The sequence below is a fragment of the Capsicum annuum genome, chromosome 12, assembly GCF_002878395.1.
Source record: "Capsicum annuum cultivar UCD-10X-F1 chromosome 12, UCD10Xv1.1, whole genome shotgun sequence".
Lineage (NCBI taxonomy): Eukaryota > Viridiplantae > Streptophyta > Magnoliopsida > Solanales > Solanaceae > Capsicum > Capsicum annuum.
The window spans coordinates 53,967,350-54,039,438 of record NC_061122.1 but is presented as its reverse complement, the minus strand read 5'-3'; the positions used below and the strand labels follow the sequence as shown (position 1 = coordinate 54,039,438).

Below are 72,089 nucleotides of genomic sequence, written 5' to 3'. Positions count from 1 at the left end.
TTTGGTATGAAGGAAAATATTTTTTGGAAAATGTTTTCCAATTTTCTCATGTGTGGTTGACTTACAAATTTTGAAAAATGTTTTCCAAATCAACTTATTTTCCTCAAATCTAAGGAAAATGACTTCCCTTAAAAAAGGAAGGAAAACATTTTTCAAAACTCTCTTTCAACCTCAATCTTAAGTTGAAATATTCATACAACTCTCAAAATCATCCACTCCTACTCCGACCCTCAATTCCCCACCCCACCCCACCCCCTACCACCCCCGTTTAAAAAAAATATTTCAATTTTTTTTTCTTACCTCATCTTCCTACCCAAAAACCAAACCCTTACCTACCCCCCACCCCCAAAAAGAATATTTAATTTTTTAAAAAAAAATTAAATTTTTTCTTACCTCCCCCCACACCACCCCCCCCCCACCAACCCCCCCCCCCCCCCCCACAAAAATAAATAAATAAATAAATAAATTTTTTAAATTTATTTTTTGAAAATTTATAATTTTTTTCTTATCCCACCCTCACTCCCCTACCCCGACCCCCACCCCCTACTACCCCCCCCCCCCCACCCCCTAAAAAGAATTTAAAAAAATTAAAATTATTTTCTTACCCTGCCTTTACTACCTATTTTGACAACCCCAACCCCCACCTACCAACCTCCTCTCCAAAAAAATTACCGTTTTTAATTTAAAAAGAAAAATCAAAACTGTTTTCTTATCCCACCCTTCTTCTCCTATTCATTCTCATTGTTTTTATTAAATATATATATAAATAGTTTTACAAAACATATGCTTACCCAATTTGCAGAACGAACACAAGAATCTAAGTAAGAAACAACTTATTTTTTTGAGAAAACATCTTTCATCCTTCATATAAATATTTTTCATCCTTCATATCGAATACATCCTTAAAAAAGTATTTTTCGGGATTAAAAATTATTTTTTTAAAATATATTTTTACACTCTAGCTAAACATTAAAATGTATATTTTGAAAAAAAAAAAATTCATTCACCAACCAAACGCTAGGAAATATTTTTCAAAAAATATTTTCCATCCATCAACCAAACATTAGAAAACATGTAAGAAATCAACTTGTTTTCCACAAAAACATTTTCTAGGAAAATATTTTCCATGGAAAATATTTTCGTTCATACCAAAACACACCAAGAAGGTTTGAAGCCATTGACGAGAAAAGGGAGAAGAAGAAAGAGGATAGAACCTAGATCCGTCAAAGATTAAGGAAAAAATATTTTTAAAAAAGAGACAAAAATTATTAGTTATTTAATGTGATAATACATGGTAGATTAAACCGGCACTACTAGTGTAATTTTAAGTATCCACTGTCAGTGATACTAGTTAATCTCTTTTACATAAAACTTTGAACTTATTTAAATAAAAATTATTTGATTTTTGAATTCTACGTTGACAAGAAAATTGTAAATAAATAAATTTTGTAAACAAATGACATCTTGACAATTGGACCCTTGACAATTATTCATAAAATTCTTCTAATGTTATTCATAAATATTTAGTGTTATCCATATAAAAAAAATAATGATGGGTATTTTTTTTAAAGGTGCAACATATAACTTGAGTTATTTAATTGTGAATATAAATAGTACATAATATTATATTAAATATATCAACTATCAAAAGAATTGATTTCAAATTCAAATAAAATTTCTTTATAAAATTGGATATATTAGGGGGGGAAATTAAGAAGAAGCTAAGGATTAGAACAAAATTTGTAAAAAGTCAGATTTTTAAAATAAAGTTTTTAGCTATGAAATGTTTGCAAATTATTGAATTCTCAATATGTATAAAAGGTAATTTAAAAGTGATTAAAATTTAAAACTGATTAATATCACTCCCACAATCACATTGTGCTACCTAATTCAAACTGAACAAATTCCAAATAATTTAAGACACAACTATTTTATCAAATGCCAGAAAAGAAATATATATTTTAAATTTAATTTTAACTTCTTTAATAGAAAATTAATTGTTATACGACTGATTGAATTACAACAGTTTGAATTAAAAAATGTCAAGAAGCACATATGTTGATACCACTTCTTGAACTCATGCTTTTATAACTGTAAAATTATATTGTACAGTATCATGGTGTATTTTTTTTAATAAAAATAATCTTTAAATAGATTGTATCATTTTTTTCATTATATGATCTCACACATTAATAATTTGAAGGATAAACGTACTAGAAAAGTAGGTTACAAGGTATGACTATATAAAACGGTAGGATAAAGAATAAAATACAATTATTAAATAGTAAGTAAAGGTAAAATGAGAAAAAGATATATAAGGTAGTGACGCGATCCCACCAATCGGTTGTTATATAAAAAGGACTTTTGATCGTTATCTAACAATGAAACTTAATGATACGATACAATAAAATTTAAGCAGCAATCAAAATAAATATGATACTTAGAGCTCGTTTGGGATTACTGTTACAAACTGTTTATTTAAGCACTTTTATAAAATAGTTTTTTCATAAAAGTACTTTTGAAAAAAATAATTTATGTTTGGTAAATTCATTTGAAAAGTACATATGAGTTTTGATAAACAGATTGTATTTGGATAATCTTTTTCAAAAAGTGTTTTTTCTGAGACAAATGACCAAAAAAAATATGTATCAATAGACTTTTACTACTAAAATCAATTTATAGAGAAAATTTATTTTAAATATCTATTATAATATTTCTAATTAAATTTTTATTTTTATTTAATTAAAAAGCATGTATTATAAAGTTTTTAATCAATATTTATATACATAACTACATTAAAAATATTAAATGATATATTATTTAAATAATTTAAATATCACTTTAAAATGTCAAACAAAAATAGTATAAAAATTATTTCATAAATTAAATCATTATTTATGAAAAAATTAACGACAAAAATAATTAATCCTTCATACATCACAAAATTCTCAATGATTTCATCCTTAATTTTATTATGTATTATCTCCACACTAGTGGAAGATCTGTCTTGTATTTCTGAAGGTATACCAGATGTCTATCTCCTTCTTCATATATGTAGACTACATGGTAATAAATATGTCACTTTTCATAAATTATTTATTTAGAATTAAATAATCAAGAAAAAATTTACAAGTGTTGTCAAAATCATTTATTCCTGTAACGTGATCCATATGTCATTTGTTATCATTAATAATAAAAAATAAAAAGTTATATATTCTTCGGATCATCATCAATGATTTTTAAAAATTTATTTAAAGAAAATGAGTGAAAATAAAATATTAATATATAAATCATAAATAAAATAAAGAATTATGATGTAAATATGAAGTATAATTTTTTATATATATATATATATATATATATATATATATATATATATATATATATTTGTGTGTGTGAGAAAGAGAGAGTGATTGGGATATTTTATTCTTGAAAAAAGTAATTTTCTGCTTTTTTTAAAAAGTAGAAATTTTCTACTTCTTTTCAGAAGCAGAAAAACTATTTCTGCTTCTTTTTAAAAGCACTTTTGCAAGTTTACCAAACACCTTTTTTTAAAAAAAGTGTTTTTTCTTAAAATAAGTGTTTTTCTTTGAGAAATAAGCATTCCGAAACATGCGCTTAAACTAATAGTAATGTGATGCAATAAATTTGCTTATGGCATCTGTCTATAATTAAAACAAAGATAATTCAATTTTAAAAAATAAACTTTACTTTTTCAGAAAAATAAATTATGTATCACTTTTAATTCAAACTCTTAAATCTAAGATGCCTATAGATAAATGTATCCACGTAGATCATTGTAAAGATAACTATCAAATTGAAATGGGAAGTTTACAATTTGAATTGGAATAATAATTTATTAAAATTAATAATATTTTACTACGGTAAAATCACTGTATTGAGATAAATAAAGGAAAAATTTTAAGATTATAAAGTTTTTTTAAAACATAATTACATAATATAGCCTATAAAAATAATTACACTTGCGTAGCCTATTTTTACACGATATACAACTTTATACTCATTTCGTTTTAATTTGTTTGATCTATTTTGACTTAAAATAAAAAGATGCTAAAAAAGGAAGTGTTATTCATTTTTAAACAGATTAAAATGAAAAGTAGGTCAAACAAATTGAAATGGTGCGAGTACATTAATATTAATATAATTTTATACGACATTACACCATATTATATGCTTGATGTATAAATCTGTATAAATATTATACTTATATATAGGGGTGTACAGACCAAACCGTCAAGTCAAACCAAACCGAAGAACCAAATCAAACCGAGAAAAAAAGGTCAAACTAAACCCAAATCAAACCGACATAATATATATAGTTTCAAGAGAGTTTTTCGCTCCCCAATTTTTCATAATTGTGGTTTTTCATTAGCACATGAGTGAAAACATACTTGATCTAAACTTCAATCACAATATAATTGTAAAAAATAAAGATTATAAAAAAATTTGAGAAAAATCAAAAAAAACGAAAGAACCGACTAAAATCTAAACTGGAAAAATTGATTTTATGTTGGTTTGATTTGGTTTATAATTTTAATAAACCGAGATAATTGGTTTGATTTTTTTTCAATAAAAAACTAAACCAACCCGACCTATGTACACCACTACTTATACATTATTTATACAATACTCACATATATACTTCCTTCGTCCCAAATTACCCGTTCCAAATTGAGATGACACATTGATTAAGAAAAATAATTAATAACATGGCTAGTTTACCATAGTGCCCCTATTAAATGATGTTTACATTCTAATTTGAAGAAAAAGTAATTAATACAAAGGGTAAAACATAGATTTTTTTTTTTGTCTCTTCTTGATTAATAAAAAAGAATAATTAAAATGGAAAATTAAATTAGGAAATTTGGGACGGAGAAAGTATATAACATGATTAAATAATATATGTACACTGTACAAATGTGTGTAAGTATTAATTATATTCTAATATAAAGAAGCGTGAAGGCAAGCAGGAGGCGGTCGTCATGCCTGCTTCCTCCTCGATCTTACCATATCACCCCTCATTAATTAGTATATATCATTTACGTATTAAAAAATTAATAATATTTAACAAAAATATAAATAGATATTTATGACATGTCTTCTTCAACTGCTTCAACCGTAATTTTACTATTTCATACCTAATTAATTACTACAGGTCATTTAAGTATTAATCCGTGATTTTACTATATCACTACTAATTAATTATTATATGTCATTTAAGTATTAATTAATAATATTTAATAAAAAAATAAAATAGACATTTATGACATGTTTGTTTCAGTTGCTTCAGCCGTAATTTTATTATTTCATCACTAATATTACTATAAGTCATTTAAGTATTAAAAAATTTAATAATATTTAATAAAAAAGATAAAATAAACAAAAAAAATGATAAACAAACTATTGAAATTTTAAATTAACTTGACATCTTCTATAAGGCCTGTCTAAATTTTTTTTACAACTATTTTTATATTAATTTTGTTATACCACTTATAATAAGTTATTTCCTAATTGATTATTATATATCACTTACGTATTAAAAAATTAATAATATTTGATAAAAAGGTAAAATAGTCATTTATGACATGTTTTCTTCAGCTGTTTCAATTGTAATTCTACTATTTTATCTCTAATTAGTTATTATGAGTCATCTAAATATTAAAAAAAATATTTAATAAAAAAATAAAATAAACAAAAAAAAGATAAATTAATTATTGATATTTTAAATTAACTTGACATCTTATATGAGGTCCGCTTAAATTTTTTTCACAATTATTTTTTATAGTAATTTTATTGTATCACTTCTAATAAGTTATTATGAATCATTTAAGACATGTCTACTTCGTGATTTCAATCGTGATATTTGATTGACTCTCGAAATTATATCAGTGTCACTTAAATTGAAATAGAAGAAAAAATATTATAAATTTCAGTAATTAAAAACTTATATTATTCTAAAAATATAATAGACTATCAATGCTACAAAATTTTGGACAAGGAGAGTATTATAAGTTATAATGGCTAACAATTTAAAATAGTAAATTATAATGTCAAAAAACTATTATAAATCACAATAACTAACAACGTATAATATCTAAAAAAATATTTAAAATATATTTAATTATCAAAATTTTATTTATATCATATAAATTGAGATTAAAAAATAATATATATTGAGTCCATGCTAGCACCAACCTTTATCTAGTATATTTATACTTGACAACACCTTTCAATCATCAACAACATCTAAATTTCAACATTAAAGTCAAAACAAGCGAAAAAAAAGGAAAAAAAGAAGAAGAAATATTGGGTCATCTCATAAGATATTGAGAAGAAAATGATCCATATTTATGTGCCGTTCGCCAAGGCACGTCACGCATACCGATATCATTGGGTAAAACGCATACCAATATCATTGGGTAAATTATATAAATAACGGTCGGATGACTTTTTTTTTTAATCTCCTCAAAAAAAAAAAATTCTGCAAAACTAACATTTTTTTATATATATAATACAAATATCTATTTATTCCTTTATAAATTAAATATTTTCAAATAATTCTATACTTGTTTATCTTTCAATTTTTTTTTTCTCTTTTTTATTTTATCCTGATTTTTATTTTTAAATTTTTCCTCAACTTTTATTTTTTTCTTTTTCTACTCTCAACCTCTATTTTTGTCTTTTTTTTTATTTACTGTAATTTTTTTTAGTTTTTTTTTTAGTTTTCTGAACTCTTACTTTTTTTTCTTTTCTCCTCTCAACTTCTATTTTTTAAATTTTTTTCTCTTTTTTACTTTTCTTTGGTTTTTGTTTTTATTTTTTATTTTTTTCTTAAAGAAAATCTCAGCCTTTATTTTTGTTTTGTCTTTTTTTTTCCTTTTTCTCAATGTTTTTATTATTTTTCTCCTCTCATCTTCTAGATATTTTGTTCTTTTCTTTGATTTTTCTTTTTTCTTTTTTAATATTTGACTCATTTTACTTTTTTTGCAGCTTTTATTATTTTTCTTCTTTGATTCCTTCCAAACAACAAGTTAGGCTCCAAGGATAAGAGTTGACACTACTACACTGTATCATGATTTATATATGTTCTATAAATCTTGCCTTAGAAGCAAGTCTTAGGACTTTCAAACAACAAACTACGTTCCATAGGCAAGAGTTAACACTAACTCATTGCGTTTTAATTTATGAGATATTCTATACTCTTACCTTAGAGGCAAAACTTAGCCCAAATTTTTCAAACAACAAGTTATGCCCCACTAGCAAGAGTTAACACTACTACGTTACGTCTTGATTTATGAGATATTCTACAACTCTTGCCTTAAAGGTACAACTTATTCTAAAAAATTTCAAACAACAAGTAACGTACATTGTGCAAGAGTTAACACAATCACATTGTGTTTTTTAACTTATGAAATGCCCTATAACTCTTGACTTAGGGACAAGACTTAGCCCAACGACCATCAAACAATAAGTTATACCCCATGAGCAAGAGTTGACACCATCACATTGTGTATTGATTTATGAGATGCTCTATAACTCTTCCCTTAGAGGCAAGACTTGGAACAAGGGTGTTCAAGCAACAAGTTACGCCTCATGGGCACTATCACACTGTGTTTTGATTTATGAGACGTTCTATTACTTTTACCTTAGATGCAAGACTTAACCCAAGGACTTTCAAACAACAAGTTATGCCCCATGGGTAAGAGTTGACACTACTACATTATGTTTTGATTTATGAGATGCTCTATAACTCTTGCCTTAGAGGCAATACTTAGCCCAATGACTTTTGAACAACAAGTTACACCTTATAGGCAAGAATTAACACTACCACATTGTGTCTTGATTTATTAGATACTTTATAAATCAAGGATTTTCAAACAACAAATTATGCCCCACGAGTAAGAGTTGACACTACCACATTATGTGTTGATTTATGAGATGTTCTGTAACTCTTTCCTGAGAGGAACGATTTAGTCTAAGTACTTTCAAACAACTAATTATGTCCCATGGTCAAGAGTTGACACAACCACATCGTATCTTAATTTATGAGATGTTCTATAACTCTTTCCTTAGAGGTAATACTTAGCCCACAAGTGATGCCTCAAGGGAAAAAGTTGACACTATTACATTGTGTCTTGATTTATGAGATGCTCTGTTAATCTTGCCTCTAAGACAAGACTTAGCCCAAGAACCTCCCAGAAAAATAAGTTACTCCCAATGGGCAAGTATTGACACTGCCATACTGTGTTTTGATGTTCTATAACTCTTTTCTTAGAGGGAAGACTTAACTCAAAGAATTTCAAACAGCAAGTTATGCCCCAAGAGTAAGACTTGACCCTACCACATTGTGTTATTTGTGAGATGTTCTATAACTTTTGTTTAGAGGAAGGACATATCCCAAATGACTTTCAAACAACGGGTCATGCCCTTAAATTTTCTTTGATATTAAAGAAAAAATTATTTTACGAATTATTTAACTTTCTATTTATTAAAAAAATATAATCGAAATTGAGAAAAAAAAGAAAAAAGAGAACAAAAAAAATAGAGAAAAGAAAAAACATATTGAAAGAAAAGAAAAAAAAAGAAGAAAAAAGAGAAAAAAATAAAAAGCACAAGAAAAAATATAAAAATAAAGATTGAGAAAAACAAAAATGAGAAGCAAAAAAATTGAAATAAAGTTTGAGAATTTTTTTAAGAAAATGAGAAATTACTAAAATAAAAAATAAAAAAAATAAAGGTTAAGACAAATGAGTTAAAAAAAAAGAAATAAAGAAATCGACAATGTTTGAGAAAAAAAAAGTAAAAGAAAATAAAGATTGAGACAAATGAATTAAAACAAGAAAAAAGAGTCAAGAAAAAATAAAAAAGTGAAAAAAATAAAAATAAAAGTTGAGAGACAAATAAACATGAAAAGTTGAAAGACATTTGAAGTGTAGAGGGACAAAAATGTACTTGTACTATACATAAAAAGAAAGGAAAGCTAGTCTTTAAAGACTTTTCTTACGGGGGACAAAAAATCAAAGTTATCCACTATGGGGTTAATCCCAGGTAATTTTCTGGATATCATTGAATTAAATTTCTTGCAAGATTAAAAAGGGAAGTGGAAGAAAAGATATACTGAGTTGCGCACTGTATAATCATGTTGGATAGAACAAGAAAAATGTCTTTGATGATGTTTCATGTGAACAATATAGTTTCTTTGGTCAAACATGGCTGAAGAATGATGGAGAGAAGAGCAATAACAGAGAAATGGAATTCAGAATCCATTGGTGATAAGAGATAAATCGGACAAGACGAAAGAAGAAAGATTGGGTTGTGAGGTGTGGCATATAGAAAATTACTTCTGAAAAAGTAAGCTATGTCATGTAATTTTAAAAGTCAGGCCAAAAGGTTAAATAATTTAATCTCAATATCTATACAATATACTTTTCTCATAAATAAATATCACTTTTTGAATTTGATATCATGTAATACAATAAAAAAATATTTATAGTAATGCATATTTTTTGCAAACATAAGTGAAAAAATCTTTTAAGTTATAACTTTAATTTAAAAAAATCATTAGAAATCTCATTTATGAAAAGTACATTGAATTAAGGGTTACACAAAAGTTTTAAATTGAGTGTAGGTAACCCAGTCTTAATTGTTGAGTGCAAGTGACTATTTTTAGATTAAGGATTAAGGAAATAAATTTCATGTCCTCAAGTTTTGAGACTTACACTTTGGTCCATCTATCTAAAACTCTAAAGCTAACAAAGGAGGACAAATCATGCTGCTTCTTCTCCCTTTTTTTCTCTATTCACTTTTTTTCTTCCATTAATGTTGTTGTTGCTACTGCTTTTATTCCTCTTCTTATTATTTTTATTCATCATCATCATCATCATCATCATCATCATCTTCATCATCTTATGTTTCTTGTTGTTATATTGTTGTTGTTGCTACTACTGCTATTGAACTAAAATTTTAGAGCCAATTTTGTTCGTATATCAGTGGGCATTACTTATAAGTAATTTTGATAAGTAAAATTAATGGTTTTTATTTTAATTTCTCATATGGTATATCTGCTGCTTTTTTAATAATTTTCACTAGCGTATCCAACAATTGTTGTATATGAATACAACTCATATACAACAGCTGTTGGATTGTTTTCACTACTATTAAAGTATTTCCAATAGATAACTCATTTGTTGCAACAGATGAGTTATCTATTGCAACAGGTACATTAGTTATTACAATAGATAACCTACTTGTTGGATTCACATTACAATACCTCAATCCAACAGATAAGTCATCTGTTGCAACAGATGATTCATCTGTTGCAACAAATGAGTCATCTATTGCAACAGATGACTTAACTATTCAATTGAGCTACTGGTTCTGAATATACACCCAACAAATATGTAATTTGCTGCCACAGCTAGGTCATCTGTTGTAACAGATGCTTATCTGTTAATACAATGATAGTGCATATAATATTATTATTGTATATAGCTACTCAAGTTTACTATTCTATCATTATTAATATTTTAAACAAATTTCTTTAGGTATCATTAATAAAGGATTTAATAACAATTGGTGTTAATTGGCATAGAGATGTTGTAATGGAAAAATAAATATCAAAGTACATCAATTAGGAGAATAAGTTATTAGCCCACCAAATAGCCAATTACAAGTTCAATATCACCGGTCATGGTGATATTATCATGGTCGATCTTCAAAGAAGAACTTATACATTTAGAGTTTTTGACTTAGACAAAATATTTTATCCAACTGTTATGGCAGCGCTCCGAGCCTAATATGATGCACAATTTGGAAGCAAGATTAATGAGTAATCATCTCTATATTATTTGGTGGAAAATACATAATTTCATATTGTGAGGATATTTGTAAGACCCTACAAAATTTCAATGAATTTATTTTTTACTCTCTCACATGCGTAATATTAATTTTTTACTTGAATTGTGAGTAGGGATGTTAAAAGGGTGTTTTAGTAAGGTTTTAGAATTTTTGGAAGAGGTTTAAGGCCATTTTAGGACCCTGAGGTAGTAAGGCTATGCGATAGTAGTGTGCCACTCCACTTAGCTTCCACGATAAGGGCGTGGCACGGAGGTTAAGCTCCGTAATAGCAGCGTGCCACTCTATTATGTAGTTTTCATCCAAATTTTATTTTTTTACTTGGGGTGAGGATTTTTTTTTGTCCTTTTACCCCGTAAACAACTTTATAACATCAAAATGACCCTTTTCCTTCAGTTTTTAAAGATCAAACACCCTTCTTTTCTTCTTTAACTCCCAACTTAAGAAAGCTTAAGGTTTTTACAGAGATTCGTCATTCAATCTCCAAACTTTGATTTCTCTTTAAATTCTTTTGTATTTTATACAAGTTTTTCATTCCTTAACTTGAATTTTACATCGTGGTACTTATTAATCAATATTCATGTGTTTTAATTTATGGGTTTGAAATTGAGTTGGAGGCTTTTGATTGTTATTACTTGAATTGCTTTTCTCATATTTCAAATGGATTATTTGTGCTTTAATTGATGAATTTTTGGAATGAATTAGGGCATTATGATTTTGATTGGAATAGGTGTAATGACCCTTTAGGTCATTGTTCGTGTTCTTGCTTATTTTTGCTGATAGATCTTCTCCATAACTCCCCCAAGTCATTAGTGACTTACTGGAACTGATAGTTCGGTTACCTGGTCGTTCGTTTGGTTTTTAGAACCACTTTCCCAATTTGAAGTCTTCATTGGTTCTAATTGACCACCAAGCAAAAACTTTAGTAAAACTACCTTAAATATAAAATCCAACTTTGCCAACACATTTGAAAGGTTAGAATCTATGTGGTTACATATCCCATTTGCTTGAAATGGACTCCGAATGCATCTCGAGGCATTGGTCGAAGCTCAAAACCAAGTTCTAAGCTTCATCTATTCGTGGCATAGGGAGAGATACCGTGATCGTGGTGTGAGGAATGCGAATGTAGTGCTGCGACCACGACTAAACAGGGTCCACCACCGCGAGATTCGAGACCCGATAAGCCTATTTAAATGCTGTCTTTCCTAAAATTTTGGCCATTTTGTGCCTCCCTCTTGAGCTTTATACCCTAATAGAGTGTAAAATCTTCAAAATGAGTCTTGTGGCTTGATTAAGAGCTTGAATAACTTGGTTAATTCATTTTTTCTTCAAATCTAAGGTAAGATTCCTTCTAGTTTGGTATTGATTTCTAGATCCAAAACCCCTAAGTCTTTGAGGATCAATTGTAGCCACAAATGTGATTGATTTGCTTAAATTTTTTGAGAGTTATAGCTTCATAATGATAGTTGAGCAATGAGTTGGTCTCAAAAACTCATTTTCTGAAGGTGGGACCTACTTGGGGGTTTGGTGTCATTTTGGACCCATGGCATAATGGTGCCATAATGGGTATTATTAATCTTGTAATGATGATTAGATTGTGTTGTGATAGCTTGGCTCATATAAAAAGAAGCTTCAAGAAAAGAAAAGGTAAAGCTCATTAGTTCGTGAGTAATTAGGATTCAAGGTAGGTTAGGCTTACTCATAGTTAGATTGAGCTTGATTGTAGTATAATTATTGATATCTTGTGAGATTGGGAGGGGTCTTAGATGATAAATGGATGATTGGTGAAATTTGGGATTAGTTGATTCTTGTAGGCTATTACAATTGTAAAATATAATGCTTAACTATAGCTTAGAACCTTGGATAGTTCTACTTGTAGTCTTATGAATAGTATGAGAATACTTTAGTTGGTCTAATAGTTGAGAATGATGTTTTTGACTAACCTTAAAAGTATGTTGACCTAGATAAGACTAGTTAAAAATTGTTCTTAGTGTTTAGGGTGACTTAGAAAGGATACTTGAAGAAAATTTTCCCTTATAGGTTTAGTAAGGATTGATAAGCCCTTATAGTGTGATTTAGATAACCTAGCCTAATTTCGGGTAGAATTTAGTCTTGTATAAGTGAACTTTGGCATTATTGGGATTTAGGAGTGGGACTTGACCCATCTTAAGCTTGAACTAAATAATTCCTTAGTGACCTAGATACTTGATGAATGTCTAAGTTATGTTATTGAGATTATAATGGTTTAACCTAGTTGTCGACTTATGCATATGGTTGATGGTTGGATGGTATGTATAATTAATTGATTATCTTGTTGTCATGATATGGATACCCTTAGAAAATTGGTGATTGCGTATATCATTTAGATACTCATGCTCATGCATCTACTTATATTATGTATTGATGATTAATGGTAAAGTATGATGGTATGTCTTACCTTACATCACTTACACTCTATTATCGTGGGTTATATATACTTATTGATTTGACTACATATGTATGTGTATATTGTTGTCTTGGAGGATGTGTTAATATGATAGTGATGCCCGGTAAATTCAAAGGTTATATTGATGTTATGATGATGACCGGTGAATTTGGAAGAGATAATGATAATATGATGTTACCCGGTGAATCCAGAGGATATAATGATGTTATGATGATGCCCGATTAATTCAGAGAATATAATGATGTTATGATGATACCCGATAAATCCGGAGGATATAATGATGTTATGACGATGCTCGGTGAATCCAGAGGATATATTGATGTGATGATGATGCTCCATGAATTCAAAGGATATATTGATGATATGATGATGCCCGATAAATTCGAAGGATATCTTGATGTTATGATGATGTCCGGTGAATTTAGAAGAGGTAATGATGATGTGATAATGTTATGTGTGGTAAGTATATATGTGAATGCATGGTTGTATGTGAGGTTATTCCATGTGTGGTTAAGCCCATTTGTGTACTTGGGACATGATGTCTCCCCTTAGTAAATTATCATCCATTCTTTGTCATTAACCACTAGATAAAAGGTGTAACCCTTGTTAACTCTAATTAGTAACTAAAAGTGGATTACATGAGTATTGGATTAAGGCTAATTAATATATGTAATCTTGTGTAGAACCTAGGGCTCACCTAGTAAATCTACTTGACTTAGGTAAATAGTTACATTATGGAATTTCGCCTAGAAAAGTGGCTTATGTGATAACTAGTTGTCTCTAATAAATGACTACAACTTGTAGGCTAGAAGCCTAGTGAACTAATTGGTGGACCATACTTAGACAAAATATGGAAATTAGTCCTTAGGGTTGCGAGATGCTAAATGATAATAGTCCTAGTATTGTATAATAAGTGGTTAAGTTGACATCTAGTATGTGATGCCGTGGTGGATTAATTGATGACTTATATAATTAGGAGGCTAACTAGAAGATAGCTTTGTGATGGGTGAATAAATAGTAGTGTTGGTAACTGTTGCTTTTTCTCATTTGATGACTAGTAAACTATTAGACTTGCAAACTAGTGGCTCATGAAAATGGAGGCTAGCTAGTATAGGCTAGATATGAAGTTTATTAATGAATTAAAAATCAAATGACTATATAACCATGTTATGGTGATATTGGCTTTGTTGTGTCAAATTGCAGTATTGATGATGATTGTAGACCTCGGTAAGAGGCCATGGTAAGAATGTACAATCCCACGGATTTGGTAAGTTGCTTGTATAGTTGTTCCTTAATATATCGATGGATTGATCTTTTGGTGTAGTCTTCGGTGGTATGGGACACTGTGACGAGTTCTTTGTTTGTTCTGCTTTAGTGTACTTCCTGGCGGATGGGAGGTCGTGGTAAGTTCTTTTGCTTTATACTCTAATGATGGTAGTTGTATTGATTATGGTAATTACATGATTGTTACTGTATATATATGTGGCTTTACGCTTCCAAAATAATTGCTTATTTTGTACGAAAGTTATATTTATGTGATCTTGAGGTAAGGCTAAGGGGGTTGTCTCCAGCCCATGGTGGTCTTGAGATTGCCCATCATGGCTAGGTCTAGATTTAGGGCGTGACAAGCTTATATTCAGAGCACATTTCAAGGTCGCTGGGTGTCCATAAATCCATGTCGAGTCGAGTCCCTTTTATAGGTGTGTAGAGCGCCACAATTATAAGAGAGAGACTACAAGGAATTTAGGAATATTTTCCTTTCTTGTGTTCTATTTTGGGATATAAAGTCTAGATGCTATGAAACTTATCTACTCCTAGCTTACTTATATTTCAAATCATGCCTTCCCAAAGATATGACGGTCGTAGAAACTCTGCTAGAACCTCATTCTTACTTGGGGAAGATGTGGAGGGAAATCGCCCTATTTATGGAGTGCATACCCGATATAGGGTCCCTTTCTTGAATATACTACTCTACATGGGGTTCCTCGGTCCTTACTAGTCCTTTTCGAACTTATCAGGTAGGCGATACTTATGCTCAGTCGCCTCAGGGAAATATCTCTTATGCAGAGTTTCATTATTCTATTCATATGCTTGCTTAGCTAGTGGCATCTCAGTCCCGCCGACCTGATCATGTTGGTTCTATTGCTAATTCATTTGAGGTCACTCGTGCTGGCCAATTTATGAGGTTGAATCCCCCAACCTTTACAATATTTAAGGTTGAGGAGGATCCTCATGGGTTAATGGATGAGATGTGGAAATTTTTTAGGGTTATGCATGCTATTGATTTAGAAGGTGTAGAGTTTTCTTCTTATCAGTTGAAAGATGTGGCTTACCTGTAGTATGTAGAGTGGGAAGGAATGAGCGGTGAGGATATTAGGCTGACAATATGGGATGACTTTTCAGGTACTTTTCTTGATCACTTCTTTCCTCGGGATTTGAAGGATGCTAAGGCCAAAGATTTTGTAAACTTAAAGCAGGGTAAGATGAGTATTAAGGAGTATGACCTAAAGTTCCAACAATTGCCCTATTATGCTCCGGAGTTGGTATCTAATATGAGGGCCCAAATAAGGAAATTTTCTTCTAGTTTGTCCCATAACTTAGTGTTAGAGTATAAAGTTATGGTGTTGAATAATGATATGGATATATCCAGGCTGGCAGTATATACAATATGTGGAGGATAAGAAAAAGAAGTAGGTAAAAATGAGAAAAAGTCAAAGTAAGAAATTCAAGTATGTAGAGCAGGGTGTGAATTACCAAAACAATAGGAGAAATGATAGGTAGTGGACTAAGAAGAAGAATTATGGAAATTCTAATTCGATAAATAGTTTTTCTTATCCTAAGCCATTAGGTAATCGTCATTTTCAGACTAGCAGTGGTCCTAAGGAATAAGATGCCTAGTATCTGGCCAGTGGAGCTCAGTCAGCCCCACCTTATCCTCTTTGTTGTTTTTAAGGACAACTTCACCATGGTTATTTTTAGGAGGGGAGAAATTTGTGTTTTAATTGTGATTAGCCTGGTTATCTACAACAAAATTATCTGATAGCTAAAGTTGCCACCGGATCTAATAAGGTCCCAATCGCTGCTTTCTCGGCTCCTGCACCTAAAGGTATCACCTCAGGTCCTGGCAGTGGCTAAAATCATCTTTATGCACTTGCTACTCATTAGGAATCTGAGGTATCCCTAGATGTTGTTACTAGTATGTTACAGTTCTTTGCACGTGTTGTTTATTATTTGCTTGATCTGGGTTCTACCCTATATTGTGTGACCTTTTATATGGCTTTACACTTATGTTTTGGTCCTGCAAATATTTTTGACCCTTTTTCTGTGTCTACACCGGTGGACAATTCTATTGTTGCTAGAAAAATCTATAAGCATTGTGTGGTGATCATTCTTCATAGGGAGACATTGGTGAATTTAATAAAACTTGATATGGTGGATTTTGACGTAATTTTGGGGATAGATTGGCTCCATTCGTGCTATGCTTCACTTGATTGTAGGACCCGAAACGTCAGTTTCCATTTTCCTAATGAACCAGTGGTCGAATAAGAGGGGAGTTCCTTAGTACCTAAAGGAAAGTTTCTTTCCTATCTTAGAGCTTAAAAAATAATACCCAAAGAGTGCCTGTATCATCTAGTTTGGGTTAACAATTCTAACTCTGAGGGTCCCTCTTTGCAATCTGTCCCTGCGGTTAATGAATATCCAAATATCTTTCTCAATAATCTTCCTGAAATTCCTCTCAACAGGGAAATAGATTTTGGAATTGACCTTCTACCGGATACCCGTCCCATTTTCATTCCTTGTTATAGAATGGTATCAGCTGAACTAAAGGAACTAAAGGAGAATTTAAAGGATCTTCTTGATAAGGGTTTCATTTGTCCTAGTATTTCTCCATGGGGTGCTCCTGTGCTTTTCGTGCGGAAGAAAGATGGGTCTCTTCGGATGTGTATAGACTATCATTAGTTGAATAAGGTTATAGTGAAAAAAAAGTACCCTCTTCCTAGGATTGATGACCTTTTTGATCGACTTCAGGGTGCTAAGTGTTTCTCTAAGATTGATCTACGTTCAGGCCATCATCAGTTGAAAATTAGGGGGGTTGATATTCCTAAGACTACTTTTCAAACCCTGTATGGCCATTTTAAGTTTTTGGTTATGTCATTTGAGTTGACTAATGCTACGGATGATTTTATGTATCTTATGAATCAGGTTTTTAGGCAATTTTTAGATTTATTTGTTATAGTTTTCGTTGATGACATCTTGGTGTACTCTAGGAGTGAGGAGAATCATATCAATCATCTCAAAATTATGTTGAAGATTTTTAAGGACCAGAAATTGTATGCAAAATTTTCTAAGTGTGAATTTTGGTTAAGTGTTGTATCCTTTCTTGGGTATGTTGTTTCTAGTGAGGGGATCAAGTTATATCCATACAAAGTTGAGGCAATTAAGAAATGGCCTCGACCCACAACTCCAACCGACATTAGGAGCTTCTTGGGCTTGACTGGGTATTATATGAGATCTATGAAGGATAAGTTGGCTGTTGCGCCTGTTTTGACCTTGCCCGAGGATGCTAATGGGTTTGTCGTGTATTGTGATGCATCTCGTATGGGAATGGGCTGTGTTTTGATGTGTCGTGGTAAGGTTGTAGCCTATACTTACAGGCAGCTTAAGGTGCATGAGAGGAATTACCCAACTCATGATCTAGCGGTGGTGGCTGTGGTTTTTGCATTTAATATTTGGCTCCATTATTTGTATGGGGTGCTATGTATATATTTATTCTGACCATAAGAGCTTACAGCACGTGTTTACATAGAAGGAATTAAATCGTAGGAAGAGGCGGTGGCTTGAACTACTTAAGGATTACAACATGAGTCTGCACTATCATCCAGGTAAAGTTAATGTTGTTGTTGATGCTCTTAGAAGGTTGTCAATGGGGAGTTTATCTCACATTGAGGAGGATAAAAGAAGGTTGGTGAAGGACATTCATAGGCTGTCTTAAATTGGGAGTTCGTCTCTTGGACTCTGAGGATGGAAGAGTAATTATTCAGGAAGTGGTTAAATCATCTCTTAGTGGTGAGGTAAAAGAGAAATAGGTTTTGGATCCCATACTTATGCAGATTAAGGATGACGTGGGTCAGCAAAAGGTTATGGCATTCAAGATTGGGGGAGATGACATCTTGAGGTATCAATAAATGTTATATGTTCCTGATGTAGATTGGTTGTGGGAAAGGATTTTGACCGAAGCTTATGAGTCCTAATAGACTATACATCCAGGTTCAGCCAAGATGTATCATGACCTGAAGGAAATCTACTAGTGGAATATTATGAAAAGAGATGTTAAAAATTTTGGTTCTTAATGTATAGTTTGTTATCAAGTCAAGGTTGAGCACTTGAGATCTAGTGGCATGTCCCAAGAGATAGAGTTGCCTAAGTGGAAGTGAAAGATGATCAATATGGACTTCATTACGAGTCTTCCGGGGTCTCGTAATCAATATGATTCTATTTGGGTCGTTGTGGACAGAATGACCAAGTCTTGTCACTTCTTGCCTGTAAGGACTAACTACTTTGGAGATAACTATGCCAAGTTGTTCATTCAGGAGTTATTTAAGTTTCATGGAGAGACGATGTCCATCATTTCAGACCAAGGTATGCAGTTTTTTTCTCATTTCTGGCATTCTTTTCAGAATTGCTTGGGTACTCAGGTGAACCTTAGCACCGCTTTCCACCCTCAAATGGATTGATAAGCATAGTATACTATTCAAACCTTAAAGGATACGCTAAGGTCCTGTGTGATTGATTTTAGGGAAAGTTGGGTTGACCATTTGCCTCTTATTAAGTTTGCTTATAACAACAGTTATTATTCTTGCATTCAAATGACTCCTTTTGAGGCTCTTTATGGTAGGAGGTATAGATCTCCTATTAGGTGGTTTGAGGTAGGTGAGACTTGGTTCTTTTTCCTTGACTTGGTTTACCAAGCCATGGAGAGAGTGAAATTGATCAGAGAAAGTCTTAAGACTACTTAGAGTTACCAAAAGTCTTATGCAGATACGAGATAGAGAGAGTTGGAGTTTGAGGTTAGTGATTAGGTATTCTTGAAGGTTTCTCCTATGAAAGAAGTCATGATATTAGGGAAGAAGGGTAAGCTCGGTCCCCATTTGTCATGACCTAAACCAGGTCCTGGCTGTGACGGGTATCTCAAGTCCATCGAGGATCGGAGACCATCCCTTTTTTGCCTAGCCAAATAGGATATAACACTCCTAGCAGTAGCTGAAATCTAAATATATAATAAGATAAAAAGAGTAACAAACTAAAAGACATCTAAGAATGTCAACTTCAATACCCAAACCACAGTAACATTCACAAGTCCTCTATAAATCTGAAAATAGTCTAAGTCGGGACATGCCCCCGATCTTGACAATGACAATGCCAATGATAATGTTAATGTGAACTCTTTAAGTCTATTTTATGAAAGGAAACTGATGGAATTATCAAGTCTTTCAAAAAATGAAAGCTCACCACTTCACTGCAAAGGATCGACGATCCGAGCCGATCCACCTAGCACTGTGTAGGAAAAGTAGGATTGCATTCGAACCCTATATCGCGTGGGATACAACATCCAAAGTTGGTTAGTAGGTTATGCACGAGCATATAACTCAGAGATAAGGATAAAGTAATGACAATTTAAAAATCTAGTTCAACTCAATGTACATGTTTATGTACATGTTCATGTACATGCATGTATACATATATACTTACATAAAATGCTGGTCTAGGTAACAAGGCATAGCATGCACTTTAAAAGTTTAGCCTGGATTATGTAGCTTAACTGTCATATATCAATACCCATGGGCTATATAGGCCCCAGCTCTCACCCCCTGGTCGGGACCAGTGCATGTAGCCTCACGAACAGGCTAATAATCTTATATACATACACGGGGGATTCGAACCTCCAAACTGCATACTAAGGTGACTTAAGCACCCGATCATTTCATGTAATATAGGGGGACTCAAACCTCCCAATCATATAATAAGGCGAACTCGAATCAGCCGGTCATAAGCAAGGGACTCAAACCCCAAACCATTTAGAACCCCGCGCCGGTAAATGAGATTTTCAGTTTTGGTCACTCGGGACCGCCATTTTCACGACCTAGCTACACAACCCTCTTTTAAGCACTATTAAAACATTTATGACATATTTCCATCCATTGAACAATAATACATATTTAGGTGTACATTATTGGTAGCGTCATACCAACTACACTGGCAAGGTAACATCAGCATGCCATTTGAATTCCATTAACTCGGGAGAACAACTCCTTTTTGTTCATTAATACAAATCATCATGTTTTAATAACGTCTTTACATCATGCAATTGTTCCGAAAGTAGTTCCATGCAATTTTAAACATACTCAAAATCACTTCCGCAAAATTGGGTTGGGGTTATTACCAATTTAAATATCAATATTCACAAAATTTGGGGAAATCACAATCCCATAGTTTATTCACCATACCCATGTATCAAATTGATTTCAAAAGCACCATTTAAAACATTAATAATGCATATGTAAACATAAAACATCACATAAACAACAATCATTCAAAACCCTCAACCTATGTTTCAAAACCAACATCAAAACCACATGGAGAACTATTTAAAACACATGCTTTCACAAAGTAATAGTTGGGGAAGAGTAACATACCTGAAATATCAAGTGTTATGGAGAAAATTTGCCCTTGGGAGCTCTAATTGATCAACTTCTTAGAAACCCTAAGTATCTTAACCTTAGAGAATTAAGAGTGATTGAGAAGTTATATCAATTTATTTTGGAGTGGTAATGACACCCTAAAGGGGTTTTAAGTCGTGGGTAATGATTTGGGGAAAAGGGGAAATGGCCAAAGTGTCCTTAATTAAAAGATAAAAAATTGCCATCAGTGACTACGAGTCACTATACGACTTGTAAGGACACTTTACGGCTCGTCACTAAGAGTCGTAGTCGAAACAATAGCTGAAGGACCCTTCTTTGGTGATTCTATGATTCACACCATACGACTCTTCAGGTGACCCTACGACTCATAGAGTCCAAGTCATAGTAAAGATAGAAACATTTAGGGCATACATTGGTTTGTCTACGAATGGACATATGTGACTCGTTTAGAGTCTTTACGACTCATTAGGAGACACTAATAATTAGTAAATTAACTTAGGCTACTTTTATCAGACACCCTATAATTGGAGTCCTATGACCTACAATTACACGTTACGACTCGTAGGGTGAGTCGTAGTCAGGACAGTGAATTTAAAACTTGAAATTTTGAGGTTACCGACACCTGGAGTGTCACAATCCCCCCCACTTAGGATCATTTGTCCTCGAATGATGGGTCAAGTCATCCATTAGCATGATTTAATGCAGAAACACACCCATACTTACCTTTACCAAAAACAAAAAACAAAGATGCTAAGATTAGCACATACCTTAAACATGAGTATCTGAAACGATAAGAATGGGTATTTGTACCTCACGTCCTCTCTAATTACCCAAGAAGTTTCCTCTGCCCCAAATAAAGCATATAGTAACCCATACATATAACTGCATATTCCTTCCATGTTAAAATCTAATCCAGAGTTAAAGGTGCTAGCGCAAGCTATGGGACCCTATACTTTATTCTTCTCCAATAATACTGCCCCAAATTTTCTTACTCTTGCAAGTGTTTCACCATATCTCCCTTCTTAACTATTTCCCATAACGAAAGTTCATCTTATTCTTTCATATTCATCTATGGCCTTATCCTGAGTAACCACCCCCAAATTTTTCACATAAAAGAACGTCCACGCCCCTATCTATAGCACTTCTACACTTCCATAGCCACTAATATACTACCAAAAGGGGGGCCACTTCAGAACTAGAGTACAAGCCCAAGGATGGAAGGGTTACTTATTAATTATAACTCCCATCATTCATTCTACTCAAACTGAAACCTGTAAAATGAGACACGGGACACTAAGCATGAAACACTTCGTAGAATCCACATAGATCATAAGTAAAGGGTTGTTTTAGTATCATCATAACCTAGACTGAGTTTTTTAGACTGGGCACATCATGAAACATGAGTGCATACATCATGGGTCATATAGCATAAAGTTGAGATTTGTATATTCAAGAAGTAGGACAAGTTTTTCCGCTTTCTAAGGACTGAGAATGGCCACGATTTTGTATATATAGGGTCACTTTGGACTGGGACATGACGTAAAATTAATCAATAACAAATAGAACATATAGTTCCTTTGAACTAAGCATAAAGTAAGACATGGGTTTATGGGCGTAAGCTTCTTAGAGAACTCGGACTTTAGGGATAGGCATACTTAGAATACACAAGACATTGGTAGAATGCCCTCCTAACCAAAATAGGAGGGAATCGCTAAAGTAGGAGTAGATTTACTACGACTCTTCCTTGAAATTCTCGACTATGAGTAAATTTTAAGTTTTCATCCTTAGTTCACCATCTCCCCTTGATAATTGTATTATGAAAACATTACCCTCCAGAGATACTCTTCTTAACTTTTGCTAGCCCTTATAGCTATCACATTATGAGTCATACCCTAATGGGCATACACATCCACACTAAGATATTTAATAACATGAACTAAGTACACCTGACATTTGCATACTTAAAATCTCATCTAACAAGATGCTAACTGGGGCTCGACATAATCTTATAAAATTTATACTCTTACCCACCTAATGACTTAACCCCAATTGATCGCTTCAACTCTATACCTCTGGTATGTATCACAAGTACCCACTCCACTATATCATGCATCACCAACCTAATCTCATTCATATATCCCATCAAGCCTACCAATTACTCCCACAAATTTCATATCGGTATCCTTGATCCAATATCCTTTTCACCATAATCAATATCTAAAGTTCAAAATGTCTAGCAACAATCATGCACAACTAACAAAGTACCTCTCATAGTATACTAGTATTCCCTACAAAGATGTTACCCTAAATTCCTTATTCAACTGTTGATAATCTATACCTAACTGGAAGGAACTATTTTTTAAGAACTAAGAGGAAGGGAGCAACCCACAAAGAAATGCTAGCGTGGACAAGACCCTTATCAAGAAGATCATTCAACTACTCTTTAAGTTGTTTCAACCCAGTTAAAGCCTTTATATAAAGAGGAATGGAGATAGGGAGGGTATCCAAAAGAAGATCAATCCCAAAATCAATTTCCTTATCGGGAGGAATACCAGGAAGATCATTGAGAAACACTTCGGGAAACTCACAAACCACAGGGACTGATTGTAATGAAGGACCTCTGAATTAGAATCTTTAACTCGGACCAAATGATAAAGAAACCCCTTGGAAATTAACTTTCAGGCTTTAAGATAAGGAATGACCCTTTCTTTAGGCACTAAGAAACTACCTTCCCCCTCAATCATTAGTTTATTCGAGAATTGGAAATTGACCCTTCGGGTCCTACAGTCAAGAGACACATAGCACGAGTGCTACTAATCCATCCCTAAAATCATATCAAAGTATAACATGTCAAAATCTATCAGATCCACTAACGTATCCCTATAATGGATAGATACCACACAACCTCTACAGACTCTTCTAGCTATATTAGAGTCACCCATTGGGGTAGACACAGAAAAGGACCCAAAATATACTCAGGACCAAAACCAAAATTAATAGCCACATAAGGGGCCACATAAAAAAGGGTAGAACCCAAATCAAGTAGAAAATATACACCATGAGAGAAGATAGGTAAAATACTAGTAATAGAATTAGGAGATGCATCAGATTCCTAATAGGTGGCAAAGCATAATGGTTATTTCAGCTAGTGACGATACTAGAAGTATCACCCTTTGGTGAGAAAATTGAAAAACTACCAATAAGGATCTTATTATCTTGAGTAGCAACACTAGTGAAAGGACAATGTAGCCGCATATGACCAGGCTGACCACAGTTGAAGCACAAGTTCCTCTCCTTATTGCAATAACAATGGTGAAGTTGTCCACATAATTTACAAGGACGATAGGGTGGGGTTGATTGAGCTCTACTGGCCCGAAGCTGGGATACTTATGCCTCAAACCCACACTGTTAGTTTGAAAGCAACGATCACTAGAAGTCCTAGGATATAGAGCAATAACAGCTGCACGAGAACTCTCCCAAACCTCTTCTTAGACCTCTATTTTCCATGCCTACCATTATTTTTCTAGACTCTACCCTGCTCTGGATATCTGAACTTCTCATTATGAATTTCTCCCATATTTGCTTGACTCTTTCCTTAATTAATAAGACCAGACCGATAGGACAAAGAGGCTACTATTTGGGTTAATAGATGAATAGAGCCAGTATTAGATACCTCACTCTGAGGCGTCAGTACAGGAGTATTATCAGCCTAAGGAAACCAAGAAGGACTAGAGAAAACTGGTGGAATTCTACAGTTGCAATTAGAAGTAGGGATCCTAGACTAGGTCTACACCTTATAAGTAGAATGAGTTTCGTCTGTATTGTTCTCAGGTGGGAAAAGAAGTTTTCATGGTCATCAGATCTTCGGGGAGGCATGATCCAAAAATATGAACCATGAAATTAGAGAAGATTTCAATACCCTAGACTCCACAGCCCGAAAGTAAAATAACAATAAAGAAAAACATTCCTAAATGTCTCATAGCCTCTTCCTTATAAGTATGGTACGCTACACACCCACAAAAGAGACTCTAATTTACATGACTTTATAGACACCCAATGAAACCAAACCTAGGCTCTGATACCATCTTGTCATGACCCAAACCAGGGCTTGGTCATGACGGGTATCTCAAGTCCACCGAAGACCAGAGACAACCTTTTTTTCCCTAGCCAAATAGGATATAACGCTCCTAGCAGTGACTGAAATCTAAAAATATAACAAGATAAAAAGAGAAACAAACTCAAAGACATCTAAAAATGTCAACATCAATACCCAAACCACAGTAACAGTCATAAGGCCTCTATAAATCTGAAAACAATCTAAGTCGGGATATGCCCCGGACCCTAACAATGATAATATTAATGTGAACTCTTTAATTCTAGTTTATGAAAGGAAACTGATGGAATAATCAAGTTCTCCAAAAAAAGCTCACCACTTCACCACAAATAATAGACGAACTGAGCTGATCCACCTAGAACTGCACAGGAAAAGTAGGATTACCTTCAGACCCTGTATCACATGGGGATACAACATCTGGAGATATTAGTGGGTTGGGCACTAGCATAATACTTAGGGATAAGTATAAAGTAATGAAGATTCAAAGATCTAGTTCAACTCAATGTACATGTTCACATACATGTGTAGATACATATATACTTATATAAAATATTAGGGTAGGGAACAAGGCTTAGAATGCACTTTACAACTTTAGCATAGATTATGTAGCTTAACCATCATATATCAGTACCCATGGGTAGGCTATATAGGCCCCATCTCTCACCTCCTGGTCGGCCCCTAATGCATGTAGCCACACAAACTGGAAAACAATCTTATATAAATGCATGAAGAACTCGAACCTCCCAACCATATACTAAGGTGACTTAAGGACCTGATCATATAATGTATTATGGGGGACTCCAACCTCCCAATCATAGAATAAGGTGTACATGAACCACCCGATCATAAGAAAGAGGAATCAAACTCCAGGCCATTTATACCCCTGCACTAGTAAATACGGTTTCTAGTTTTGGTCCCTCGGGACCTCCATTTACACGACCAACTACACAAACCTATTTTAAACCCTATTAAAATATTTATCACATATTCCAATTCATTGAACCATAATACATATTTAGGCATACATTATTGGTATTGTCATACCAACAACACTTGTAAGGTAACATCAACATGCCATTTGAATTCCATTAACTCGGGAGTACAACTCCCTTTGTTCATTAATACAAACTGTCATGTTTCAATAACCTCTTTACATCATGCAATTATTCCAAAGTAGTTCCATGCAATTATCCTCGTACTCAAAACCACTTCCATAAAATTGGGTTAGGGTTATTACCAATTCAATTGTCAATATTCATAAAATTTAGGAAAATCACATTCCCCTAGTTTATTCACCATAGCCATGCATCAAATTGATTTCAAAACCACCATTTAAAACATAAACACCACATATGTAAACATGAAACATCACATAAACAATAATCATTCAAAACCCCCAACTCATGTTCCAAAACCAACATCAAAATCATATAGAGAACTATTTAAACCACATGCTTTCATAAAGTAATAGTTGGGAAAGAGTAATATGCCTAAAATATCAAAAGTTATGGAGAGAATTTACCCTTAGGAGCTCTAATAGATAAACTTTTTTGAAACCCTAAGTATACTGACTATGGAGAATTGAGAGTGATTGAAAAGTTAATTCAATTTATTTTAGAGTGATAATGACACCCTAAAGGGGTTTTAAGTCATGGGTCATGATTTGGGGAAAAGGGAAAATGTCCAAAGTGACCTTAATTAAAGGCTAAAAAATTATCACTATTGACTATGAGTCACTATACGACTTATAAGGACACATTACGGCTTGTCACCACGAGTAGTAGTCGAGACAATATCTGAAGGACCCTTCTCTGGTGACTCTAGAATTCATACCATATGACTCGTCAAGTGACCCTACGACTCATAGGGTCCAAGTCTTAGTCAAGATAGAAACACTTAGGGTACACATTGTTTTGGCTACAGATGGGACTATATGACTCGTTTAGAGTCTTTATGACTAGTTAGGAGTCACTCATAATCAGGACAGTAGCTTAGGCTACCTTTACTAGACATCGTACGATAGAATCCCTATGAATTATAATGATATATTATGACTCATAGGGTGTGTCATAGTCAGGACAGTAGTTTAAAATTCAAAATTTTGTGGTGTCCAACAACTAGGATGTCACATCATTACATTGGTCTAAATTTTAACAAAAATTGGGAATGTCGCTTACGAATTGGATCTACGAATGAATTTAGCTTCTATTAATCCTCTTTTCCACATATCTATACTAAAAAAATGTATGGGTGATCCTTATTTGATAGTTCCTATTAAGGATGTTGGGTGTGAAAGATTCTTTATCTTATGAGTAGTCCTAGTTTAGATATTGGATAGGAAAGTTCTTAGATAGAGGAAAAAAGATATAGCTTCGATGAAGATCCTTTGGACAAATCAGAAGGTGGAAGAAGCTACATGGGAAGCTGAGATAGATATGAAAGAAAAGTACCCGTTCTTATTCTCCGTGTTAGATAAAAATGCTTAAGGTATGATTTTAATTTTTTTATCTTGGCGTATTCCATATTTGTCTGTGACTTCGACTATATTCTTGCTATTGTCGTGCTAATAATATCTTAACTCCTCATTCAGGGATGAATGATCCCAAGGGAGGATAATATAAGACCCAAAAAAATTTCATCAAATTTATTTGTGGCCCTCTCATTTGCGTAATGTCAATTTTTGACTTGAATTGTGATTAGGGGTGTTAAAAGGGTGTTTTGGTAGAGTTTCAGAATTTTTGAAAGGGGTTTGGGGCTATTTCGGGACCCCCGAGGTAGTAAGACTCTGTGATAGTAGCGTTCTACACCACTTAGCTTCTGCGATAAGGGCATGGCAAGGAGGCTAAGCTCCACAATAGTGGAATGCCACACCGCTATGTATTTTTTGTTTTTTTTTGTATTTTTTCACTGGGGTGAGGGTGTAATGACCCAAGACTACCCCCTAGTCATCACATGGTGCTTAGGACCATACCTGATCCCAAGATAACCTTTGTACTGGTATAAATCATGAGCAACTGAATAAAATACATTAATCTGGACGAAATAAGCGGAAGATCAATCTTTTCTAAATCTGATCAATAGAGAGCTATATAAAAAATGATTACTGGAATCAAATACATTAGTTCTATTAACAGTCTATGAAGCCTCTATTATACTGACTATAGGTAGCTGGGATACGAATCCAACTACCACTAATCAATACATATAAGTAAGAAAATAAAGTACATAAATAACATCTAACTGAAGTCCCCGAAGTAGGAGGACTCATCATCTGCTGGCCGGAATCTGCAACTGTATGATTGTGATATATGGACTACAACTGAAGTGGTACCTATATTATTAAAATATGCAGCACATAGACATACATGTGGATTAGTAATTTTGGAATGTACTAAGCATATAGGGGTAAAATGCATAAGTAAAATAATAATGGAATATTCAAACACACTTTCAAAAACTGCATACTAAGTATAAGTGACTCACCTTGGCTTGAATAGTCAAAATTGTCTAATCATAAATCATGAGTAGTAAAGCATAAAAGTAGTTCTTGTGAGCCACCACACTTATTTCTAAAAAATTGGACTCTTATTCTATTTCCAATCATGCAGGCTAAGTGAAACGAGCTCACTTTTATCATTTGAAAACTAAAAGCTAAAATTTGATAACTGATGTCTTATGTAGGACAATATCTGAGTAAATTTGTGAGCCTTTACGCTTAGTTTTTAAAAACTATTTTGTTATTCTTTTTTGTTAGGAAGTTTTTTCTAACCGACTTAAATCATGTAAGCTATCATGGAGTCCAACGTCTTTTACCCACGTTGGTAGAGTAGTTCTACCCTTGCCATCAGAATAGAACCTAGCTAGAGTGATCACTATACTGAACCCACTAGGGGTATTAAAACCTACGGTGGCATGTAGTTCTAGGACATGAGACCTTGGAATCATACCCAACTAGGTTCTAAATACTACTCCCTTTAATCTGTATGCTCATTCTGTAGGAAATCCACCTTAAAACTAGCATAATAGTTTGTAAAGAAAACCAGTTATGCGTCTGTCTGTCTTAAACTGTAATCAAAACTAACTGTGTGGATTCCATATCTTAGTTGAGGATCAAAAGATCAAAATCTTTCTTAAAATCTATATATACACTAATCATAGGGTGCTTAAAAGCATAATCTTCTTGAAATATCAATACTAAAACTTAGGGCGTAAAACTAATGCTTTAAACTTATGTAAAATTCATAGCAAAACATCATGCTCAATATAATTCTTGAAATACTTCAACAATATCATGCTTAAACTCAATTGAAAATCTATAATCAATGTCTCAAATCATACTCATGGTGTTCAAATCATAAAAGAGAGTTCTTTAAATCAAGACAAATATGGACTTTCATGCTTCAATCACTTTATAAATCTAAAACTCAAAACAAGATACTTTGGGTATGAACCCTAATTGCAATTCATGTCAATTAATATTTAAAAATTAGTTTTAGTCACAAGGATGAAAGGAGTATCTTTGTTCATAACCCAACATACCTTATTATGCTTGATTTGATGTAAAAGCTTGACTTTGAAGCCCTGGGAATGTTCTTGAATGCTTTTCTTGAACTTATTGGATTAGGAACCCTAAATTCTAGTTTTTTTTCTTAAAGACGAGGTGACAAAATGGATGATATTGAAGAGGATTGATTAGGGTTTGTTCTTGAGAGTAAAATAGGAGAATGAGGGCAAATAATTCCCTAATGGATGCTTAAAATCGTATTTTTACGACCAGGGTTGATATGGGAAAAAACAAGGCTGCCCCTTGGAATTTAAAAGTTTTAGCAAAAATCCTAATTTTGAGGCTTAATGCTGAGCGGTATTGGCTCCACCATTATAGGCACCGCCGAGCGGTGTAATCGCGGTGACCTACTGTTTCACACGAAAATTGCTATAACTTTTCACTTGGGCATTGGATTAAGGCGAAATTGGTATAGTTGGAAAGCTGATTCAATTACCTACAATTTAGTGGGTCTTTAGCTAGAAAAGTATACATACATTAAAAGTTATACAATTTCAAAGTTGACCCTTGTAGAATCTAACACCAAACTCTGGATGAATCTAAGGTTCTTAGCTCAACTTTGTTCTAAGTAAATTCAATGAACATCTTTCACTTTGAGAGAACTTCATAAACTAGGGTAGTGATCATCACACATGTTTTAACATACAAATCATGAGATTAACATTTATACACATAGGAACAACGGTTCAAATTCTAGCATGAAAATACGGTGTGTTACTTTATCTCCCCCTTGAAATCATTTGTCCTCGAATGATGGATAGGAACTTGTTAAAGCCTTAGAGGCATGGAATAACGTAGACATGATATGTTTTCCAAAAAAGGATATAACTGAGCTAAAACAATAAAAACTTCTATCATGAAACCGATTTTTGAGCTGACTTGCATTTACTTACTATAAGGAGCTGATTCACGTTGAGAATTTAGAATCCACTTGAATTATTCATGATAAAATCATACATATAGAACTATGAAGTTATAACTTATGCAAGCAGGAATCATGAGACAATGAGACTAAGATCATACAATGAGTATTACGCTATCTGAGCTGAGCTGTAATTCTTGGAAAACTAAGATCATTCACAGAACATTTGTAAACTGAAGCATGACTAAATATCTGAATCTAAAACTGATGCATGGTGCATGAACTGAGTTGAATTCACAATTTCCATGAATGTGTACATTTTACCTCATGGAATGGCCTTACTCGAGAAACTTTGGGTAGTAAGACTAGATGGAAAGTTAGATATCTATAGGAGCTTATCTGTTTGATTGCTAAACTGGATCACATGCTCTTTGAACTAGACCATACTGACTGCACATACTTAAATGGAGTATTTTTCCAATACTCTTCTAAGAAATTCTAATAATATGGCATGATTTGAACAAGACAAAATAAATCATAAGCTAGGATAAAATTACTAGGACTTAGGCAATGAAACTTCTTACTTTCAATCTTAGCATCACTTCTCAAATACTCCCTCACCTATACTATTCCCTTTAATTACCATACTCATTTGATCCAACTTAAAATTTTCACATGGGCATTGATAACTCCATTTACTAAAGTATTAATTGAACTAAATTCTCTCATCATGATCAAGCCTAACTTGAAATCACAAGATACACTCGCTACACTATAATGCTAGTCTAAACCACATTATTCAATCTTTTATGTCTCTCCCAAAGCTCACACCCCAAGGATAACATGCCTTACCACTTCAGTGACTAACTTTGAACTCTTATTATGGATTCACTAGTGCATATTGCATTCTCCAACTTACATCCCAACATGACATTTAATCCTATCGTTATAACCACACGTGAACAAGGAAAACACCCATAAAGGCATCTTTCTCATATTCTCTATACCTTTATTAATAACTATTTTCTTGACTATGCTTAAGAAAACAAACCAGAATTCTTAACTAACTATGATATATCCCAAAGATTTACTTTAATATCCCTTCATCCTCTAGCCTTAGATAGAAAAATATAAATAATCTTTCTTAATGAGGGTCATCAACTCTCTCTTATCTAAACCATTGCTTATCCATTAGCATCACCGCTATCTTAACATAGGAAGAGGTCACTGTAGGGCTATTGCATAAGGATCTGAAACACGAAGGAATACCATACATAAGTTAGAGACTTAACTGAGGCCTGAGGAATAAAATGTCAAAGGTATAGATTCATTAAGGAGATCTTAACTAGGGACGTACATAATATAAATCTAAATTTCTCTGGTATCATAAGTTTTTTAGAACTGATCATACTCTAAAACATGAGTTCATATTTATCATAAGCTATCAATATAAGACTGGAGTTCATAAATTTATGAGGGATAACTCGAATCATGGAGTGAAGCTATTACTTACTTACTGGAAGTTGAGAATGAACTTGAATACGCATAAAGTGTATAACCAATGGCCTTTGGCATAGATCTCTCACGCAAGATATGAATTTGGTGTGATAATGACTAAAATTCAAGGAATACTCTATAGTAAGAAGGGGTTACTATCTCATCACAACTCTTATTGACATGCATCACAATCTAATTCTCAAAACTTGATTTGGTTCTTCACTCTACCATCTCCCCCTTAGATCAAAACTAACATTCTAAGCTTATGGGTCTATTCCGTATCCTCGAGACTGAGCCATAATTTCTTTGCTCTAACGGTCTACACATAAATGCTAAACTCACAAGGATAAAATATATTTTGAACTTACTGACTTTATTATTGGACAGCTTCATAGTACATAGCACCCTTAACTCCCTTTAGCTTCAATAGTCATCATCATAGACTTACACTCTATTAACTCAACAAATATATCCACCTTACTAAAACACATAAACCACTTCTTTTCCTTCATAGTCTACTAATATCATACCTTTAAACTTATACTTTCCCTAAACTATAAGAATCAAATTCTTACTTAAAAGATTTACCACCAACTATCCCTAACTCCTCAACTTAGCTATTAGGAATGCGCTGCATTATATATCTAGCCTTCTTCCACTTAACCACTCAAGGGTACTATTAACAACACATAACATATAATAGCCCTCAAAAATAATTCAGCCACATATCATCTTGGGAACCCCTCTACATTATACTGACAACATCATACTAAATTATGAATAAATGAACTTAAACTCTTCCATACACTGTTCAAGCATACTAGATCACTTCCATACAACTAGCCACACTAACCAAGAAATTATTATTTCTACCCTGATGATCATCTACTATTCAAAATTAGTGTCTAATGCTAGGCTAGATTAACAACCCAATCTCACATACTATTCTCACTTGGAAGCTATAAAATAAAGCATCAAGAAACACTAGTCTACTAGAACTTCATAACAACAATAATCGTTCATAATCATGTAATATATCTTATTAAAATATGTTAGTACATCCTCCTTCTACACATTATGACTATTTACCCATCTATACACCTAAATTACTTTCATAGCTCTAGAAGTTTCAACTAAACTCCTTTTTGCAACCTCAGGGAAAGCCTAAATTAACAATACTGAACCACCAAATACTCCATTAATATTATATACCTTTGTAACACCATAAATAACATCAATAAATCCTTTCATACTTTAAGCAAACAACAATTCACCTTAACTAATAACTCCTTCTCTAGCTTCTACTAGCTAACACATAAAAACATATCACCTCAATACAAACTCGATAGTATGTATAAGTTTATCTCTATATTTTCTATCAATCATCATTCTCACTTTTCTTGTCACTACACTTCTATACCCATACTTCCAGCTATAGAAAGGTTCTACTACTTATGAATCATAACACTCTAGGTTCACACTATCTTCTTTCATGAGCGCTATCTATATAGAAGGATTAATGAGAAATCTGAATACATATCTTACTCTATCTTAACTGGACAAATCATAAGGATGAGAACATAAATATCATCTTGAGAAACTTAAAACACACTAGTGGGCTCCTCTCAAGCCCCTTGTGTGACTTCTGAAGTACTGATAGTAAGTTTGGGACCATCATCTTAAGAGAAATTGGAACTTGCTAATCATGTTTTCTCAAGAATATAAGATGGATGGATAATTATGGAGTAACACATGAATCAAAAGAAGTTCCTAAGAGAAACACTTTACAGTATGACCTAAAGAAAGAAGAAGAGAAATACTTCTTAAATGTCCTGTAGCCTCTCAAAGAAAAGTATAAACTTCTTTGTATTATTTCGTAAGACTCTACTAGACACGGATTCATAGACACCTTAGGAAACTTGAAATCTGTGCTCTGTTACACAGTTTGTAATGACACGAGACTACCCCTAGTTGTCACACGGTGCTTAGGACATACGTGATCCCAAGCTAACCCTTGTACTAGCATAAATCATGAGGAACTAACTAAAATACATAAATCTAAACAAAATAAGTGAAAGATAAATATTTTCTAAATCTGATCAATACAAAGCTATATAAAAAAATGATTACAACTCTGCTTATACAAAATAAAATTGGAATCAAATACATTAGTTCTACTGATAGTCTATGAAGCCTCTACTATACTGACTATAGGTAGCTGGGATGCGAATCCAACTACTACTAATCAATACATATAAGTAAGAAAATACAGTACATAAATAACATCTAATTAAAGTCCCTGAAGTAGGAGGACTAATCATCTGCTTGCTGGAATCTGCAACTGTCTGATCGTGATATATGGACTACAACTCGAACTGGTACCTACATTATTAGAAATGTAGCACATAGATGTATATGTGGATTAGTAATTTTGGAATGTACTGAGCATATGGGGGTGAATGCATAATTAAATCAATAATGCAATATTCAAACACATATTCAAAAACTTCATGCTAAGTGTAAATGACTCACCTTGGCTTGAATAATCAAAACTATCTAATCATAAATCATGAGTAGTAAAGCATAAAAGTAATTATTGTGATCCAACATACTTAGTTCTAAAAAGTTGCACTGTTATTTTGTTTCAAATCATGCAGGCTAAGTGAAAAGAGCTCATCTATATCATCTAAAAACCAAAAGCTGAAATCTGCTAACTGATGTCTTATTAGGACAATATCTGAGTAAATTTGTGAGCCTTTACACTTGGTTTTTAAAAACTATTTTGTTAGTCTTTTCTGTTAGGGTGGTTCTTCTAACTGACATAAACCATGTGAGCTATCATGGAGTTCAACGTCTCTTAACCACATTGGTAGAGTTATTCTACCCTTTCCATCAAAATAGAACCTAGCTAGAGTAATCACTATACTGAACCTACTAGAGGTATCAAAAACTACGATAGTGCATAGTTTTGTGGCATAAGACCTTGGAATTATACCCAACTCGGTGCTAAATACTACTTCCTTTAATCTATATGCTCATTTTGTAGGAAATCCACCTTAAAACTAGCATAATGGTTTGTAATGCAAACCAGTTATGTGTCTGTCTATTTTAAACTGTAATTAAAACTAACTGTGTGGATTCCATATCTTAGATGAGGATCAAAAGATCAAAATCTTGCTTAAAATTTAAATATACACTAATCATTTGGTGCTTAAAGACGTAATCTTCTTGAAACATCAATACTAAAACTTAGGGCGCAAAACTCATGCTTTAAACTTATGTAAAATTCAAAACATCATGCTCAATATACTTCATAAAATACTTCTACATTATCATGCTTAAGATCAATTGGAAATCTGTAATCAATGTCTCAAATCATACTCATGGTGTTCGAATCATAAAAGAGAATTCTTTAAATCAAGACAAATATGGACTTTCATGCTTCAATCACTTTATAAATCTAAAACTCAAAACAAGATACTTTGGGTATGAACCCTAATTGCAATTCATGTAAATTAATATTTAAAAATTAGTTTTAGTCACAAGGATGAAAGGAGTATCTTTGTTCATAACCCAACATACCTTATTATGCTTGATTTGATGTAGAAGCTTGACTTTGAAGCCCTGGGAATGTTCTTGAATGCTTTTCTTGAACTTATTGGATTAGGAACCCTAAATTCTAGTTTTTTCTTGAAGACGAGATGACAAAATGGATGATATTGAAGAGGATTGATTAGGGTTTGTTCTTGAGAGTAAAATAGGAGAATTAGGGTAAACAATGCCCTAATAGATGCTTAAAATCATGTTTTTACGACTTGGGTTGAGATGGGAAAAGACAAGACTGTCCCTCAGAATTAAAAGTTTTAGTAGAAATCCCAATTTTGAGGCTTACCGTTGAGCGGTATTGGTTCCACCTCTATAGGCACCGTCAACCGGTGTAATAGAGGTGATCTACTATTTCACATGAATAATGCTATAACTTTTCACTCGAGTATCGGATTAAAGCAAAATTGATATCGTTGAAAAGTTGATTCAATTACCTACAATTTGGTGGGTATTTAGCTGAAAAATTCTACATACATTAAAAGTTATACACTTTCAAAGTTGACCCTTGTAGAATCTAACACCAAACTCTAGACGAATCTAAGGTTCTTAGCTCAACTTTGTTCTAAGTAAATTCTGTGAACATCTTTCACTTTGAGAGCACTTGAAAAACTAGGGTAGTGATCATGACATATGTATTAACATTCAAATCATGAGATTAAGATTTATAGACATAGGAACGATAGTTCGATTTCTAGCACAAAAATACGGGGTGTTATTGAGGGGTTTTTGGTTCCTTTATGAATTTATAACATCAAAGTGGCCCTTTTTCTTCAATTTTCAAAGATCAAACACCCTTCTTTTCATCTTTAACTCTCAACCCAAGAAAGCTCAAGGATTTTATGGACAATTCATCATTCAAGCTCAAAATTTCAATATCTCTTCAAATTCTTTTGTATTTCAGGCATATTTCTCACTCCTTAACTTGAATATTATACTGTGGTACTTATTTAATTAATATTCATGTGTTTTAATTGATGTTTTTGAAATTAGGTTGATGGGTTTTTATTATTATTACTTGAATTGATTTTCCCATGTTTTAAAGGGATAATTCATGCTTTAATTGATGGCTTTTGGGAGTGAATTGGGGCATTATGATATTAATTAGAATGAGTGACATGGTTTTCCCCAAATTGATGGATTTTTGGCTTGGTAATGGCATTAACCTCAACCCACATTGTAAATTTATTTTTGAATATGGAATTTGCATAATTAACTTGTCTTTTGAACCTATTGCATTGAATTAAAGCATACATAGATAAATATAGTTTTGGAAAGCCCTTGGTGGCTATCTTTTTGGATTTTAAATGGAACTTTGGAGTCTAATGGTTACATACATGGGTTTGGCATAATTGATTTAGCTTGCAAACATATAGGTATGATGATTAGCCATGTTGGAAAATTCCTTAATAAAGACTCCTTGATTAATAGTTGGGTTTATGTGTAAAATTATTTTAATTTGGGCTTAAAGAGAATTGTGTAGCTCACACTAAAGGTGTAGTCCCATGGGGACTAACACTGGAAATAACATTTGCCGACGTTGGGGGTCTATATGACCATGTGTATGGATAAATATTGTATTTTGGATGGCTATCACCTTGGTATCTTTAGCCTTCTTTGATTTCCTTGATATGTATGGCTAACTCATACTAAGGCCCATCCGGCAGAAAGAGTCAGACGCATATAGCTCGTGGATGCCTTTAGGATGGAGTGAGCTACATTGTTCAGGCTAATGGTTTAAAATCTCATGTTCATGACCCTTGTACCTACCCCGACATCCTATAAATGTATAAAAATATTGTGCATATAGTTTTAACTAGTTTTTGGTAACGACGTTACTTTATCCCTTTCCCCTGAGTTACATGCCAGTGTTCGCTCCATTGACCATTGCCGGATGTTGCATCATTTCATGATGTAGGTTTAGAGGACTTTTCTATTGCTCCTGTGCAGCTTTAGGTGATTTAGTACGTTTGTTGATCTGCTGTGAAGTGGTGAGCCTCTATTCTCTAAAAGGCCCGCTCATTTCCTTGTTTTTTATTATTGGTCTTAGTACTTTTTGGATTTTTTCCATAGTTTGGGGAATGTACCGACTTAGTTGGTATTCTTGGTTCAAAAACTTTCGTGGACAGGAGTAGGATAACGCTGATGTCTTAGTTTTACTCTTACAATCTCTTTTGGTATTATTTATTTGTAATTGGTTTGCTTGGCTTTCATTTTTTATATTTATGTTCTATTAAGGTAAGGCTATGAGGGTTGTCTTCGACCTATGGTAGGCTTGAGATTGGCCATCATGGCCAAGCCTGGGTTTGGATCATGACAGTATTAATCTGGTGCCTTCTCAAGATTTTTGGATTGTTCATGTATAGATTATGGAGAGAGAATACCTCCTTCATATGTTGATCCAAGCAAATAAGAAAGAAGGCAGATGAAAATGAGGCATGGAGTCGGGGATTATTTCTAACAAGGAATAATAAGTGCATCAATATGTAAGATGATTGGCTTTAAAAGAATTACATGTTCGGATCAAAATGCCTCATAATTATTGTAATAGAGAATAGTATTGTTGTTGGTTTAATTATGAACTTGATAATATATATTTATTATATAATATATATTTTCATTTATGATCCAACAACTGTTGAACAAGAGAAAAACAAAAAAGTTATAATTAATTTGTGCATCATTGAAAAAGGGTATAAGAAATTTAACAAATACAACATAATACCTAAATATTTTCAGCAGATGACCTATTTATTGCAGCAGATGAGTCATCTATTGGAAGAAATCAAATAACTAGCAAAGCTCGTTTTGATTTCTTCGAACATATGACCCATCTGTTGAAATAGATGCCTATATATGTTTGATAATTTCCAATAGAAGAGTCATCTGTTGCAACAAGTTAGTCATCTATTTGAAAATTTCATACCTCTTGAAGACCTCTTTTGATTACTTACAACAGATAATCATCTTTTGCAATAAATGGGTCATCTGTTGGAAGAGATCATACCTCTTGAAGACTTATTTCGAACTCTTCCAACAAATGGCCCATTTTTTGCAATAGATAGGTCATGTATTAGAAGAAATTAAATCTATTGAAGACCTCATTTAATTTTTTCCAATAGGTTAGCATCTATTGTAATAGATGGGTCATCTATTAGAACAAATCAAATAACTAGCAAGGGCCTGTTTTAATTTCTTCTAACACGTTGGTCATCTATTCAACAAATGGATTATCTGTTGAAAGGAATCAAACAACTAGCAAGACCTATTTTGATTTCTTCCAATAGGTTAGTCATCTGTTGCAACAGATGTCTATATCTATTTGATTATTTTCAATAGAGGAGTCAATTGTTGCAACATGTTAGTCATTTATTGCAAAATATATCTATATCTGTTTGACTAATTTGATGTGAAATGATTCATATTAAATCATGATTAATAATAAATAAATTGATTTAACTATATTTATCTTCCAATTAGTAAGTTTAATTAATTTCATAGTAATTACATGTTCAATTAAGTGCATTCACCCTAAATAGAATGATCAATTGACTAATTTGATGTGAAATATTCATATTAAACAATTATTAGTAATAAATAAATTGATTTAAATATATTTATATTTTAATAAATAAGTTCAATTACAATTGTAATAAACTGACTAATTTGATCAACTAAGTGTATTCGTTTTAAATAAAGTGATCAATTGACTAATTTGATGCAAAATGATTCGTATTAAATAATGATTAATAATAAATAAATTTATTTAAATAAAATTAATTTTCAATTAATAAGTTCAATTGCAATTTGAATGAAATTAAATAATAATTAATGATCAACTAAGTGTATTCGTCCTGAATAGAGAGATCAACTGACTACTTTGATGTTAAATGATTCAAATTAAATCATGATCAGTAATAACTAAATTGATTTAACTAAAATTAGCTTCCAATTAATAAGTTTAATTACAATTTAATGAATTACATAGTAATTAATGATCAACTAAGTGTTTTCGTATTGAATAGAGTGATCAATTGACTAATTTGATGTGAAATGATTCATATTAAATCATGATTAGTAATCAATAAATTAATTTAACTAAAATTAACTTTTAGTTGATAAATTTAATTACAATTTTAATGAATTACATAGTAATTACATGTCCAGATAAGTGTATAATCTATTGCAACATATTATAACCTCTTGCAACAAATGTCTATATTTGTTTGATATTTTTCAACAGATGAGACATTTGTTGCAACAAATGTCTTTATCTATTTTATTATTTTCAACAAATGATTTATCTGTTGCAACATGTTAGTCATCTATTGCAACAGATGTCTATATCTATTCGAGAATTTTCAACAGATGTGTCATCTATTGAAACATGTTAGTAATTTGTTATAAAAAAATGTCTATATCTCTTTGATAATTTCTAACAAACGAGTCATCTGTAGCAAAAGGTTAGTCATCTCTTGCAAAAGATGCATATATCTGTTTGATAATTTCCAATATGTGGGTCATCTATTGCAATAGGTTAGTCATTTGTTGCAACATATATCTATATCTGTTTCATTATCTCCAACACAAAAGTCATTTATTACAACAGATAATGCATCTGTTGTAATATTTGAAGTTAGTAATCCATTTTTAGTAATAATTTAATACTTTTCCAATCAAATGATAAAATCGAATTCATGATAAAATAATTGCTCATCAATTAAAATAAAATTTATAACAAAAAATAAATCCAAGCCATCACAAATTACATTAAATAATTCAATGAAACATAAAATATAAAAACTGTTATGTTGTTAGAACCCACAATTATGTAGAAATAAAAGTCATCACAAATTACAAATTGTTTGACTAGGACTCTAAACTATTTCATACTACACCATCAGCCCATACAACATACATCATTTTAACAGAATTGCCACACATTAAAGTGTCTGGAGTTGTCAAATTGGTCCCAGTTATCAAATGCTCTATGAAGGCAAGTGAATATGACATGCATGTATTACCAGTTTTATTTTTGGTAAGATTTGATATTCTCCCATTAAAATTCCATCGTTTATTGGGAATTTTTTTTGGCAAGTGATCAAACATGTCACTTTGCTTCAACAACTAGGGAAACAACTCCCATAGACATTCCTTTAGACATAAGAAAGCCCCTTTTTCAAAGACTAAAATATTTTCATCATACACATTTATGACTCCCATAGACATTTCTTTAGACATAAGAAAGCCCCTTTTTCAAAGACTGAAATATTTTCATCATACACATTTATGACTCCCTCCTTAATAATTATCTCAAGAGTCACAAAGTGTATTTTGTCAATGTTTATCACAGTCAAAATCCTTTGAGCACCTGCCCAGGTAAGACACCTGGATAGGGTTTTTTACCTCTACGGTAATTGAAAATATCATCATCCCATTTGAATTCAATAAGTAATTGATCAAGTGGATTTCCACCTCTACTTATCACTTCCTTGGTCAGTTCATTGTATCTCATAGGAAGTCACTGTAAAAGTTTAGATCTATGATTCTATCTTTTATATTATAGAACTTAGAGTATTGACATGTCTCTTATGAATCAGATAATGAATTTCATCGACATACTAAAAGAAAAAAAAAATTTACTTAAATATGTATAATAAAAGAAAACAATAAACAGTAGATGGGTAATCTGTTACAACAGATGACCTATCTGTTGCAACATATATGTAATCTGTTGCAACAAATACAATATTTGTTGCATTTATCTCTATACTTATTAATAGATTAGTCAGCTACTATAAGTTATACAGTAGATGGATAATATGTTATAATAGATAACTCATCTATTGCAACAAATGGGATATCTGTTGCACTTATCTCTGTACTTATTAGCAGATTACCCATCTACTACAAGTTATACAACAGATGAATAATCTACTGCAGCAAATGGATAATCTATTGCAACAGATGACCTTTCTGTTGCAATAAATATGTAATATATTGCAACAGATGGGAAATATTACAAGTTTTAAAGCCCTAAAAATTAATATAAATTGAAGGTTAGAAAACTTACACTGTCTACCCACCAAACATCCATACTAGTCATATTTTTTAAATCTTTTACACCAAATTTATGCATTGAGTAGACTTCTGGGGTCTTTTTTAATTTCATAACTTTGTTCAACTTAACCTTCTTTTGAGCACTCACAATCTTATAAATATTTACCTTTTTCTTTTATGTTGCTCTCCTATGGCCCTTTCTATTGCTCAACAGTGCAAGAAAAAGAAGTTGCAAATTTTCTTCGGTTGATATTTGATAATACCTTAAAATTTTCTTTCTTTATCCTTTTAACCTCTAAAGGAGTGAATGGATCTGAAATACTCTTTCATTGATTGAAACTACACTTAGATGTCAATCCCCTTACAATAACAGTCAATGCAGTAAGAGAATTAATCACTCAATCATATTTTTTCTTGTACTCTTGACATTTGCATGCAGAACATAAGCTAGGAGTGGGCAACACCTCCAAATGATTATCTACCCCTTCCGTGTGAGAAATTTGTAGTATGCCCACTTAAAGGGGTATATCTACCACCAAAATTAGTATGATGATAACCATGATTGTTTCTTGTTTTAAAAACTGTATGAGGATCATTAACCAGCTTATCAACACCATCAACCCCAATAGCAGCACCGTCACCACCACCAACAACTCCAGCACCACCACCGTTACTAATAATAACTCTATCACCACTAAATCACCAATAATAGTACCATCACCACCACCAATATCACCAGTATCAACATCAACAACACCAACAGAAACACCATCAAGAACAACATCACTAAGAATAAGCTTACCCTCCGCAAGTGTTTTTTTTACGGTTGTTGCTCCAGCTAATTCTTTTTTTATTCTATAAATTACCTTAGGGTCTGATAAAACTTGAACTGACCATAAAATAATAAAAAATTACATCTTTAACTCTCGATTAGTCGAAACAAGACACAGATGCACAATAAAAAATAAATCAGTACATATATTAGGATGGTGATTAAATTATTAAAATAAATCATTAATTAAAATAAAAACTTAATTAAAATTAGACTTACTGCTTTTGGGGGGGGGGGGGGGGTTGAAAAGATCAAGAAATATTTTTTTTTTATCATTTTGGCTGACAACCATCTTAGAATTCTTGAACAAGAAACTTCTTCTTAGTAGTTCACTTGTTGTCTGAGATAAGAAATAACTTTAAATGTCCAAGCTTATAAAATATGCCAACAAATAAAAAACATTATTCAATAAAAAAAAGAAACATGAAAAAAGAATTATCATGAAAGCCCATAGAAAACTATATAAGTTGACTTTCTTTGGCATTAATGAGTTAACAAATATTTGGTAGTCATTTTGAATCTTTCATGACCCACAGAATAGTTGTTAAATGCCTCTGGATCCTTGGAGAGCTTTATTAAACTAAGTGATATATTGTTGTTAACGTCTCTAGCCCAAAGAATATTGTGTACAAACCAAACTAAGCATAATAATTGCTTGTGCTTCTTTAAAAGCCTTTTTATCTTTCAACTCTTCAATCAAATTTGTCTTTTTGAAGTGTGGACCTACAAGGGACACCAAGTATTCACCATCACTTCACTTGTCTTTTGTTTATTTTGAACATTTTAGACCATTTCTTTGTTGATGTTTTTTTATGATTGGGGTGCTTTTATTTGTGTTATAATAGGTATAGGTTGAGAAGGAGGATAACATTTTAGTCCAGTAACTATGAGAAAATCCTTCCAACCAAAATAAAATGGCATGCCATAGTAATTTATCCACACCTCATCCATGTTGTCTTCATTTTCAATCAAAAACATCCATATGAGAAGAACAGACACTATGGTCATTTGAAAACGAGCATTATTATTTGTCGGCAAATCAAGATATTGCCCAAAACAGTTGTCTCTAAAATAAGCATCCAATTTTTATTCTCTAAGTATTTTTTCGAAGGTATCAAAAGGTTTTTTCATGATTGACTTTACCATATAGTCACTAGTTAAATCTGTGGCACCATCACACTGCATTCTCACAGAAAAATTATCAATACTGAAGGTTTTAACGAAATTTTAGTGGAAGGGCTATTAGGATCAATATTAGCATTTATATCATGTTGACTTTTTAATCTAAATTCAATATCTCTGGTGAAGCTTTCTAATTTCTCATGTTCATTTTCATCTCTTTCATCTTCTTTTTCTTCTCCTTCATCATTTTTATCATCTTCTTCTACTTCATCATCTTTTTCTCATCTCATTGTTTATCTACATCTACTTTCTTTTCATTTTCATCACTTTTTCTTCATCATTTTTATCATATTCTTCTACTTCATCATCTTCTTCTCATCTCATTGTTTATCTACATCTACTTTCTTTTCATTTTCATCACTTCCCCTTCATCTTTCTCATCTCCCTCACTTTCCCTATTTCCTCCACTTTTTCATCTCCTTGTTTATCTTTATTTAAATCTCAGATTCTTCACTTCTTTCTACTTCATTATCATTTATTTTCTTTTTCTTTATTTCTATATCTGAAGCAAATTAAGAAGGGAATTCTACTTCTTATGGAGATATTGCTTATATAGCAAGCTCATCGTGTGGTGAATGTAGCCTAGCTATTTTACTTCTTTCTTTTCTTAGAGTTGATTCACTTTCTTTTCTTATGGGAGATATTTTATCTAACAATAAGAGAAAAATAAAAAAGATTATATGATTTATACATCATTAAAAAAAGGATGACAGTAAATCTAACAAGTACCATACGGTAAAATAATAATTCCAAAGATTAGTGATCTGTTGCAACAGATGAGTGAATTGTTGGAAGAAATTAAAATAGTTTCAATACTATTTTGATTTCTTCCAATAGATGGATAATAGGTATATTATTTTTCATTTCATCCAACAGATTACCCATTGGCTGCAACAAATGAGTAATCTATTGGAAGAGAAAAAAAACATTTTCAATACTGTTTTGATTTCTTCCAACAGATGGGTAATCTGTTGCAATAAATGGGTCTGCTGTTGGAATAAATCAAAATAGTCTTGACAGTCATCTGTTGGAATAACTGTTATAATTTTATCTAACAGATGACCCATTTGTTGAAACAGATGGGTCATTTGTTGGGAATAATTCTTATGTTTTTCTACAGATGAATTCTTTGTTGCATGAGATGAGTGGTTAAAAAAATAAATTAGTAGCAAGATTTATCAATAGTAACAACATTTTTACCATATAAATACATACATATATCAACAAAAACAGCAACAACAATATCTCTATTTGTCAGTACACCATATTTACCAATACAACGACATGAATAACATCAACATTTACCAACACACCATCACCAAAAATAACACAAACAAATCAATACCACCAACACCAATACCAACAACAACAGAAACAAATTAACACAACCAACACTAGCACACACCAACAACACCAATATTTACTAACACATTAACACCAGCAACATCAATATTTACCAATATTTACAAATATAATAACATAAATAAAATCAACAACACCAACATTCAACTCCAACAATAGAAACATAAATATTTACCAATATTTACATATACAACAACACCAAATATACCCAATAAAACCAACAAACACAAAAATCAACAAACTTCAAAAAACAGAACAACAAACACCAACAAATCAATAGTTGTTAAAGTAAGTGTTCACTTAAACAAACAAAACCAATAGTTGTTAGATTCGGTCACAATAAATATCTCCAAAAAGAATCCAAAATTCAAGTTTCACTATTTTTACAACAATGTTCGAGAGCAAACTACAATAATAATAAAAATTTATATTTCACTCAGAAAAGATACCCAATTTACATCAATCACCAAATACCATAAATTAGGATTTTCTTAGTCCCCATTTCGTTTATAAGTAACAAATATTAAAACTGTTAATCTATACTAGAAGAGAAGTTATGGCACAACCCGAACCAGGGCCTAGTCGTGTCGAGCATCTCAAGTCTAACTAAGACCAGAGACCATCCCCCAATACCCAACTATAACAAGATAAATCAACAATAATTAAAAAACATTAAATCAAGTCTATAATCATAATCCAACAACCTCAACCAAATACCCAAACAGTGCCAACCCTAATGCCAATATCAATACCAAGGCTGACACCAATAACGACACTGCCCATGCCCATAGAAGTCTGAGAAAGCCTCCAACTAGAATCAAAGAACGTCTGATCGGTACATATCCCCGACCATAGCCAAAACCAAATCTAATAAAATAATAAAAATAAGAGAATCCCATAGCATGAAATGGGGTCTTTCGAAGTATGAAAGCTCACCACTTTAATCTAACTCTAAGTTGTCCCTGAATCCAAGTCACTGGGCATAAGGAATGATAGTATGGTTAGTTTTTGCATCGCGTGAGGAAACAATGACCAGAAACAGTTAGCGTAGTGAATGGTAGCATGTACTCAGGGATAAAGATAAAATAATACCATTATTCAAAACCAAATCAAATAACCATATCCAATCAGACATATACATATATATCATTTTAGGATAGGGAATCGAATTTAGCATGCATTTAAACCTTAACCTAAGTTGTGTAGCTCTGCCTTCCTAAATTTCCACCCATGGGCTATATGCGTTTAGCTCCCCTACTGAAAGGGCCTCGGTCCGTGTTAGCCACACGAACTAGATAAAAACTCAAGATGACTAATACATTTGCCAAAATATAAAGTGTAACATCATGCATCATGCACATGGTCACTATGACCAAACTTCACATCGGCAAACATGAGTTTCCAGTATTGCCCTCCCAAGACGTCCACCTTCCACGACTTTGCTAACATAACCCTCTTTAAGCCCATGTTAAAACCAATGACACATTTCAACCATTTACCAAGGATTCTTTTGTTTAGGCATTAACCGTTGGTATCATCATACAAAAATTAGAGCTTACAAGTCTATCCTTTTAAACCATACCAAAACCATTAAACTAAGTTGACTCCAAAGTTTCCAATTAAACCAAAACCATGGCCACCAAGGCCTTTTCAAACCTTTTAAAATCAACCAAACCAATTCAGGTTTCATTACCATTTATGCAATGCAAAGATATCAAGTAGTCAAGCAATATGACAAAATCCTTCTCATTGGCATTTTAACAAATAGGTTGAGGGCACATAGGATTCAAAATCCTAACCAAGTAAGTTGGGGAATCCATAATACCCCAAAATCCATTTACCATTAACATGCATCCCATAATGTCAAAATCATACTAAAAATATGAAAGAATACATAATTTAACCATGAGAACCATTATTCAACCACAAACATTCAAACCCCCTAACCATTGTTTCAAAACCATAACAATATCAAGAAATCATACGTTAAAATACATGCTCTTTGTAAAATAACAATGAGAGAGAAGTAATATTCCTTAGACACCAAGGAAGACGAAGAGAAGCCATCCTTGAAAGCCTTAATTGATTATCTTGAAAAAACCATAGCTTTTGCTTAAAGAGAGAGTATAAGAGATAATGCGAGTGTTTAATTGGGAATAATATATTAATGAAGTCCCAAAAGGTGTTTTAAGTCGAGGACTCAAAGAGAGTTAAAAGAGGAAATCTCCAGAATGCCCCCAACTTAAGACTTTAAATTATCGCAGGTGCTTATGAGTCGATCCCTATGACTCATACCCTCGATTCATGACCACAACATAATACTCATACCCTTGAGTCATCACCAAGACAGTGAGTTAGACACCCATACATTATCCACCATATGACCCCATGATATGAATCGTTACCAGACCATACGACTCGCATGGTCCAGACGTACCTAGGACAGAAATCAAAGGGATTGGACACTGGACAACATACGAATCAACCTTACTATCTGTAACCTATCCTCATAGCTCTTACTGAGCCACTCATACTCAGTGTTAGCCTCTAAAGTTTGTATTTTAATAATGACAAACTAACAAGTAGATCCTTGAAGGATATTCAAGACCACTGATAAAGAAAGCTAGCTCTAGGAATGGAAGGACATCCAATCATAGGAAGATCACAACACTCAAACAAGCATGGCAAAAAAATTAATCAAATATCTTAGAAACGAAAGGAGAATCACTATCCCAGAATCATAACAGATTATATCAATTAGATTAATCAGGATCTAAATAAAAGAAAGAAGGCCACAACTATCACATGGGCATCAAGACTAAAAAGAAAGATAGATCACAGACATATTTTATATAGACGTGATCCAAAGCCATATATGGACATATCTGATATGGACATATCAAACAACTATATTTCTCAATCAAGGAATCAATTTAAATCCTTGATTGAGAAGAACTCTCTTAGGTTTCCTTATGAAGAGTAGTTTCCAAAGACTATAAATGATGAAGACCGAAGATAGACACTTCTCACGTAACTTCAAGCAGAAAATTTAAAGTGTCTCAATCTTAGTCTCACAAGGCTTTTTAACTTTAGTTTACAATTTTTATATAAAGAGTAGGATCGAGTCAACTTTGTAACATCAACTAAAGCTATGTCATGAGATCTGAAGAGCAAAATAAGTCTTCAGAACTTGTTTTCTATTATTTACTTGAGCCAAACATTCAACGATCTATTGAAACTTTGAAAACCAATGGGACTGGATGTAGGCACCATATTAGTGTTCCGAACTAGGATAAATCTTTGTGTTATTACTTTATATTTTTTTTATTTACTGTAGTACCCCATACTTCTATCTAGCTTAAATTTATCCCAAAAATATCAAAGACTTGTTTTAAAGATGAATCAATTTTTATACATATGGAATTTTCAAGATTTTCACTTTTTTTCATATGGAAAATTCAATAAGCTTTCCATCGATATAAGATTCGTCTAAATCTGATAACCGGGTAAGAAGTTATGACTATTTCAAATTTCAGTCGTAAAACACCATCATCTCAGTCAGTGGTGCATCGCGCCATAAGCCAAAATGACATTCATCAATTTCCATTAAGACTCCGTGATTTCACCACATCATGGAGGGATCCTAAATCCCAATTGTCAAAATCCAATGAAGCTCCACGATGTCCCTGTATTGCACCGTCGTCCAATTTCTCAGTTGTCAAGTTCCAGTGACATGGTGCGATAGCGATGCGTTACGCCAGGGGTCCAGATTGGGATGTTTTCACAAAAATCAAAAGACTCATCCAGGGTTAAATGGGTTTTTTTCCATGATTTTAGTTCATCCTTAAACATAAAATTTAACCCTACATGACCTAAGGATATCATTATTCACTCTATTTTTCCCAAATTGAGTTGCTCTCTCTCAAGTCAAGAAACCCTAACTCTCAAATTCAAGGGACAAATCATAAGAACTCTCCATCAATCCTTCCAAATTCACTAACTCAGGTATGTCAAGTGTTGATTCATGGGTCCTTTTCACCTATGACGCTCAAGAATTTCTTTTTTCAAAGTTCAAGTATATGGATTTTTATGAATCCCATGTTGGGCTTGCTTTTGATCATGTTGATAATGACCAATTGAATTATAAACCATGTTTGGTGATAAATTTTATGTGCAATTAGTTATTATATGAGTAGATTCATGTGAACCCATGATTAAACCCTTGAATTGTGAAATTAGAATTGAATCATGATATTTACTTGTTGTGCAATGTTGTCTACATATACTATGTTTATTATGTGCTTGATGAATTGCCTATGTGAACTAATAAGAAAAGAAACCATGCCATGATTAGTTTATGTTCAAGTGTTTGATAAATTGTCCATGAGAATAGATTAATTCCACGATATAGTATGCAATTATGTATTTCCCCATTCATGTAAGTGGTACACACCAAGTGTTCGTTGAAATATCTTAATGAATAAATTGTGAGTATATAAACATTGTTGGGCTTTTAGGCTTGTGTCATGATTTACATATTATGCTAGTTGGGCTTTTAGGCTTGTGTCATGATTTACATATTATCCTATTGAGACCTGAGGGTATTTAATACCCAACAATTTAGTTGTGTGCCTAAAGCCTGTATCATGTTTTCATGATATCCTCAGTCATGCCATGTTCAGTACAATTTAGTCAGTCATATAACTCAGGAAAACTCAGTAATCCTAGTAATCTCAGAAAGCTTAGTACGTCAGGTAACCTCAGTAGTATTCCGTCAGTCAACAGAACTCAATGGACTTAGTCCAGTTTAGTTCAGTTAATCATGTTCAGTGTCTATTCATATGGGAGTAGGATTTAGCACTGAGAGAACCCAAGGACGAGGACACACACTGACAGTTAAGGGTGTGATCCTTAGAAATAATCCTTGCATTCCAGAACTATGTAGCCAGCATAGGTTGAGACATCAACACTGGCAAATGAGGGTTGAGAGGTGGATAAACACTGTCAGATGAGGGTCCCACCATTTTCTTTTGGGGACACTGTTAGATGAGGGTCACCCACAGTTTGTCTTTACCAGTAGCGCGGTATTGACACCCTTCCCATTGAGGTTATAGATTAGACCCCAACATAGCTATATTGCTTTATTTGGGCATGTAGGTTAGATGAATACTTCCCACAGTTATGGTTTTAGTCTTAGTCTCAGTAATAGAACCCAGATAGTTCTTCAGATTTTAAGACTGTCAGATACAGTCAACTTAGAATAGTATGGAACTCAGCTAGTTCCATCAGAACTCAGATTGTCAGATACAGTCTCTCAGTATCAGTTATTTTAGTTATACAATTGTCAGTATCTCATGTTATTAGTACTCAGACTCAGTAATTGTGTTATCACGAATTTAATTACAGTCTCTTATTCATGCATGTATTCTCACGTTCATGTTATACAGTCAGTTAGCATTGTTCATGTATTTGAACCCATTACATTAAGCCTACTTCACTTGCATACTAGTACATTCAAATGTACTAACGCATTTGTGCTATGGTGTTTTATACCATAGGTTCAGAAGCATGAGCTCCAGAGCATCAGTAGAATCCCAGTACTCAACAGTCGGAGTCAGCAGTGAGTCCTTATCCTTCGAGGACATAAGCATTATTTTATCATTTTAGTACTTAGTTTATTGCAGTAGTTGGAGTTAGTTGGGGATATATCCCATCAACTCCTTATTCAAACAGTTAGAGGCTTTGCAGAATATCATGATTAGACAGTTATTTTAGGTATTTCATACCCCACCCAGATGTTATATTTTATCAGATATTATGTCTCAGTTCTTAACCTTATGGCCTTTCATCCCTTATTTCCATATTTATATAGTATATTATACAGTGTTTCGGTACAAATATCAGTCATGGGTTGGCTTGTGGTCCTTTGGGGTCATGAGCACCGTGTAGCATTTTGGGTACCAGATTTGGGGAGTTACATTTACCCACTTAATTGTTCTAAATTTAATCTGTTTGTGAAATGTTATGATCTGCAGGTGAGTCAAATGTGAGGAGTCAGTAGTTGACTCACAGAAGAAAATTTTAATTCAACCCCTCTTAAACTTCAATTGGTATCAGAGCAAGTCTCACAGAAAGTATTGCTTAACCATAAGTGAGCAAAGATTAAATGGCCAATTATCAAATTCCTGGTCCTCTTCTTCAGGATGGTCACTTCTCCATAGTCACTCCTCCACAAAACCACCATACTTTAATGGACAACACTGCTCTTACTGGAAGAATAGGCTCAGGATCTTTGTCCAATCAAATGACTTCCAAGCCTAGGTTGTCATCAAGAAGGGTCTAAAGTCAATTTCAGGACTCAAGGAGAAGTCAAAGGATAAAGATAAAGAATCTAGTAGTTCTGACATAGAGGGCCTTAAAATCTTTGAGGTCACCAAGAAATAACAAGAGGTAATTCAAACTAACGCACGTGCTATAAGTTTGCTTTTGTGTGCAGTTAGTAGACAAAAATATAACAAGATATCAACATATGAAACCATAAAAGAAATGTGGGACAAAACTGGAGGTAACCTATGAAGGAACCACCAAAGTCAAGAAGTCAAAAATCACTGCCCTAGTCAATAAATATGACCTATTCAAAATGGAAGAAAATGAGGACATTGAAATAATGTTTGCCAGATTCAGCAAAATCGTGTACGAACTGAAATCACTGGGGATGATATTTCCACATAGCCTGCAAGTTAGAAGCTGGTTCGAAGTCTCCCAAAGACTTGGGAAACCAAGGTTGCCATTCTGGAAGACGGAGATCTTCACAACATGACATATGATAAACTACGAGGTAACCTTATCACATATAAGAAAAATTGTATCAACAGGTTTCACAAGGATGAAGTGAAGAAACCAGTAGCCTTCAACGTTGCTCTAACCAAAAAAAGGATATTTTCAAAGATACTAATAGCAAAAAAATATCCCTTATCAAACGTGGAGTAAGGCAGATCATGAGTCAGAGACAACAAAGATCCCAAGGAGGCAAAAATAATTATTACATCAGAAATGATGAACGCTGATACTACTATGAAAATCCTAGCCACTTCAAACAGAATTGTCCAGAATTAAAAAGAAGAACATCCAGGAAGAATCAAAATTCTGGAGCCTGGAGTGATGACGGTGAAATCGAAGAAGAAGTAAAAGCCGCAAATATGTGCTTCATGGCAATAGGTAAATCTAGTGAGGTAAACTACACGATTGTCATAACTGTAATCCTCTTGAATCTAACTTAGATATGATTACTGACGAGCTTTAAAAAGTTATAGATAGATATAACAAACTCTCTCAAGAGAAGAAAAGTTGTGAAGCTCAATTTAAATGAAAACTCGAAGAGAAACAACAAAACTGGCAAATAGAAATTGAAGCATGTCAAATTGAAATTGACCTACTTCATGAAGAGCTTGATAATGCTATTGACACCCAATTTTGACCGCCCGATACTCCTTTTAGGCTGCTATTTTAGAAAAATTATTAATTTCAAATGTAGCATTTTTTTACACATTATTTTTGTATCAAACAGATATTGACATGTCATATTTATGATATAAAAAGTATACAAATTATTTTATTATCATTTTTTACAATTTATCAATTCAAATACGGCATTTTACAAAATTTTATTGAATTATTTTTTTTCGTAAATATGCACACTCACAATTTACAAATGCATTGTCTATTATTATTATTATTATTGACAATATATTATCATTTTACGTAACATTAATTTTGCACACATGATTATTTTAATATTCATATTTTATCATTTTTCTCGTTATTGCTATTACGCCTTTATCATTATTATTAAAATAGCGACCCTATTTAAAATGATTTTTCTAGTTTATTTAAATTCTAGCCATTTTTTGCTCAATTGGTATCAATTTTAACCCAAATTGATATTATTTTATTTTTTAAACCTTTTTAAAATAATTTTAATCACAACCGTTGATCAAAATTGATCAAACGATTGAGATCCCATCACCCTCTTCCTTTTAAAATAAAATAGAAACCTTAATCCCTCATTCTTCAACAAAACAGTCGCCTCATTTATCAAAACTCTCTCTCTTCTCTCATCCTCTCTCTTTCTCTTTCTAAACCCAACTTTCACCAACCACTGTGCAAAATTAGTCACTGCCACACTGTCGCTGCTATTAACAGCGGTGAACCAACCTAGGCTAACCCATCATCACTTATCAAAGAGGCCACCATCTTCGACGCCTCTCCTCCTTCATTATCCATCTCTCATCATGGGTCAAAGCCGTCATCGGCAAGGCCATCGCCGACGAAAGAGACCAACATCAACCCTCGATAGCACCTCCTAGATCCTCCACTCTCATCGTAACTAGTGAACATCGTTGGAACCACTAACTGCTTCGGCCGAAGACCCCTCTCCTTTCCCTCGCACCAGTAAGAAAACAGCCTCCAGCCACCGCTAAAACCATTTTTAATGGAGCCTCACCAGAGAAACTAGACCTAAAACCAACGCCGCTACCCCACTTGTCACCAACGAATAATGAAGGATTCATAACGAATCCGTCCAGTTTTGTATCCTTGTTTAACTCTAGTACACCAAATTAATATTATCATCTTTCTAGTTCTATTTCTTTTAACAGTTTATTAATTTTGAAATTAGTGTCATTCAATTTTGATTTTTGATTTGATTCTCTTAATTTCATGTTTGTTTGTATTCTTTAGTTGACATATGTTAAAATCCCCAAATTTGCATGACCATTTGCTTTAATTTTAATTTCGATTTAAGTTTGAATACTGCCAATATTGAGGCACTATGTTTCTTTACTCATGTTGTTGATATGAATTTATCGGTACAATGGATTTGTTTATCTTCATGTTTAATTCCGTGAATTTAAAATGTTTACAGTTGTTGTTCTTGATAATTTTTTATATTTGATCAACCTTACTTTAACACGCTGATTGCTTTACCTTAACATGCTATCTGATTGCCTTGATTTTTGCATCCAATTTAGATAATCTAATTAGAAAATATTCTCCATAATTAGTTGCTTTAATTTTGAACATAATTTTATTATATATGGTAAACAGTAAAAGTTGGTGCATATCTTCATCTTTTTAGTTATTTGTATATTTTCTTTTGTACTTATTTATGAAAAATTTGATTCTAATTGATTTCGTCTAGTTAATTAAGGAAATAACATTGTTGATGATTTTTTAAATATTGACTTTTCTTTTATTCTTTGGACTGATTTGTATGTGATTGATTCAGTTATTCATTTAAGAGAAATTTTCTCTTAATTGATTGACAAGACTATTGTATTGCTATTTTTATCTTGGCATGATTTTTCATTACTTGGCTATATAAACAACTCCTCCTCATTCTTTGAGGACACAACTTACACTCTATAATATCTACACTCTCCCTACTCTCTGTTGTATCTATTCTCTGTGATAAATAAGAACTTTAAACTCACAAGTTACAACACACAACATACACTTTCTCTTACTAAAAGCTTAAAACAAAGAAGAGGCAATTTTACTTTATTATTTTTTGCACTCATTTTTGGAGCATTAATTTCGACCTTTTGGTGGCAATTCATTCATAGATATTTGGTTGTTTGATTTTCTTATTATTATTATTATTATTTTTTTCATCAACCGGTCAGTTCTCTGTCGACGTAATTTTCTTTTATACCTTATATGATGATGCTAGTAAACATGCTTATAGGAATCATTTCGTGTTTTATTGCTATGTCTATGTCATGTTATATTCCCGCTTGTATTGTTATTACATATTATCTCACAGGTATAAATAGACATTTTTGGGTAGTTAAAGAGTCGCCGAAAAGTTTGTGGGAAAGGGCTGCACCTTTTCTTTCTTTGTTCATTTACTTATTTTTTATTTATGGTGTCGTAATAACTTTGTATAAACATTATTATTGTAATAATAATTAGGGACTGCATGGGGGCGGGGACTTACATGCTCTATGAATTACGTTAATAGGCACAACTTAAGTTTTATGCTTGTTACGTGAATCATGTAGGCACACAATCTTAGAACTCATTAACGTATGAATCGTTTAGGCATTTAATCTATGGCTTAGAATTCTTGACTTTAGGCATCCTAAATTGGATTGACATTAAGCATATCAATATATTTTGTATGTTGGCATATTAAATTAGATTTAAGCATGTTAATGTATTTTTAGCATATTAAGCGTATTAAATTAAATTTCAAATTCTGTAGCATATTAACATTATTACCAGCATGTTTAATTGAAATTTCAGCGTATTTAATATAATTTTCATCTTGTTTAATTGATTTTCAGCATGTTTAATATGATTTTCAGCATGTTTAATTGAATTTTCAGCATGTTTAATTGAATTTTCAACATGTTTAATTGAATTTCTAGCATGAATAATAATTTCTAGCACGTTAAACATTAAATTTCAGCATGTTTATATAAGGTTAAGCATTAAGGAATAAGTCCCCAACATGTTAGTGTATTAATTTGAATGTCAGCATGTCAAGCATATTTTCCTACATACTAAGTCATTTTCTTAAGCATGAGATCTAAGTATGTCGATGCGTATTTAGCATGTTCATGTTACATTCTAGCATGTTAATATATTGTTGCATGATATTTCCATGGCAAGAAGGAAAACTGTGCAAGTTAAAGAAAGAGGGGTGATCCTACTGAAGAATTTAGATGGAATGATAATAATTCAAAGTGAAAATCATTTATCTCAACATTAATTTGAATATCAATGAGAAGAGTGTGAAGAGGAAAAAGGCTAAAGTAGGATTGATCAAATTAACAAGACCTATCTTGTGATTCAGTGTTTCCACTCAAAGTTGGCTATGTTTAGGAAACATGTATCCTTGATAAGGCAAGTGTATATTAGTTTAACTCAGTATCATATCCTTGCAGTTCTACACCCATGGGAACGACTTCAGGAGAAAACAATTGAAGCGACACAAATTGACAATTCACTCAAAAATAAGAAGAACCTGGTTCCATCTCAGGTTAGTACCATTTTAGGAGGCTTCAACAATCTTAAAATATTATCTGAAAGGCCATGTGTCTTCTCATCCTTGTGTATAAGCATTCAAATCCTATAAAAAAGGAAGAGTCATAATTACTAAGATAAACATGTCATTTCAGAAGGAGCATTTTGTTAAATGACAATGATCTCTTCTAAATCAAACTCCTTCACATGTTTCTTCAACTGATTTAGTTTATCGTCTTAATTTGATCATCTACTGGAACCAAGCAGGTCATTTACCCTCACTAGTTTGTCCAAATTAAGATGGCTGACATTCCTATTTCCATAATCCCAGTGAAATACTTTGAAGTAATTATCTTAATCCTCTAATAAGAACCCCAACTAACTTCTTCTTCCTTAGAGAATGTTAAACCTGTAAATATGTCGACTCCCATAGAGTTATCCTTCAGTTCAGAAATCTATAGTCAGCCATTCTTGGTAGAAAATTCAAGTCAAAAGTCTTGGCGCTCATATTGATCGAAAATCTTCTCAACCCAGAATTCATTCTTCTTTGAAAGCTCCAAACCCTCCTGTAGAATCCCAAAACTCAAACAAGTAACAGGAAAAATGAATTAAATAGTTAAAGGAAATGGAGTATTATTATCTCAAAGTAAAGAGGATGAAGTGGTTGAGGATAAATTATTCTTTAGATGAACTGAGAAGAAACAAAAGGAAAGGAGAGATAAGAAAGGTATGGTAAAAGCTGGAGAAAGAAAAATATTGCTTCAAATGTTGCTGAAGAAATTAAGAAATGAAAGATAAAAATTCATATTACTGGAAGGACCAAGTCCTCCGACTCAAAATCTGGCAGTTCTGTTGAGATAAGGCAGAAACATTTAGTAGTAAAAAGGAAGGAAATTCTGAGGGACTTGGTCCCAAGAGAAAAGAATCTGACTGGTGAAGTGAATGATTTGAATGCAAATGCTAAGGAACTTACTAAGCAGTTGTGGGATGCCTATGTTGCTGAAACTGCTGAATAAAACTATTGATTAAGACCTTTCCCCAAACCTTCCTCCTCTTAAGTCTTTTACTCAACTCTGTGTCAGTTCCATTCCTTGTTATCATATGGCTTCTAAGGATAATTATTTTTATTAATTGATTTCGTATACTGAATTAGCACTTAACTACTTAACAATGAATGAATTTTGATTTTTAGGCTTATTCTGTTCTCTTTTTAAAATTGTTCCATATGTTAGTGTTACCCCAATGGCCATGAGTTAACTAATTTGTGCTTAATTTACTCTTGGTTTAATGTTCTTACTTTTCAATGATGCCAAAAGGGGGAATGCTGAGTTCATATAGTAGGGACTAGGCACCAAGTAAATTGAGTTGCAAATCGGCAAAGAGTCATACTAACAGAGGGAAGTTTGTAAATTCAAAGGCACCAAATAAAATAAAGGTTCACAATGACAAGGGAAGTTTTTGCTACAAAATGAAAACAAAGGACCAGGTCCCTGTGTTGCATGATGAAAGAGAAAGCACGATGATAGGGTGAACATTCATCCTCAGGTGGTAATCACTCTGATTAAACGTGATGAATGTCCACTAATCCTCAAATTGTATGGATCGGTTTATCATCATCAAAAAGGGAGAAAATTACTATATATGTAGTTTTGATTATGAGCAGCTAAACTACAGCTTGCACACGGTATCTGGACAGTTTTTTCCTCTTATGTAACAAATTTGCAGGTGCTATTTTGTACCGACTTGGACAGCTGGTCCAATGATATTCCATCCCTAATTATCACCCAGCTATAAAATAAAAGAGATGCCTCTTCAACAATTAGTTTTTGGCAATTCTAAATAGAGAAAAATGAGGCTGCAAAACTCCATTTCAAGACTACTCAAGCATTGCTCATGTTCTTAACTTTATATATTGCTTAAAGAGTGAGTGAGTATTTTTGAATGATGTAAAAGAACTACTCGTGTTTTAAAAGTATTGTTTTCTTACTGAGAGTGTTGCTTAGGTAAAGTTGCCTAAGCTGGAGATTGATTAGAGCTAATCAGTGTAGGGGGATTACTTGGTAGATTATAGTGGATTTCATTGGTTCTTGTGAGGGTAAGCCATAGTTTTTCCTATTCTGAGTTTCCATAATTCTTGTGTCTTTTACTCTTTCTGCACTGTGTTTAGTTTTTTTGCAATCTATCATTCTATTGCCTGTGTTTGATTTTGCGGGACCTAGTCCCATACTAAGCGGAGCAACCTCGATGAGTTTCAACAATTTTTAACTTCAAAAATATCAAATAAAGTGAATATATTTTTAATTTTCACGGTTAGACGAGTCCTTACTCTTTTTTTCTTCCATTTTTTGACACTCCTTACTCAAGTCCATCGGGGAATGGAGACCATCCCTATGCACCTAACCAAATAACACAATATCCCCAATATCAGATGAATTTCGAACATATAACACGATAAGATTTTAAGAATGAAAGGTATGTCTATAACCAATAACCATAAACCGACCAACATCACCAAAGTCCACAGTAATCCAACAAAGCATTCTAACCCAAGAACCAAAAACCAATCTTAATCGGGACATATCCCCGACTCTGAAAAATAACAATAACAATGATAATGTTAATGATAATGAAAAATCTTAATCCTAATCTATGATAATAACGGATGAAATATCTAAGTCCTCTGGAGAATGGAAGCTCACCACTTCACCACAACGAACCAAGCTGATCCACTTAACACTACGCAAAAAAAGTAGAGGTATCTATGGTACCTGCATCGCATGGGGTTACAAAGTTCGGAGATAGTTAGTGGGATGAACACTAGCATGTAAATCATGGATAAGGATAACATAATATCGTGATCAACAATTCAAAATCACTCAAAACCAATGCACATGATCAAATGCATATATATATATATATATATATATATATATCATATATTGGGATAGGGAAACAAGGCTTAGCATGCATTTTAAAACTTTAGCCTGGAGTGGGTAGCTCAACCATCATAACATAAGAAGGCACTCACGGTCTATAAGGGCCCAACTCTCCCCTAGCTGGTAAGGCCCTAGTGTGTATGGCCACACAAACTAGAGGGTATACATATGCACTAAAGGGTACTAGAACCTCCCAGCATATAAAGGTGACACAAGCACCAAATCATGTAATATAATGTGAAAGACTCAAACCTCCCAATCATATGATAAAAATAAGGGGGACTCGAAGCACCCGGTCATTTAGACCCCTGCGTTGGCAATCGTGATTTCCAGCATAGGCCTTTTGGGACCTCCACTTTCATGACTCAGCTACACAACCCTCATTGAAGCCGAATTAAAATGATTATCACACATTCCCCTTCATTGAGCTATGATACACATTTAGGCATACATTATTGGTATTTTCATACCAACTTCACTTGCAAAGTAACTTCACCTTGCCACACCAATTACCATCACTTGAGGGAAATCACAATTCCCTTTGGTTCAATTATATATTAGCTTATGAAATTACATAACCCCATAAGGTTCAATGTAAAATCATTATGCTTCATTAACCCTTCACATTATGCAATAGTTCAAGAGTATTTCAATGTGTATATTTTTCATATTCAAAACCAATTCCACAACAGGGGGTTGAGGTCAGGTCATAACCACCTCAAAAGTCATAGGTTTGATGAAATTAAAATCCCTTAATTTATTCACCTTTCTCATGTATCAATTTGAGTTTAAAACCACCATTAAAATATGAGCCATGCAGGGACAAACATAAAACATCACACAAACAACAGTTATTCAAAAAACCCAACCCATGTTTTTAAAACCAACATCAATACCATATGAACAACACCTTCAAACTTATGTCTTTAGCAAATTAATATTTAGGTAAAGAGTAATATTCCTGAAATACCAAGTTTCACAGAAAGAATTCAACCTTTGAGCACTTGGATGACCTACTTCTTGGAAACCATAAGTATGGTTGCTTAAGAGAGCTTTGAAAGTGTTTGAGTACATTATGAATGAGAAATAACCCCTATTAAGTTCCTTAAGAATGTGAGGTTTTAATTGGGTAAGGAGGAAATTGTTCAAAGTGCCCTCAATTTAAAATTAAAATTTATTTGTTAGTGACTACGGGTCACTATACGACTCATAGGAACTCATTAATAATCGTCACGACGAGTTGTAGCCAAGACAGTCTCCAGGGCACTCACAATCTATTAACCCATGACTCAACTACTACGACTCGGAATGAGACCTTATGACTTGTAGGGTCCAGTCGTAGTCAACACAGATCCCATTTGGCTTAAACACTGGACATCCTACAATTTGCAATTAACGACTAGTAATGATTCCTCACGACTCTTAGTAAGCCACTTATACTCAGAGAAAAACTTAGTCACACACTTACTGATTTGGTTACGATTGGGTCCCTAGGACCCATCAAGACTTCTTACGACTCGAAGGGGAAATCATAGTCAAGACAGTGAGGATAAAATTTCAAAAAATTTCAAAGACCAAAAAAACTAGGGGCGTTACGTACTCCCCCCTTAGGATCATTCATCCTTGAATGACCGGACAAGGTATTTATTAGTATGGTTTGACACCAAACATAATCACACTTACCTTTAATAAATACAAAAAATAAAAATATTACGAAATTCACATACCTCAAGCATAATCAAAATAGGGAACAAGAATGGGTACTTGGACTTCATATCCTTCTCGACTTCCTAAGTAACTTTTTCAACCTTGTGGTTCCTCCAAAGAACCTTTACGGAAGACACATCCTTGGTCCACAACTGATGGATTTGATGATCTAAAATCTCGACTGGGGCTTCTTCATAGAACAAGGAATCTGAAATACCCGCTTCCTCCAAAGGGATAACCGTCAAAGTATCACTTACGCACTTTTTTAACATCGAAACATGAAACATCGGATGAATGGAGCTCAAACTAGAAGGCAACTCCAATTCATATAAAATATTACCAACCCTTATCAAAACCAAGTAAGGACCAACATAACGAGGACTAAGTTTCACTTTCTTACCAAATCGCATTCTCCCTTCATGGGAGACACCATCAAGAACACCGAATCACAAATATTGAACTCTAACACCCTTCGCCTCATATATGCAAAGGATTTTTAGCAACTTTGGGTGGCCTTAAGTCTATACCGAATCACCTTCGCCTTTTCTATGGCTTGGTGAACCAAATCAGGGCCAAATAAATTATTTTTACCAACTTCAAACCACCCAACAAGAGACCTACACCTCCTACCATATAAGGTTTAAAATGGGGCCATACTAATGCTAGAGTGATAACTGCTGTTGTAAGAGAATTCTATGAGAGGAAAGGGGTCAACCCACTTCTACCAAAATCAAATACACATGCCCGAAGCATATATTGGAAGGCCTAAATTGTCCTTTCCACTTACTCATCCATCTGCGTGTGGAAAGTGGTACTAAGGGATACCTTAGTCCCCAAACCTCGCTGGAATGACCTCTAAAAGTGAGATGAGAAATAAGTACCTCGATCAGATAAGATGGAAACTGAGGTACCATGCAACTTCATGATCTCCCCAATGAACAACTTGGCATAATACTCGAAAGATAAATTGCTCCTCATGGAATGAAATGAGCAGAATTAGTAATCCTATCCATGATGACCCAAAAGAAATCAAATTACTGGCGAGACTATGGAACACCGGTAACAAAATCCATATTTATTATCTCCTATTTCCATACTGACAGCTCAATGTCTTAAGTCAACCCATCGAGCCTTAAGTGCTCCACCTTTAATTGCTTACACACCATGCACTTAGCCACAAAATTGGTCGTATCCCTCTTCATGTTATTTCACCAATAAATCTCTTTAAGGTCATGATATATTTTTGTCGAACCGAGATAAATAGTATAACGCAACTCATGATCTTTGGCCAAAAATCTCCCTTGCAACCCATCCACATCGGGAACACATAATCAACCTTGGCACCTCAAGATACCATCACCACCGATCTTGAAAATCATCACCTTATGCCTATCTACATCATTCTTAATTTACATCAAAATAGGATCTAATATCTGTTTCTCCTTCTCCTTAGCACCAAGGGATGACTTCGCCACCTTTTGAACGATCACACTACCATCCTAGGAATCCAAGAAATGGACTCCTAGATTAGCAAAATAATGAATATGCTTTACCAAATCCCGATTTTCTTAGTCCACATGAGATAAACTTCCTATGGACAACCTGCAGCCATGTTAGCTTTACCAGGATGATAGTGAAGTCTTATGTCATAGTCCTTGAGCAACTCAAGCATATCCTTTGCCTAAGATTTATCTCCTTCTGAGTGAACACGTATTCCAGGATCTTGTAATCAGAATAAATATCAACATAGACCCCATACAAATAATATCGCTAGATCTTTAATGCAAACACCACATCTAACAATTTCAAATCATGAGTTGGGTAATTCTTCTCATGGACTTTCAATTATCTAGAGTTATAAGCAACCACCTTGCCATACTGCATTAACACACACCCTAATCCCACCCAGGATGCATCATAATACACCACAAAAAATATCAGTTCCCTCAGGTAGAGTCAAAATTAGAGCAGAAGTTAACTTATCCTTCAACTTCTTGAAACTACCCCCACAAGCATTAGACCATAAGATTTCACCTTCTTCTGAAAAACTTAGTCAATGGAGCAGCAATAGATGTGGAACTCTCTACAAACCTTCTATAATAACCGGCTAAACCTAAGAAGCGTCGAATATCAATTGGAATCATGGGTTTAAGCCACTTCTTAACCACTGTAACCTTTTGTGGATCTACCATGATCCCTTTATTAGAAATGACATATCCCAGAAAAGTCACTACATTTAACTCAAACTCACATTTTAAAAACTTTGCATACAATCACTGATCTTGCAAGATTTACAACACAAGGCGGAGGTGATCGGTATGTTCTATCTCACTCTTGGAATACACCAAAATATCATCAATAAAGATAACCATGAAAAAATCTAAGAACTGATGGAAAACCTGATTCATAAGATCCATAAATATTGGTGGGGCATTAGTCAAATAGAAGGACATTACCAAAACTCAAAATGACCAGTCTTAGGGATATCTACCTCCCTAATCTTTAACAGGTGATAACCCGACTAAAGGTCAATCTTAGAAAAGAACTTAGTACCTTGAATTTAATTGAACAGATCATAAATCCTGGAAGGGGGTACTTATTCTTCAAGGTCACCTTCTTCATTTGGTAGTAATAAACATACATCTAAAGGGACCCATCATTCTTACGTACAAAAATAATAGGAGCGCCTTACGGAGGCATAATAGGATGGATAAAACCCTTATCTAGAAGATCTTTCAAATGCTCCTTGAGTTTTTTCAACTCAGTCGGAGCCATTCTGTAAGGAGGAATAGAAATAGGATGAGAGTCTAAAAGAAAATGAATCCAAAAGTCAATTTCCCTATTGGGGGAATACCAGGAAGATCATTTGAAAACACCTCGAGAAATTCACAGAACACAGGGATAATCTACAAAGAAGGACCCTCAGATTTAGAATCCTTAACATGCACTAAGTGATAGAGGCACCCTTTAGAAACCAATTTTCGAGCTCTAAGATACAAAATGAACTTTCCCTTAGGTACTAAGGAGCTACCTTCCCATTCAATCACCGGCTTATTAGGAAAATGGAAACTGACCCTTTAAGTTCGACAATCAAGAGATGCATGGCACGAATGCAACCAATACATCCTAAAAATCACATCAAAGTATAACATATCCAACTCTATCAGGTCTACCAAGTTCTCTCTACCATAGATCAACATCATACTACTCCTATAAACCATTCTAGCCATAATAGAGTCACCCATTAGGGTGGACATAGAAAAAAAGTCCAAACTTCACTAAGGGTCAAAACCAAAATAGATAGACACATAATGGGTCATAAAACAGAGGGTAGACCCAAGATCAATGTAATACCCTACACTTTCCTAAATCAGTTCAACTCTTAGTGTATGAGAGTTTCTATGTAAAAATTTTAATACACTTAGAATTTTCCATATTTAGACCCTACCATATGGAAGAAAATTTAATAAGCTTTCCAACTATATAAATTTTTCCCAAATCCGATATCCGGGTGAGAAGTTATGTCACTTTTAGTGAAACAGTATGTCAAATTGAGCATTACCGCATCGCGGTGAAAGGCCAAATGGCATTCTTCGGTTTCCAGTGAATCACCATGATAGTACCACATCACAGTGAAGTTCTAGTTCCCAAGTGGCATTTTCTAATATGTCACTGCGATAAGCAACGCATCGCGCCAGAGTGTCATTTTGAAATTGTCACTTTCCAGTGAGACTCTGTGATACCTCTGCGTTGTGCCAAAGTGTATTTTTGCACTCGTCCTTGGACTACACTAGATGAAAAAATCCAGTGGCTCACCGCAATAGCACTATGTTGTGGTGATGGCCAAAATTGGGATTTTCAGTGATGGAAATTTAATTCTTTCCAGGGGTAGTTGGGTTTTTTTTCATGACCCTAATCAACCCCAAACACGAGATTAATGCCCTAATAGCCTAATTACTCATTATTTTATTCAATTTCCCTCAAATCAAGAACATTCTCTCTAAAATAACAAACCCTAGGCTTCAAGAATCAAGCTCAATTCTCAAGGAATCCACCAAGAAACCTCAATAACTCAACTAATCAGGTATGTTAGGTGTTCATCCTTGGGTTTTCTTCCACCCTTGGAGTTCAAGAACCCTTTCTCAAGTTTTAAATTATGAATTATGTTTTTAATGGAATTGTGTTCATGTATGTGATGACTTTATGGGTTTTAAACCAAGAATTATATGAATTTCAAGTAAATAAATTAGTATGTGTTTTGATTTATGTATTCCTCATGTCATAACTCATGATTTGTGAATTGAATGTTGTAACCATGATAATTATATGTTATTTTCCTTATGTTCAAGAACCATGCTCCCCAAGTGTGTAATAAAACGTCCATGTGAATTGAATAGTGTAATTATGACATGTTATCATTTGTTCTTATTTATGTGCAAGTTCATAAACTCCAAGTGTTTGACAAAATGTCTTAATGAATGAATTGTGAACAATTGACTATTGTTATGCTTTCAAGACTTGTTATATTTTATTATTGATACTATCGACTCTTGGGGGTACTTAATACCCGAAACCTAGCTGTTTATTTAGATTATATAAGTCTTGGGATAGTCTCAGTAATGTCGTGATAGTTGCATTCAGTCAGCCTTCCCGATTAGTGTGAGTTCAGTTAAGTCATTCCAGTAATGATCAATTCTAGTATCCTTTCAGTTGGAAGTAGGATTCAACATTGAGCAAACCTAGAGATGGGGGCTCACCTGCCAATTGAGGGTGAGACCCTTAGTATCAATCTCTATGTTCCAGAACTATGTAGCCAGTATAGGTTGAGATGTTAACCTGCCATTTGAGGGTTGACACATATCTCATTAGGGAACCTGCTAGTAGAGGATGACCCTTAGTCCTTCGGGATAACACTTTAGTGGATCCACACAACCAGATGTTCGTACCCGTGGCACGGTACTGACACCCTTCCAAATGGGGTCACAGGTTGGACCCCAAATCAGTTTATATCAGGGTATGTTGGTTAAATGATAACTCCCACAGTTTTAGTTTTAGTCCCAATTTTCTATATAAAACTTAATCCAGTTCTACAGAACCATGGCTAACCAGTTATCAGTTATTTAGCCATCAAAACTCAGTATTCAGTTTTAGTATGATCTCAGATACAGTATATATATGAATATGCACAGTATTACATACTCAGTGTTTATAGCAGTTTTAGTTTCTCCATGTACTCTCATTCAGTTACTCTATATTATTTAGTTAGTTACTATTTATGCATATGAGCCCATGTATATTAGCCTTACATCACTTAGCATACCAGGATATTTCATATACTAATAGCATACTCTCTTTTGTGCTATGATGTCTCATATCATAGGTTCAGATGTACGAGTTCCTGATCATACTTAGCAGCTCAGGATATCAGCAGGAGATTCAGTAGTGAGTCCTCATCCATCAAGGATATTATTCTTAGTTTAGCATTTTAGCAGATTTAGCATGTTCAGTAGTTAGAGTTAGTTGGGGACTTGTCCTATCAACTCCACATTTAGATAGTTAGAGGCTTTTGGACTAGACTACTTCAGATAGATGTTTAGTTATATTTTAAGTATTATTATCTTTACTCAGTATTTGTTTTCAGTTATGAACCTTAAGGCATATTCAGCCTAACTTTAGCTTATATTTTCAGTATTATAATTCAGTGCTCATAGTAGGTACCAACTCATGGGTTAGCTTGTGGTTCCTTGGGACTGTAAGCATTGTGTAATACCCAGGGTGTAATCTCAAGGCATTACAATCAAGTAGACAATATACATCATGAGAGAAGATTTTAAGCATACCAGTAACAATATCAAGGGACACTTTAGAATTCTAGTGGGTAGTAAGAGCATACAGATGATTTTCCCCAGTGCCAGAGCCAGAAATAGAAGTAGCAACCTTCGATGTAGGAGTTGATGAAGTAGTAACAAGAATCTTATCTTCCCTAGAAAAAGCCCTAAAAGGACAATCCCTCTACATATCTCCAATTGGCCTACATTTAAAACATTTATTCCTCCCTTTTTCACAAACACCATGGTGCATCTGACTGACACAACCCAAACCAAGACCTTATCGTAATGGGTATACTAAGTCCAACAAGGATCGGAGACCACCCCGATACCTAATCCAACCTCCAATCATATACCCTGAGTTAGATGAATTTCAAACACATAATAAAATAGAATAACTACCAACTCAAATACTTTGGGATAGGTCCATGACCATGGCCAACCCAAATAAGTCTAACTATCCAATGCCAACCAACAATAATAACCAAAAATGAAATAATAACCAAGTCCATATCCATACCATAGTAAAATAGAACAACCATAAATCAAATAAAGTTATACGGTATCAGCCCTAATACCAATGCCAATACCAAGGATAACACCACTGGTGATATCGCTCATACCAACCGATAGTAATCTCACAAAGCCTCTATCTGATATCAAAACAACATCTGGTTAGGACATACCCCTGACCATAGCCAAAACCAATGTTCAAGTCTAAACCAATAAAACCATAAGAAAACTCAAAATGAGAAATGAAGCCTTCAGAAGTATGAAAGTTCACCACTTTAAGTCAACACAAGTTATTTCCAAAGTCCAATCACTAAATAGGAGGTGTAGTATGACCAACACCTGCATCACATGGGGATACAACATCAAAGACGATTAGCAGTTGGAGCGCTAGCATGTAACTCAAGGATAAGAATAAAATAGTGCCATCAATTCAAAACAATCAATTAATACATATACCAATTCAATACATGCATATACATATTTAATTATACCATGTCAGGATAAGGAATAAGAACAACATGAACTTTGAAATCATTAACCTAGATTGTGTAGCATGATCATCATAGAACAAGGCACTCACGGGCTATATGGGCCAAGCTCTCCCCTAGCTAGAAGGGCCCTAGTGCATGTAGCCATATGAACCAAAGAATATTTATATCCATATATGCCTTTATGGGGGACTCGAACCTCCCGACACAATCAAGGTGACTTAAGAACCAATACAAGTAGTAAGGAGGACTTAAACCTCCCATTTATATGTTCATTCGAGGGACTCAAACCACCCGATCATAAGACACCCATATCGGCTAGTGCGATTTCCAGTGTTAGACCTTCAAACTCCATTTTCACGGCTCGGTTATACATACCAATTTAAAGCCTAATTTAAAACCATCATTCCACATACATAACCATTAAGTCAATTACTTACCAAAGGTACTTCATTGGTATTTTCATACTAACACTACTTGCAAGTATATCACATATCATTACCATCATCAATCAACCATGAATTTATTTGACTTTGGGACTCAAACCAATTATCTAACAAAGAAACTTGTTCAATCCAAAGTTTAGGGACTCAACCCATTGTCTAACAAAGACATAAATCAAGTTAATATTTAGGGACTCAAATCCATTTAACAATTTAAACTACCAAGGTTACCATTTATATCATTAAATAGCCAATAATGCCTTCAAAAAACCATTTAACAACCATTCATATTCATTAGGCCAATGCCTTAGTTCAAAACATCATTAACATGTGACTTTTTTATTCTTTTAGGCATTCTCACAAACACTTTGAGGGCATACTATTATCAAGGCTAAATTCAAGGAAAAAACTATCAAATTTAGGGTTACCCAGGACCCATTTGTTAAACTACAATTACCAAGAACCCACGTGTGCAAACGATCACCGAAACATATAAAATACAAGTTAAAGCAAGAGTAAATAGTACTTAATTATATACAACAAAACCTTTTGGTTTCCAAAAATACTATTTAAGAATCATAATGACACTTTAAAACATATCATATTTGTGGACTGACAATGAGAGAAGAGTCACATGCCTTATTCAAGAAGATTCGCGGAAGAAACGTGACTCTTGAGCCTCTATATGAACACCTTTGAAGAAACCTAGCCCCAATCTTTAAGAGAAAGTTTAGAGAGTGTTTTTAGAGTATTTGATCTTTAAATAGTGGGTCATGAGGAGCCACAATATATTTTAAGACATGGGTACTTAAGGGTTTTGGGGTGGTAAATGTCTGAAATACCCCCATCTTAAAAGCTCAAAATATTCATGTAGGAGGGTATGACCCATCCCCCTAAACCATACCCTAGGGTATGAGTGGTACCCTTATCTCGTACCCTAGTATTATCTTAGACACCTATACTGATCAAAATATGATCACATATGACTAACTTGTATCCAAATATACGAGAAGTGCCCTATAACATGTACCCAAGACAGAATACTTTGGATAAAACTAAGGGCACTATACAACTAAGCAACATACCATTTGTAACCCAATTAAAGACTAGTAAGATATTCAATCATACCTTGGATAGTAAGTGTCTTTGAACACACTGTAAAATATATGAGTTAGGACCCCTAAACCATACCACATAATATGACTAGCATGCACAAGTCGTATGATGTCCAGAATATTCAACTTAGAGAAATTTTCTAAGGGTCCAAATCTAAGGTATTCTACTGACAAAAAAATCTACAATGAGGATATGATGGAGCTGACCGGGCCCTATTAGCCTAAGGCTGGGATACTAGTGCTCTAAACTCACTATCATACTAAGAATGAGGATCAGCCAATGGCTTTGGATAAGGAGTAGTAGTTGTAGAGTAGGAACTAGAATTGCTTAACTTCTTCTTAGACCATTTTCCACCATCTCTACCACCCTATTGTTGACCTCCACCCTAATCCAAACATTAAAAATTCTTATTTTTTCTTTCACTCATCTCCTCTTATTCTTTTCCTCTTCTACTTTTTGCATATATTCCACAAGTCTAAAGATGTCCATATATGTTTTCAATAAGGCAACCTTTCTCTCCAAGATCAACTCACAGGACATCCTAGAGGAAAACTTTCTTATTCTAGCCCTTATTCTATACACTAACTCAAGAGCATAATGCGAAATCTGATGAAACTTCAAGGCATACTCCTTTACTGTCATCTTGTATAACGACCTAAAAAATTTAATGAAATATGTAAAATTTGTAATTTTATGTGATTGGACTATTTTACCCCTCCCTATAGATTTATTATGGTATTTCTAGGGTGTGGTGGTTATTGGCATAATTTTTGATGCATTTTGGTACCATTTATGCAATATTACGGTTTTTGATGGCTTTAGGAGCCTTATTTTGGACTTAAGTGGATATTTTTTATACATGTGATAGATGGCTAAAAGGACTATCACAATATCTCCAGAATATCAATTTTAGGTTGGGTAAATCTTTAGTTTAGGTCTCGATGCACCTGAGCTCATTTCGACCTATTGGTCGAAAAATTGGAAAGTTGAAAAATTGAAAATATAGGTGTGGGAACCACGTTAGGTCAAAACAACCTCGGATAGAAAATTCAACTTTGCCAATAGATCCAAAACATTGATTTTAGGGTGGTAACATATTTGATATGATCTTATGGCTTTTAAATCTCATTTCGACTCTTATTTTAGAAAATTATAATTTCGAATTTCGGGTGTCAACTTTGTGAAAAAGACATTTTAAAAAAAAATCTATTATGCCATTGAGTTTGAAGCATCAAATTCAGTATGGATGCATACTTCGTTTGCATATATCGGATTCCAAATGAATTTTGGGCACCCCTTCGAAGTATGGATTGGACTTGAAGAGAAAAATTTGGTGCAAAAATGGAAAAATCTATAGTATAAATAGCCCCTTTTTGGGCCCTGTTTTGCTCATTTTTCATCTTGCCTCTTAATATTTAAACCTTAAAATAGTGTGAGAGCTTAAAAGTGAACCTTGTGGGAGTTTGTAAATCTAGATTAACATCTATTTCTTGACTCTCTTATGGATTTAAGATAAGAATTCACCCTTTTCTTAGTAATTTTTTGATTAATTTCTCAAAATTCCAAAAATCTTAGGGCTTAATTTTAAATCCTTATTTCACTCCTTTTCACTTAAATAATATTTTAATCTTATAATTACTAGTTTTCCATCAATTTAACCTTTAAAACAACACTGATTTTTTATTTTAATTCAAAAAATTTACCCAGTAAAGCTCAAGAATAATTTTTCTTCGATATGAACCTTATTTTGACTCAATTTGACTTGGGTTTTCAGTTGTAGATTTCTAAAAATATGGAAAACACTTTTTTGAAGTAAAGTTATGATTTTACCCTTTTTTAAAATCCATTTTAGGGGTCTGTTTTGACCCCGAATCAAGAGTAGTCAACTTTGGTGTCGTTGGGTTTATTTTGATGCGTAGATTCTATAGTTTATATTTTTAGTGTATTTCAAGATCGTTCGTGAGAACTAAGGCTTTGGAAGAAAAGTCTTGGTTGCGGTATTTCAGTTTTGAGGTAGGTTACGGCTTAACTCTTTCAGACTAGGTTGATTAGTAATTGATGGGATAAAATGCATGTTAAGGGTGTGAACTAATCATGAAAAATAGATATCTATATGTTGTGATCATGTGGGGGCCTATATGTGATGTAATTATTGAAATTGAGATATAATGTGATATGTGTGACCGTGTGGGGTCCTATATGGTATTGTTAGCCTTGAATATATGTGAATAATTATATTGTGTTGTTAAATGTCTAATGTGGTTTTATTGGTAATTTGTGATATATTCACACTTATTGGTATATGAGACATGGAAATTTATGGATGAAACGAAACTAACGAGTGGATATTAGCTCACGTGGTTGTGGAATTGTAACATTGTGGTTGGTTGTGGAAATACATCATGTGGATTGATTGTGAAAATACACCATATGGATTGATTTTGAAAATACTCATATTGAAAGGTTGTGAACATTGCATTGTCATTCTCATGTCATCATACGCAACATTTGTCTTGTTTATTTTATTGATTTATGTATACTTGTTGTCATGTATGTGTACTTGATTTATGTTTTATGTTATGTATGTGCTTTAGAAATACTGAAAAACAATGGAATACTGAATATTGATATCGGATATGAGATTTTATGGACCATCTCCGAAGGATCATGCCAGAGAAATTGTGGATATTGGTGATCTTGAGACTGTGTACCAAACCTGAGGCTGTGTGACAAACTTGAGGTTGTGTGCCAAACTTAAGGTTGTGTGCCAAACTCAAGGTTGTGTGCCCATACCATGTATCATTAGCATCATATAAATTGCACCCGCTTTATATTGTTTATGTTGTGTTTGAATTACCATATTGACTTGCCATCTACCTATTTGTTCTATATCTTGACTTGTTAATATCTAATTGTTCTATTTTCCTTTAATT

General features: G+C 33.4%; 1 long non-coding RNA gene across 1 annotated transcript in view; it reads right to left on the bottom strand.

Moving 5' to 3' along the window:
- The window catches only part of LOC124889784, a 3,864-nt gene extending 3,833 nt beyond the window's left edge, over positions 1-31 (bottom strand). The window contains exon 1 of the long non-coding RNA XR_007048636.1: positions 1-31. This exon is cut by the window's left edge and continues 143 nt beyond it. This is a non-coding gene — a long non-coding RNA (uncharacterized LOC124889784).
- Positions 32-72,089: the final 72,058 nt, after the last annotated feature.